The sequence below is a fragment of the Dasypus novemcinctus genome, chromosome 3 (assembly GCF_030445035.2).
Source record: "Dasypus novemcinctus isolate mDasNov1 chromosome 3, mDasNov1.1.hap2, whole genome shotgun sequence".
NCBI classification, from domain to species: domain Eukaryota; kingdom Metazoa; phylum Chordata; class Mammalia; order Cingulata; family Dasypodidae; genus Dasypus; species Dasypus novemcinctus.
This window is the reverse complement of record NC_080675.1, coordinates 88643587-88715675: the sequence shown is the minus strand read 5'-3', so window position 1 is coordinate 88715675 and position 72089 is coordinate 88643587.

Below are 72089 nucleotides of genomic sequence, written 5' to 3'. Positions count from 1 at the left end.
CTATTTACCTAGACCTATTTTTAAAGAAGCTTTTAAATATATGAACTAGAAATGTAATCAAATATGTCACCTTTTTCCTTTATGACCTCTCCTTTATAGGTTGCATGGAGGAGCAGGGAGAGGGTCTGGTTAAAAAGTCCCTTCTTTACTCCTCAACCTTAATGATTACTCCTAAATGTTTTTAAGCTTAGTGGGAAAGAGATTGACTGCAGAGAGTAATAAAGGCAGTTTTGGGAGTGAATGAAATGTTCTATGCCCTCCTCCTGACAGTATTTCAATTTGTCTGTTAGGCTTATAGGCTGTTCTCAAAAAAGGATGAATTTTAGTTTTGTAGATAATACCTCAGTAAACCTGAAATCAGATAATTAACTTGGATATTGAAAACATATGTGTAGGATATTGACCGAAAAGTTGCCCTACCATATATTTCCAAGTATTTGTAGAGGTACGGGCTGAAATGTGAACTATGTCCTCCATGCTGTCAGATCTGAGAGAGCTCTAATGCTTTCATAATATATACAGATTATATACTGACTTTCAAGTTTTGTGGTTTTCATACCATTGGACATTTTTGGAACATCTTGTTTTATGGTTCCTCTATCATCCATTAGGTCTCTTCCTTCTGAAATATGTTTACCTTTCCAATGCCCTCCTCTGGTCATGAAGTGCTAACTATAATGTGCTATTTACCACTTTCCTTAGAAAAAGATAAATTCACAGATGACAACCACTTAGAATTAGGGGCTATTTTGTTATTGCTATAAATCTTTCACCCAGGAAAGCATTCTTTGCCTAGAAGGCTCTTAATGAATTTGATTCTCTGCCTCATAAGCCTATATTCACATGTCTGGTAAACAACAGTTACCCACTCATGCCTATCAATATTCCCTAACATTGAAACTGACAAAGTAAGATTTTAGTTCTTTAAGCTTGAATTTTATACCTTGTGAAAACAGGCTGTTACTGTGAGAATGTTCTGAGTCATGCCTAATCCATGGATTATGAGAATATATTTTTCTTGCCCTTTTAGCATTTTTTTCCTGAAAAATTATGCTTTCTTACTTCAGCCTTCCTCTGCTGTGTTCATACAAAATTTTCCAACCTGTGAATTATATCTTGAGAATATCATAAATATGTAAATGGGTTTATAGACTATCTCAGCATCCTAGGTTATCAGAAGTAAAATATTACTGACAGATTTAGCATTCCACACAGAAAATACATCATTAGAACTGAGGAAGGATTTTACCATATGGCACCCTGGTAGGCTGTGGTCCATGAAAAGTGTTCCAAAGTACTTACTATAATTCACATACATTGAGACTCTGACTGATGTTTTATTCCTTCTTTAATGAGTGCTCTACTCACTGGTGCATCTTTCTCCAGGCCTGAATGTCCCAACTTAGGATATAAACTTCTATTTAAGAAGCATATAAACTTTTATTAAGAAATTCTATCACATACCTTTTCTAGTACCAAAAAGAGCCAGTTAACATGATACCATGAATAGAACTGAAATAAATGTATAAGATAGATGGAGATTGCACCAGGATGTTAACAGTCACAAGAAGACAAGCGACAAAGAGCAAGGTCACTGAACAAATATTTTAATAATGCTTTATTTGAAATTCCATCAGCTACACATTATTACCTTTACCATGCTGTAGAAAATCAGGAGGGATAACGTCAACAGTATTATTTGTAATACAACAAACCTCACAACCTCTAGGACAAATATCAGCCACCAAGTATTTTTCTGTGGCTTTACTTTTGAACTGACATTGCTTTCCAACAACAGAAGGTAACTATACTCAAAATCTAAAATTGATATTAGTATAATAAACAGCATGTCTTATTGTTAGTTCTGTAGAATGAACCTCCTAATAACAGTACTAACATATATGTAGTATCTTCTATGTGCTAGGCACCAGCTTAGGAGATTTACATATATTTACACATTTTATCCTAGCAACCAAATTCTGAGATAAGTACCATTAATATCTCTGTTTTATAAAAGAACATAAATGAAAATTATAAAGCTGAAATAACTGGAATGGTATCAACCATGTGGTCAGTATGCTTCTGAGGCTGAGATATACAGTCATTCTGTTAACCACTTAGCTATACTGCCTTCTAAATTTACCAGATTAAATTTAATTTTAATCTTTTTTGTAAAAGAATGCTAAAATTGCACAGCTAAGAGCTTTCAAAAAGTGTTGTTGACCCTATATTATGTACTTGAGTAGATATATTACTGAAATAAGTGATCTGGTTAAGGCTGAGCATTATCTCGTGGTGAAAATCGTGCTCAGTTGTCAGGTAGAAGGTCAGAGTATGAAGATTCTTTTTGTCACTAATGACTCTGATCCTGGGTAAAAGTACTTACTTTCAACCTCTCTTCATCTGAAATATTATATGCATATAACATGCATATATAATTGTTTTGAAACCTAAAGCAATTTATCTTTATCCTTATCCAACAAATTTCCAGAACACTGTTGTCTCATGATAGTTGCTTGCTGCACATATTGGGGTGGGAAGCCATGGAAGTGTGTGTCTTATTTGTATTATGTAACTCAGTAAACCTGATTTTGGACTCTTTGAACAAAAATGCTTTTATTACTTACCCCCAGTAGATTCAATTGCTTATTACAATGGGGAGTGTGGGGGTGATAGATATTGGGAAATAGTTCTTCCCATTTTTAAAGTGAAAGTTCTATATCTTTTTGAGACCCAATTCAAGACTTTAAGTTTTAGCCATAATTCATATTATACTTTCAAAGTCTTTGCCACTAGAAAATGCAAATAATTGTGTATAAAGTTAGAAAACATGATGTTCCTAATGAGAAACATGTTCGTATCAATTTGCAATCCTCTGAAGATCCCCGTCAGATCTTTTCTGTGTTATTAGGCTTCCAAGGCTATTGGGGTGCGTTAATGTCTTCACAGTTCTATGTTGGCCAATAGTTGTTGGTTTATTTATGTAATTATTTATTTCATTTCAGCACATATGTTTGCCGGGGGCACTGAGAAAGGGAACCACGAGCAACAAAGATATAAGACAGGAGCAACTAAAAGATAAAAAGTATGAAAAAAATATCTGAAACTCCAAATTCTCGCTTTGAAAAGTTTTGAAACATGTAATCTGATACTTTTTAAACCTGGTGAACTGTTTGGTAAAGTGGATGCAAGAGGAAGATAAAAGGGACACACCTTGAATCCACAGCAAATCTTCAAACTCTCCCTTTCATTTATATTTCCAGAATGTGACTTTTTACTTTTCTACCTTTAAACCTTGCTTGAAGCTTTCATTACTTCTGGTTTGGAATATTGAAGCCAACACAGTAACCAGAGCGAGCCTGGTAAAGTGTAAATATGACCCTATCACTCCCCTCCTCAAAACTCTCTGATGGCGATTCAAGTCAATCAAAAGAAAAGCCAAACATTCTTTCCATCTGATGAGAGAAGCTATCACTTCTCTGGCTTCACTGCCTGCTACTCTTCCCCTCATTCTCCGTTCCAGCCACCTGGCCTCCTAGCTGTTGCTGCAACATGCCAGCATCTTCCAAGCTCAGGGCATATATCCTTGCTGTCCATTTTGCCAGAAATACTTTTCTCTTGGATACCTGAAATGGAAGGTGCACCTTTTTAAAATTTATTTTCTGAAAGCTGTTTTTATTCGCATCACATTTTTTTTGTTTTTTAGAGAAGTAGTGAGTTTATAGAACAATCACACATAAAATACAGGATTCCCATACACCAGCATCTACCTCTCACTTTCCATGCCCTTCTATTTCCATTTTCAAAAATGTCTCCTATTATTGCATATGTATATATACCTATGTACATTATCCCAAAAAATTTTAAGCAACTTCAATTCATAGTATTAAAATTGGGGTAGAAATATTATTGATATTAAATATCATAGGACTTATTATTACCATCTTTATAATCTGTAAATCAGGTGGGAGATAATTAATGTTTGTATTTATACATTTTTTTCATAATCAATATGCTACCAAATATGTTTAAACATATATGAAAATATTTCCTGGGAAGCAATAGTCATCTCAAGTTAGTGAGCTTAAGAATGACTTTTGGGGAAACGGACTTTGGCCCAGTGGTTAGGGCGTCCGTCTACCACATGGGAGGTCTGCGGTTCAAGCCCCGGGCCTCCTTGACCCGTGTGGAGCTGGCCATGCGCAGTGCTGATGCGCGCAAGGAGTGCCGTGCTACACAGGGGTGCCCCCCGTAGGGGAGCCCCACGCGCAAGGAGTGCACCCATAAGGAGAGCCGCCCAGCGCGAAGGAGGGAGCAGCCTGCCCGGGAATGGCGCCGCCCACACTTCCCGTGCCGCTGACGACAACAGACAACAGAAGCGGACAAAGAAACAAGACGCAGCAAAAAGACACAGAAAACAGACAACTGGGGGAGGGGAGGGGAGGGGAGGGGAGGGGAGGGGAGGGGAGGGGAGGGGAGGGGAGGGGAGGGGAGGGGAGGGGAATTAAATAAATAAAAATAAATCTTAAAAAGAAAAAAAAAAAAGAATGACTTTTGTTTTTCCTCTTTACCATCTTTCTGGATTTTTTTGTTTATGTTAAAATAGACAGAATATATCTATTTTTGTTACATTAATAATTGTTTTTAATCAATAAACATTGTCATGTTTTAAAAAGTTAAATTGTGCTAAAGGTTTATTTAAAAATAGATAGCAGTAACCTGCTCTTATCTTTCTACCCTTAAGTTTCTCCCCAGAAATAATGATTCCTCTTTTAGTCTAGTACATGATTATTTATCTCCATTGTATACAATAATAAGGATTTTCCTCTGTTTGTTGATTCATCTATTTTAAACCCTTTTTACTGATTTCCTTTCACGGAAGATGAGCATTTCACTTTCTTTTTTCATAGCCTCCTCCCAAATTCTCATCCACATCCTTTAAAAAGTTTAATAAATATTTTCATTAAATAGGTTGTCAGCTTTTAGATTACGCGATGATATAAATGTTGTCTACCATTAAGCAGTTATTTAAAATGTATGTTGTTTTCTTTATCACTCATTTTTCCTGAAATTAATATTTGTCTCATTTTTCATTTGCTTAGATTTCTATGTATCTATTTTTATGTATTATCAAGAACATTATTTTCCAAAAGTTCCCTTCGATCAGAGAGTCTAGCATTTCCATTTTTCCCTGAAGACCTTCCTTGTGAAGTCCTCTATCCTGTCATGCCAGCTGGGCCCTGTGCCTCCCAGCCGGGCACTGTCTACAGCTGCCCCTTGGGGACTTCTGTCCTTTAGAAAACTCCCTTTCTTCCTTCTGTTACATCTTGTTCCCCCTTTCTTTTTTATTCTCTTGTTTTCCTGTAGCACATTTTCAGTAACTTTATAAAAGGGGAAAAGAGGCAATTTTTTTTTTGTTTTTACATGCTTAAATTTGAATTCATTTTACCCTCATGATTATTTCATAAACAAGTTGAACCCAGAATTCTACCAGAAATAGAATTCATATTCCTTAAGAATGGTGAGGGCTCTGGTTTATTGGACTTACCCCACTCAGCTAACATGGAGTTGAAGAATGTCAACCACCACACCATGGAGCCTAGAGTGCCTACAACTGGAAGCAGGAGGATTGCATCCAGTATCCATGTGGAATCTAAGCCCCCTCTTGACATAAAAGTGCAATGGACACAACCAATCCAATATCCACAGAGAAAATGTGGCATTGGTGTGGGAAAAGTGGCCATGGTGGCTGCTGGGTGCGGGGAATGGGAGGAAGAGATGAGATGTGGAGGCGTTTTCGGGACTTGGAGTTGTCCTGGGTGGTGCTTCACGGACAATTACGGGACATTTTAGATCCCCCCAGGGACCACTGGATGGAACATGGGAGAGTATGGGCTATGATGTGGACCATTGACCATGAGGTGAAGCGATGCCCAGAGATGCAATGGATGTGTCATGATGATGGGAGAGAGTGTTGCTGTGGAGGGAGTGGGGGTTGGGGGCGGTGGGGTTGAATGGGACTTCATATATTTTGAATGTAATATTTTTTTAAAAATGAATTAAAAAAAAAAAAAAGAATGGTGAGGGTATGACTCCCTGATTTTCTTTTGTTGCTATTAAGAAGTTCTGTCATATTATGCTACCCATTCTTTTGATGGGACCTTTTTTAAGCTCTGATGATTTTAGAAATTTTTCTTTATCCTTATCATGATAAATGTTCAAAATAGCATGCTTTGATGTAGGGCTATTTTATTCATTTGTGTGTGACCACGTGTGAACTCTTGAAATTTGGAAACACGTTTCTATCATTTCTAGGAAATATTCTTGCGCTATTTCTATTTTATTACACTCACTTTCTTTAATCCCTATTACTGGTGTATTACAGACTTTGAATTACTTTTTGAATTTTTTCAAAGACCTTTTGCTTCTAATATCTAATAATTTTCCTTGACTTCACTTTCTATTCCTTCTGTTTTCTTGGTATTTTTAATATCCAACATGCATTTCATGTTCTCTAACTGTTCTTTATTCTTAGTGTCCTATTATTTTGTTAATGCACTATTTTACTTCTCTTGCTGCATGGCCTGACAAGGCTCTACATGAGTTGGCACCAGCTTTTTGTATATCTCGTTCCTTGTCATACTTTAGGTCTTAACCTAAAAGACAGTACAATAGTTTCTTTCATAGCAATTTAAATTTGAATTTTAGCTACTAATTCATTTTTATACTTTCTTATCATCTCTTTACCCTGTTAGAATGTTTCTTAATGGCAGCAACTCTCTTTTGCTTTTTTACTATAGACTCATAGCCTCAAGTATCATCCCTGGCTCATAATATATATGGGATAGTGTTGATGAGAACAGATATAAAATTATTCAGAGCAGGAAATAATATATTAGGTGAAGTAATAACTAGGTAAAATGAATGTTATATTGGTAGGAATTGAATGTACTAAATGAGTGGATGCGGGAGAACCTGTGGGGATCAGTAACAAAAAGAATCAGGAAACATAAAACAGAGAAAGCTAGAGTGCTTATATTCTTAACGACACAAGAATGTGACAAAGCAAGAACAAAACTAGGGATTGATCAAGAGTGAAATGGAAGAAATTACGCAGGTCTGATTCAGACTTGGCCTGGCTACCAGGTCTTATCCTCATGATAATAATACCAGGGTGAAAAATGCTTCATTTAAATGAAGTAAATGGTAATTAAGTGTGTAGTACACAGAGATCACACTAGCTTCACCTTGGAATAACATTTTGAGGAGAATTTATGAAGGGTTTGTGTGGAGCACAAGGAAACGGCCTTAGGTTGTAAATAAAAAACATTGCACTGAGCTGCAATCCAGGGAGTTTCCTGGTTCCACTAGGTTCACGGAAACACTTGCAGATAATCCTGTAGACAGTGTAAAGACACCACATTCCTTCATCTCTTTTATTTGGTTCCTTTTTTTTCAGGGAAGGTAACCCCTGGGCTGAAGGATATTATGGCTCCTGCTTCTGTTGGCTTTTGTCAAATAGTCTGGGATGAAAGCAACTGCAGCAGCTAGTTGTTTTTTTAACGATTTGATGCCACCATGGGAAATAAACACCACATACGGAGTTAAGGCAGGTGGAGGAGGTAGTCGATCGCAGCTACCAAAAAGTTCTTTTGATTGAATTCAGAAAGTTGTTACATTCTGGATTTGTCCAGCAAGATGCTACCTGATCTTGTGAAGGACATTTCATCTTCGAGTGCACTAGCTTCCTGAGAGTTGTAACATTTGTGATCTGATACATATCATTTGTGGAGAAAAAGTATCATAAAGGAGAATAGCGTAGAATGAATCATTACTTAGATAGAATATAAAAAGCAGTCCTGGAATTGAACTGAATGGATGGCAGAAGGAGGTGGTGGCATTATTACATTTCAGGTATCACCAGGACCTGAAACACAGTAAGAGATTCAATAAACATTTTGAAGCAATAAAATTTTAATGTTAAATCCGTAGGAATGCTGATGCCATTTTGACACAGGGAGAGCCTAGGTTTAGGTTCCTTCCATTCTGGGAAATTTTTTTACAAGAAGAGTTCAGAGTGGTTTATAGGATTGAGAAATTATATGAATGAGAGTGATAAAATTCCAAAGACAAACTTCTGACAGGCATGAAAAACTGTAAGGAAGTATAAGGAAGTTATAAGAAGAAAATCAATCATGCAGTAGGTCTGGATCATTAATTAGAATTAAAGCAGCAAATAAATGATTACTTAGACACTTTGAAAAAGAAGAATTATTGCCACTAGGGACCTTTTTAGGTGAAAGTTGTTTCAAAAGGAACTATTTATTTAGGAAGTAATATAAATTTCATCCTTTCAGAGGGAGGGCACTGGCACACACATCCAGTAAAAGTATTTATTCTACTAAGCATTACTTTATTCTGACTCATTCATTTTATTAACCATTTATCTCTTGGGGGGATTGTTTAAATATTTAATGTTTCTTCAGATTTATTATGCAGCCAACCAAACCCTGCTGGATTTCTAAAGGAACTATAGTATCTCATCACTCTGATGGTCTGTAAGGTCATACTCTTATCCAGGAATTCTGCCTGTAACTCTGTGAACTCATGTTTTGTTTTAAGATTCTTTACGGAAATAAGGAAACAACTGTGCAGCATAAGTCATGAGTTCCTTCTTTTCTAATAACTGACAACTATTACCCACTTATTCTTACAGTAAAATGACTTCATAAATTATTTTCTTCTAACCTCTCTCTAAAGACCCATCTATCTAGTCTTCCAAACTCTTGATAACCATCCTAGCTTTTTCAAAGTCTCCTTCACTTTGGGAGCCAATATCAAATGCAATACTTTTTAGAAAACCTGGATAACATTGACTGCTTAGACATGACAGTTTTCTCATTTTTAAATAGTTGAGAGTATTTTGTTTGTTTCTTGTTTGTTTTAATATGACATCATTGTCAACCCTGTGCCCAAGTAACAACAACAAAAAATCTAAGAAAATAATTATGGGTGTAAGAGTTTAATTGATTTTGAAATTACATTTATTCATCCATTTCACACCTAAAATATGGAAAAGTGAAAACTCAAAGAGCAGTATATCCTAAAAATCCTTCTGTTTGAAACATCTAGCATTCTATTTGATAGACTCCATGTTTCCAATTTCAAGCAAAACCTATTCCCCATTAAATTACAATATAAAATATAAGGGATACTCTCTCTGGGAAAAACATGCCAAAATGAAGGATTTAAATATATTTGGCAGGAAAAGATTTTGATATATTCTACAAAAAGTTCAGCATTTTTGAGCTAGCATTCTTCTACAGCTGGTCTTTCAGTTCTTGATGCTGGTTTCTTGTTTCCTTGTTTGCTTTTTCCAGCCTGTATCTTTTAGCAAAAGCTTCTACATTTTCCTAAACCTAAGATCTTATTTCAGTCATTTTCCATTACACCAAGTTTTAGAAATTTTTCTTCATGCTATTGAAACTTTGAGTTTCTTAGTTAAAATTCTGTATAGTTGGGATTTGGCTTATTTATATAATGCCATTTCAATGACAGATTAGGATTTGAACACTGATTTTACTAGTAGTTTGAACTTTGGACAAGTTCCTTAATCTTGCTGAACTTCAGTTTCTTCATCTGTAAAATGGATAAATCAATACCTATTTCATAGTATTGTTGTGATGATCTAATAAAATAATAGGTATAAAAGAACTAAAGGTGGCGGCGGACTTGGCCCAGTGGTTAGGGCCAAGTCTACCACATGGGAGGTCCACGGTTCAAACCCCGGGCCTCGACCCATGTGGAGCTGGCCCATGTGCAGTGCTGATGTGCTCAAGGAGTGGTAATGCGCTCAAGGAGTGCACCCCATAAGGACAGCCACGCAGCACGAAAGAAAGTGCAGCCTGCCCAGGAATGGTGCCACACACACGGAGAGCTGACACAACAAGATGATGCAACAAAAAGAAACACAGATTCCCATGCCGCTGACAACAACAGAAGCGGACAAAGAAGATGCAGCAAATAGACACAGTGAACAGACAACTGGGGTTGGGGGGAAGGAAGAGAAATAAATAAATAAATAAATCCTTAAAAAAAAATAACTAAAGGTAATACTGGGAATGTTAAGACTACAAAATGCTATTCCCCTTCTCTTTTCTTAACTGATTTACTTCCCTCAACTGAAACTGGGTTTCACTTTCTCATTAGCTACAACAACCTAACAGGCAATAGAATATGGTTGATACATCCTGAAGGCTATGGTTGTTGTTTTAAACAATCTAAAATTGCTTTAAATCTTGCAAAATTATTCTTTAAAAATAATTGGTTTTCTAAACTTCCTTCCAAGGTTAACATGATTTCCCCATTATTTTCTAGAAACAGCTAGTAAAAATAGAAGTTACAAGTAGAAAGAGTGCTGAGATTATCACTATGTAAACTATAAATAAATGAACACACATACATGTGTGTACCCTAAAATGAAAGAATATGGCAATAAATATTTTGCACATATTGGCATAATTAAAAGGCACAGTTTTTATGCCTCCTAACTTTGACAAAATATTAAGTTCATTTCACACTGGATTTTCAAGAGGTTGCTAATATAAAGGGCAGACTCTATGGGATAGGGACATGTAGATGTGCATAACAGATTGAAGGAAATAATGATGACAGAGACAATTCTTACATCCTATCTCCTGCAGCAGACACATCTTAATAGAGGTGAAAGAAATACTTTTCTTTTTTTAAAGCCATTTTAGGAAATGGTTATGGACCTCCAGGGTAGAGCAGGGAGGCAGATCAGGAAATATTTATGCAGAAAAGGGATGCCTATAAAAACTGTAGAACATTGATCACAAGGGATTGCAGAATTAACCTGACATCAACTCAGACTGGAGCAGGACAGTGGCTACCAAGGGTGTGTATTTTCAAGACAGCACAGGCCAGTGGCTTATAGGCAACTGCTGGGACATAAAATAAAGTCAATGTCTTAAGGATTCAGTCATGTATTCATGCAAACTTCACTTTTAAATAATAATGAGAGTTGTAAGGAGCCTGAAGACCCATAACCCAATTCTCTCACTTGCCTAAGTCACTCTCTTGTAGTAAGCTGGTACTAGAAGTTCATTCAGTCATGAAGTCTATCAGGACACTGAAGCAGTAATGTTTCAAATGTGCCCCCAGTGGGATGAAAATCCGAATGTGTTTCCCTGAGTGTAAAATGTTCAGCAAAGATGTTAGCAGTAGGAAGAAAAGCATCCCGTTGAACTCATGTACTTGTTTTCTTCAACTCATATCACCAGCAACAAGGTCAGACAGACAAAATTGTGAAATTTCAATTCCTCTGTACTGTCCTCAGGTGGCTGTTGCTCGAGTCCCCCAAGTAACTCCCAATTTCCTGAGCGCTGTAGCTCCATTTTGCGTCTTCTCTTGATGCCCAAACTTACTTTGAGCTGGTTGTCACCTATAATGGAAGGTGGTAAAAGAAACCAATCTACATGAAGGATCTAATGACATAATTCTTTGATTTGTGCTTTTTTTCCAGAAGGGAAATACAGACAGCAGAGATAGACTTCTGGGAAAATATAGCTGATGGTAGTCCTAAATCACTCTATACAAGTACCCATCTAGAACTTGGCATAGTGGTTGCAAACTTGAGTGACTTGTCACAGCAACATTCTATTGAAGCTGATAGGGAGGTGCTTCATAGGAGGGGAATTCAAATTTGCTTTGACTGCATGCTTTGGAGAAAAGGAAGGTCTGGCATGGAATTGAAAATAATCATGAAAACTCTCTCTCTCAAAGTGTGCCAGTAATACATTTGCTACATAATCAAACAGAAATTGGTTAAATATTGTATATCACAGTTTCTTATTTTATCATTATATGGAAAGGGAGGAAAAAAGAATAATTCTCAATAAAGTTAATGTTGTTTGATTAAGCAAGAGAGGTGCTTTCCCCACAAGTAAATATTATAGCAACTCAAGAGAATTTCTTGAACTCGTTCTTCCTTGGCATTTGTATCTTTTATAGCAGAACCCGCTTCCATTGCTTCATACAGTTCAGAATCATTACTAGAGCATCACAATGATACGTCTCAGATTGCTTAAGTATGAACCAACTCTTTGGAGGTATATGTCACTCCAAAGTAACACAATGTGAACTTATGTAAATATATTTAAGACACACACACACAAACACATGGGGAGGGTAACCACGTGAAAGTAATCTGTTCTGGTTCATGATTATTACATGACCAAAAAACCTCTAAAACTCATGACTTACAACAACAATCATTTGTTTAGCTCATGAGTCTGCAATTCGGCAATGTTCTTCTCTGCTCCATGTTGGTTTGACAGTTCACTTTTGAGCTGGTTCACATGCATGGCTGACCAGTTGGTGCTGTCTGTTGGCTGGGAACTCACCGGGACTAAAGGCCAAGAGTTACCTCAGTTCATCTCCACTATTGACTGCTTGGCTTACCTTTGTCTTAGTGGTTAGTTTCCAAAAGTGAGCATTCCATGAGACACAGGAAGTAGATGCACTCAGTTTACCAAGCCTAATTCCAGAATTTGTCATAGTGTTTTTCCATATTTTATTGGTGTAGCAGTCACAGGGCACAGATTCACAGAATTTTGGGACCATATTTCAAGAAGGTACCTTTAAAAATTTCCCTGGTATAATTTACTATTTGATTTAAAAGAGAATTCAATGTATGTAATTTGGTTTTCAGCATTTCAGGAACTGTGGAAAACCAAGTATGTGTCCTGAATAAAATATTCATATTTTGTTTATTTCTCATTACTGATACTATGTTATGATTAATATCAGCAGAGCCACTGTTGTGGTTTACTACCTTATTTACCAAACCAGAGTTTAATTCATTTTGTTGTGATAAATCACCCATTCTAGAAAATGACTTCACCCTGACAAACCATTTTAGCAATGTTTGATATTTTGTTGTGATAACCTGAAAGAGTTAAGGCACCTCTTGAAAGGCCAATAAACAAGAACCATTAGGAATAGACTTACGTGCCGCACGAATCTGATACATTATGTAAAATGGTGCATGAACTCTCTCTCTCCCTAATTCCAGGAGGGCTTTTTGAAGCAAATGGAAATTTTGTGCTTGCATTAAATCTAGCGTATAGATTACTGCAGTTGAATCTAAAATCTTGGATAAATGATGAGAAAGAAAGAAAAAAAGAAAGAAAGAAAATACGTAGATGCCCCAAATTTGAAAATACAACATAAGAATATCTATTTCTTTAGTCCCATTTATAGGTTTTCCAAGAATTTGAAAATAAACAAAACCTTCTGGCTTTGCATGTCTGTGGGGAGTTTGAGACTTTAGGTACACATATTTGAGAATCTTTTGCATAAATCTGCATATGTTTACATGCAATGACAGACATACTGCCGTTTTGCAAATGTGGCTAGGGTAATTTAATCTTCTGCAACATTTTGCATAGCATATGTAGGTGTAATATGCTCAGAAACATTACCTGAATATATGCAAAGTACACTTAGCTCATGCTTACATAGTTCTCATATCAAAAGCTGTAGTTAGATCTGAGATAACATTTTGCAGCCTTGCTTCTGTGCATTTAAAGAGCTTAAATTAAACCAAATTATGCATAGCAAGAAATGATGTTTTTTTGTAAAATTTAAAGTAAAATACTTCTAGATTTTATTGTACATTCTTTGAACTAATTTGTACTTCTTTAGCTATCTTTTTGGTTTTGCTTTGCAGTTATTACAGTTTTTCCGTGTTGTTCCACTATTTTGAGTTAGAGGTCATTAAGAACTGCTATAACAGGGATTTTAATAGCATTTATTACTAAAGAGTAAAAATAATAAATGCAACATTAGTCTAAGTATAAAGTATCTGAAAATATAAGGCACCTATGACATTTTATAAAAAAACAAATTTTTTAAAATTATAAAATGTATTATATCATATGAAACTACACATTGTCATTTGTGTTATTAAAAATATGCATCTCTTTTTTTTAACACTTTGGTTTCATAGGCTAACTTTTTCTTACAAATTCCAAAATTTGAAAAACTAACATTTTGTTTACCCAGGAAATTAATGTCTATTGTAGAATATTATAAAAATAAAAGTAAGCAAAATAATAAATATGTACCTATAATCCTGGCATCTAAATATAAGCACTGTTAATAGTGAAACAGTAAACCTGATTAGGTCATGACTTTGCTGAAAGTACCCCAGCTAATTCTGTTTCTTCTGGAACAAAAGCTAAGGTCCTAAATATGCAACAATGGTTCATCCATTATCTACTCCTGTCTCACTTACCAGCTTCTCATTCCAACATTTGCTGATTCACTTTTCCAGTCAGTTTGACTCAGCTGACATAGACAAGCTTTCCTTCTGTTTTTCACTCAGGTATTTTCTCTTCCTTCATGATTTAGATCAGGTTTGTTCTCTTTTAAGAACCCATCCTTCACTTCCTGTTCAGAATCAGGTTACCTCTCTGTGTGCTCATAAACTGCACTTATCCCAAGTTGTAATCTTGTGTTTTAGCACTCTATTTGTTCTTTCAACCTGTAAGCTTCTTGAAGACAGAGATGAAGAAAGGAAATTAGTTTGCTTGTACCTTTGAAAATATCTTCAAATGTACATTTATATAAGTAGCTCAAACCCCATTTACGAAATTACCTTTCTAAAAAATAATTTTAAAGCTTTACAAGACATTTACCAGGGCCCTGGTGAGCATGTGAAGGGTTTTTGTGTGAATTACCAGTTGTACCTCGAGTGCACCAATTGCAAAATGCTTCTCTCAGTGATGAATTTTTCAATAATGGTACCCTTCTTGCTGGCAAGCATTGGCTTCCTAGCCTCCTAGAGGAGGCCTCCAGATCTCCCTTAGGATGTTCTCTTTTATTCCTTCCAAGGAAAAATTGTGTGTGTGCAAATTACTCCTGCCCTTACATATCAGCGAGTGTACAATTGGCGGTGCTACTGCTATCCCTAGTCTAGCCCTAGGTAATGGCTAATGAGTATCCTCTGGGTTACATATGGGGTCCTCCATTTTTTGTCTCTGCCTCAAGTCTGTGACTGAGAACCCATTTGTGACCCTTGATTGAGTCCATTTGTTCATTTCCACATTCATTCATGTAGTTAATCTCCACCTATACCATGACTTCTAGGTATCAGACACAATGGTATCAAAATGCAAATGAACTGCCAATGCCTATGCAGAGCTAGCAATTTGCCTATAGTCTATCTTTAGAGCTCTGAGATATGTCATTGCCCTATCACATTCTTTCTTGTGTTGGCTGTTTTCACTGCTATATTATTTAACATTGGGATTCTGGGGGTTATGAAATAGAATGAAAAAAACATGATTCCTATCCTTGAGGTGCTTCAAAATAACAGGTGTGGGAGTGTAAAGGAATGATGTATATATGGGACACAAGGGACACTTAAACATTTGAAAAATTCTAGTAATGCTTACAGTAATAGCAAATCACAATTAATACCTACCTAATAGAGTTGTGAAGATTAAATGAGCTAATATGAATATATGCAGAACACTTGGACAGTGCCTGGTAGTATCAAGTGCTTTATAAGTGTTTGCTATTATTATTTTTATTATTGACTTAAGACATGCTAGCTGCTGTTGTAAGCATTGTACGTATATGAAGAACTGTAAGTTATTCTAATTTAAATCCTTACAGTAATCATATAAGTTCTATAATCCTCATTTTATGAATGAAGAAATTGAGGTTTAGGGACTTTAAATAATTTGGCATAGGCCATCTGGAATCCAGGTACCCTCTTTCTAAATTTACTAATCTTTCCACTAAGGACATTACTATTAGATGATCTCAGTGCTCCTCCATTTGAGGTGGTAGGGGAGGGATGAGGAGGGAGTTGGAGGTTGGGCAGTAGAACAGAAGGGCAGAAGCTGTCTCCCAGTGTTTCTTAGGAATTCCTATTTTATGTCTGAGGTAAAACATGAATGAAGGATAGCACAATCCCCCGTATAAATTTATATATTATTAGGTTCTGAAAAGCAAAACATCTATTTGGAAAAATAGACATTTAAGAACCCATAAGAGTGGAAAACATTAAATGCAATAAATAACATAAAACAAAGAAGCACAGGATCTGATGAGAAACAGTGAAAGAGCACCTCACTCAGCTTATGGGGAATGGAAGCCTGGGAAAATATTCCCAGAAGTACCATAATACCTGGATCATGATGGTCAAAGAAGATCACCAGGTAATGAAATGTTGCACTGGTGGTGATGGAAAAGAGGAATTTGGGGCCCAGGGACAATTTGGTAGACAAAGACATCTAAACACACAACAGGTTCAGAGAGGAGCACAGTGCATGTGTCTCAATACTGGAGAATGATGAAGATGAAGTTGGAGACACAGGTAGACTCCAGATCATGGAGGCATTATATGGTAGGCTAAATAGTTCATATTTTATTGGAAGGTAGGGAGGAGTCATTGCTAGACTTAATGAAAGGAATACCATGCTCAGACTTGAGATCCAGATGGCTTTGGTATCACTGAAGAGGCAGATTTTAGCAACAAGAGGCAACAATCAGAAAAAAATAAAAGATTTAAAGAAATGTATATGGCAATTAATGAAGGTGTAGGAGGGGGTATTTTTAAGAACTAATGAGAAGATACATAAGGTAAGTCAAAATGTATTAGACAGATAAGGTAAATTACTGAGTGTGGGAGTAAGGACAGGAAAGATTAACAGGATGGTCACCCACATTATTCACCAAGATAGGTGATAGTTTGAACTGAGCTCTAACAGCACTTAGCATACTGGTTTGCAATATTTTTCTTATATGTTTACTCTTTGTTCTCTCATAGGTATAATACTACCAATATGTTTTCTGGGGTACGAAGAATTAAGAGATTTTAATGATAAAAACATAATGAAACTTGCTAATTGAACAGTCTCTCTGGATCTGTTTATGCAAATGAAGAGGAGAGGAGAATATAAGATAATCTTCATATTTTGTTTTGGTCTCAAAAATCCTAAAACTGCATTGTGACAGGCAAGAAGCTTTTAGCAGCTGGTAAGATGGTTTTGCTTCAGCAGAAGGACTTATATTTAAAACATTCACATGCAGCCCAATGAGATCACTGTTTCCTCTATATTTCTATTCTAAGGTGAACTTCTGAATTTAAACTTTGGGATCTGTGTGTTTGTGTGTGTGTGTGTAGGTAGATAAAATTTTTAATTCAGCCAATGTTTTATATTATTAAAAAAACTTTCTACTTATAATGATGGAGATATTTTGAGTCATTTTTATTCTTGTGCACAGTCACCTTTGAAGTGATAGTCCAACTATCTCATTGTGCAGTATGGTGCTCCCCAGTGATTTGTTTTCTTGACTGGCCACTCTTTCTCTATCCCTTCCACCTCATTTCTCTGGGAACTTCCTCTGATCCTCTTCATCTGTCTATATACAAAAGGACCGAAATGCGCAGGGTCTATAGGGAACAGTGGAGGAACACCCTCCTCAGTCTGGGAGGTGGCAAGCTTAGGAGAGGCTCTCAGAAGAGGGATTCTAATTCCTGAACAGTGATGGTCATCAAAGGAAACCCCCAGAAAATGAGGAGTTGGAGAATTGGTGGTGATGGTTACATAGCGTGAAATGTATGAAGACAGAGTGAAATGGCTTTACAAGCACCGTCAGTATACTCAAATTGGATTTACTCCTATTCTTCCTTGAGCACATACAATACAGGATAACAGGTCCTCTATCTGTCAGAATACTCTTTTGAAAAAAGGACTAGAGGCTTGGGAGCTGCTGTCATTGAACATTTCCTTTCATATAGGCTGAGAAATAGAAAGTACCTGCCCAAAGCCAGTGGAAGAATACATCAGATACATGGAGAGGATCAGGGATTAGTAATGGAGAGAAGCTCCTTCCTGGGATGTCTACAGGACTCCCAACCCTAGTTTCAGTCCATTTTTTTTTAAAATATATTTTTCCTTTTAACTATCTTCAGGAGACAGAGGATGGTCTCCACTTCAGCATTTTTTTTTTTTTTGAGGTACCAGGGATTGAACCCAGGACCTTGTACATGAAAAGCAGGCACTCAGGCCACTGAGCTATACCTGCTGGGCTGGGTTTCTAATGCTCCGAAACTGGGGCATGTACTTCAAGTGGGCCCCTGTGTTTGCATGCCACAGTGAACACAGAAGTCCACAAAGTCCAAGGCCTTCCTTGGCTGCAAAGTTATCCTGCCTGCTCAGTCACCCAGGCGATGACTGTCCACGCAGTGCTGTCACCTCCTCTGCTTGCCGTTGACTCACCCACACAGGTTTGGCAGGTGGGATGAAACTTTCCACATCTGACCAGCTCAGAGTGAAGTAGGGGCCTGGCTCACAGTCTGGGATGCAGCTCCCTCTCACAAGGCTAATCTCTCCTGTTAAAATATGCCCAGTTTTCATCAATTCTAGGTGACAAGGATGGATCCATCAAACTACCGTCAAAGGGAATTGAATGCAATGGCAAAATAGGATAACCCTCCAGTGCAACGTAGTGACTACAATTTCTTGGATATATATTACCTTAATTCAAAATCATTACTAAGGTGGTGATAATTTCAAATATCTCAGAAAACTGATGGATGAGTTTTATGGGATCTCATGCAGCATGCCAGCTGAATGTGAATTTCTTAATCATAGGACAGGGTCTATGATTTGATATCTAGGTAGTCCTAGAAACTAGTTTTGCGCCTGGTTCAATGTAGGCACTTAGTACATTTTTAGTAAATGCATGTTCACTTTTTCCTCCTATGTTGAGAGGACTGCATCAATCAGATGCAGTTAATGGCTAAGCTGGATTTGAAAACTGGTCTCCTTGACTCCAAAGCTCAAATCCTTATTAATATTCCTGCTAGCTTCAAACTGGAGTGAGCATTAAAGCATTTTAGAAATGCCGATTCCTGGACCTTGCCCAGAGAGTCTGATTTTCTCTGCTTGATTTGTCTGCATTGCACTGTCTTTTTCAGGTGGCTCTGAAGCTGTTGGTTAGTGATTACTGTAAGTCATACTAAGCTATTTCCAATTGCTTCTTGGTCTTCTTCTCTGGCAAAGATGCTGTTGACAATCCTCTGTGTTCATGGGAAGATAGTGACCAAAGGAGACATTAATTCTTGATGTTTTGCTCTCAGGAGGCAAAGACGTTCAAAGCAATCTGGGTATTATGGGTTCCAAATCTATCCTTGAGGATTAAAATCCAAGTCTGAAATAGGACCTTAGAATCTACGATTTTTAAAGGCCCCAGGGGAATTCTAATAATTAGCCGTGTTTGAGAAAAACTGGGCTAAAACCTTCAAACCTTCTTCCCTCTGTACTTGATGAGTAAGTACATAGTTTCAGAAGGTTTGTTCAATAAATCTTGTATAATTGAATGCTGTCTTTTAGGATAATCTTTTCTTCATATTGTGAATGAATACTTTTTGAAATCTTGTTCATAACACAGAGCAAAGTACGTTGACGAAACACAAGCCCACAAGGCATAGTTGCCTGCTGAAAACTAAGATGCGTAGAGAGTGCTATGAGAAATCCGAAGTGGGAAGGAACACAGAACTTTAGTCAGCAGTATCAGAGAAAATTTCAGAGGAAATGATATTTGATCCCAGTCTTGAAGAATGGAGACAATTTCAACAAGTTGATATAGCATGGAAAGTCACAATGGGGGAAAGGGTGGCATGAGCTCATATGGGGACTATGGTTCAGATTTGGCCAAAACGTGCTTTTGAAAAGATGTAATAAACTAAGGAGATTTTCTATATAAAGGTCACATATGAAAATAAAATTGAATAAAATAATTCTTACCATATTCATCTTGATAATAACTTAGTACACCCTTATAATAGATCAGACTCTATTAAAAAATCTAGAGATGTAAGACTGAAATAAGTTACATACATGGGTCATTGCCTAGCAACTGCCATATAACTTAGGAAGTGCTAAGTGGAGGCATTTGTCAACTACTAGGGGAGTGTTTTCAGAACCATATTCTATACAACATGTAAGTTCTAGGAATTGTTCATATGCACAGAGGAAAAAAGTTTTCTCTGGTCAATAAGTATGGGAATTGCTGATTTAAACAAATTAAATTAATTTTTCCCATGGGACTTTTCAGAGTCATTGATATTTTAAATGTTATGCAGAATGTCTCCAAATTCTGATACCATTTGTTTGTTTGTTTGTATGTTTCACTCTACCTTTTAATGTTTTTCTGAACACAAATGTTCAGCTGACCCCAGTTTTGGAAATATGTGCTAGACAACAAAGTACAGGAGCTAGTCAATTTTTCCTGGAGGAAGGAAAGACTTACTTCATGGAAGGCTAAAGAAGGAAAATTAAATAAAGATACATTACCTATTGATATAGATAAATTGTCATAAATATCAATTTTATGACAGCATATGGTTTTAATTTATGCAGAAGTTCTATGTTATTGAATAAAGTTATATATTTTATCAATTACATAGAAATTGGACTTACCTCTGTAAAATATCCTTTCTTAAGATTAGGGCTCCTTTTGAGAAGGAGAAACAGTCTCTTCACTAATAGTGCTTCTGTTTGTTGCTGTCCAAATGTTAGCATTCATTTTCCCAAAAAGCAGAAGGTCAAGAATTCCTGTAGCCTTCATATTTATTTTGAGCTTTTTCTATTTGGATGCACATCCACAAATATTTCTAGTTTACTGAGTCTAAAAAGCCTATCTTTTGTATTTTTAAAATTTAAATTAGATTACCCTTTTATAATTAAGGAAATTTTACTATGCATACTATATTTTTCAAGTTTTTGTTTGCTTTTATGAGTCTTTATGGAGAAGCATAGTCTTGAAATTGTTCTTTATACATTAACAGTGCCAACTGTCTGTCTGGAATTCTTCATTATTTATACAGTTTCCTTGATGGTTGGAGTTAATATTTGTCCCCATGAAATGGCTAACTAAAATGTAAAAACTTATGTAAGCTGACAGTTCTCTACTGACTATGCTGCTAAGGAGATTGATATTTTAATTTTGGTTGGTGGGGAACAATATTGCACTAATGGCATATAGCCCAGATACAGGAGTTTCTGAATTGGATATTGATATTGCAGTCTAAAATAAAAGTATATCTGCAACAAAAACAAAGTTACATTGTTAAGTTGCAAGTTAAATAAACAAGTATAAGAGTCTAATTCTCTTTGGAATTCAGAAGAATTCTAAAATTGAGTACTATTTTATTGAGCAGATTTCATTGAAGGCCAGAGAGATAAGGGTTATAACCCAATGTGACCCAATATGTTTTGGAAAGGGTGAGAACTCAAACAGTAATTCCTTGTCCAGTACTCTTGATTGTACATGTATTCTGCCTTATTTCCTAATTCTTTGCTTTAAAAAAGTTCCTTACCTTGTGTTCTGTAAAATATCTTCAAGGCTACATTATGCCAAAAGCTGAGGTGCTGTCATTTTCTTTGTACATTTGCCTTGGTTACCAAAAGAAAATTTAAAAAAGAGGAAATAGTCGATGTTTATTTAATACTTTGGGCCTATTACTATTTAAAGTTAGCTGGATATATATTCATGCCCACATGTTTCTCTAGTGGTAGAACATGTACAAGTCAAATAGATTGGCCCTGCTTTGAATATCATAAGGCAAGTGATTGTTTTCAGATTATTATGAAGGAATGCTAGTCTTACTTTCAGTTCTACTCCTTTTATGCTTTTTAAATTATGAACAAACATAATATCCCAAAATTTGTATTTTGGTTCACTTATTCATATATCCAATTGTGTACCTGACATTTCCACTTGGACCCAAATAGGCATCTCAAAATGAACATGTCCAAATTCCAAATCTCCATTGCAAAGCCATCAATCCTTTCCTCTCTCTGGGTCTTTTACTTCAGTTAATGATCCAACCCTTCACCCACATCACTTGGCCTCCTGCTTGTCTCTTCTCTCCTCTGATATCCCACATCCAAACCATAAGGAAGTACTCTTGGTTCTATTGCCAAAATATATTCAAATTCTGATGCCTTTACATCTTCTTTATCATTATCCTCCTCGTCCAAGTAGCAGCCCTATTGCCTATCCCCCAGCACCCTAACCTTTTAAAATGTAAACCTTCTAACCTTTTAAAATGTAAATGGGAATATGGCACTTCCTTCTCAAATACCTTCCCCCCCACACACAAAATAAAACTCAAACTTTTTTCTTGGCCTATAACATCTCATATGATTTCAGCCCTTTGTGTCTGATCTCTTTGTATTTCCTACGTTCCCTTTCTTCTAACCATACTCGTGCTCTTGCTCGGTTTTGAATCTGTCCAGCACACTACTAACTCAAGACCTTCACTCTTGTTTTCTTTCTGCTTGGGTTGATCCTTGTCCCTATATTTGTAATACTTTCTCCCTTACTACACTCATTTATTTGCTCAAATGTCCCATTTTCAGAAATAATTTCCCGGACCATCTTACCTAAAATACCACTTTTACTTCTCAAACACTAAACTTTTGCTTTATTTTTTTTTCTCTTGTTATTGCATTAAATTATAATATATATTAGTTTAGTAGTTATATGGCTCCCCCATTTGAATGTTAGTTCCATACTGCTTTACTTTTAATCACTTACTGCTGTATTTCAAATGCGTTGTACAATGTATTGCACATAGGTGGCTGCTAATAAGTATTAGTTAATTAAGTATTTGCAAATGTAGAAAAATTACACATACACTAATACCAAATTGTAGTACTATGTTCTGTAAAGGAGATAAGGAAAGATGTACTTGAGGAAGAGCATCTCTGAACCTGGATCTAAAAGGGACAATATAAGTAACCAGGGAAAGAAAGAGGGAGGTAACTTTTGATTAGTGCAGGAGCATGTCAAGTATGAGAGTCTAAAGCAAGAAGGCCAGTGAGAACTAGAGCTGAGTGAAGAGGAATAGGAATGGACAGTGGGATATTGTTCAAGCAGAGATAGAGACAAGAACAATGGGATGTTTTTTAGGTGTTTTAAGAAGATGGGTATCATGGTCAGATTTATGTTTTCAAAGGATGTATATGACTACAGTGTGATACTTGAAGTAGGGTAAAAATGAATGTAAATAAGTTAATAAATCAATAATTACCAAGAAAGGCAGTGGGAGCTAATCTCCCTAGGCCTGGGTAAGAAAGGAGTACATTGTCTAAATTGTCTATATAAAGTTTGAAAGAAAACTATACTCAAATTGGTCCATTTTTTTATTACTGTCAACATGTGCCAACAATCCTAAACAATGCCAGTGATTAAAATGATCCACTTCTTGGTATTCCACTTGAGTAGATTGATGAAAATAGCTTGGACCAGAAATTTAATCCTTAAATCATTTTAGCAAATATTTCTGAGTGCCTTACATATGTCAGGCACATAGACATATAGATATGAGGATACATCATTGAACAAAGAGATCAAACTCCTTCAAACAAGAAGTCTTCATTTTTGCAATGGGAGATTGTTGCAGTTTGGTGCAATTTATGAATTCCAAAAAGAGAGATTATGTTTGTAAACTGTTCTGTTCCTCTGGGCATGATACCCTTTGATTGTATTAGATTCAGTTGGGATGCTTTGATGAAATTATGCTAAGATTAGGGTTTTGATTAGACTGTATCATTAGGGTGACTTGATTTGAGTCCCTGCTCCCTGCCTTTGTGGGCTATATCAAGAGATGCTCAATCAAGAACAGGGAGTAGAAGATAGATAGAGAATCCTATGGTCTCAGGAAGAGAGATGAGCCTGGTAGTCTACAGCTGACCTTGTGAAGAGATCAGAGCAGCTGAGCCCAGAAAGAAAACCCTGTGGAGAGAGACAAGACTTATGCCAGCCTACAGCTGAGATCAGAATAAGCTGGGACCATGGAGCCTTTAGAGGAAGAGGAAGGCTGAACCCTTGCAGATATCACCCACCATCTTGCTTCAACACATGGCAACAGAGTTTGGTAAGGAAGTTACCTTGAGATGGACTCTTTAGGACGTTGTGACTATAAGCTCCTACCCCAAATGAATACCTTTTATAAAATCCAACAAACTTCTGGTACTTTGTATTAGGACCCCTTTGACTGACTAATACAGAGACAGATAAGATTAAATACATACTAAGCATTTCAGGTGGTGATAAGTTTTCTTGAGATATCCAAGAAGAAATGTCAAATATGCAGTTGGCTATAAAGGCTGAAATGTCAAAGGAAATAGTTGGGATGAAGATTTAATTTCATGTGTCATCTGTTGGTAGGTATTTATGTTAATCAGGAACATAAAAAAGGTGACTTAGAAAGGGAATTCAGGGAGAGAAGAACCAGTCAAAACCCTAGTGCCAGCATTCCCAACATTTAATACCTGGGCTGAAAAAAATGAATCTGCAAAGAAGACAGAGAAGAACTAGTTAGTTAGACATAGCAGCATAACAAGAACTGAGGTAAGCATTACAAATGTGTTTAAAACACACACACACAAACACACTGGGAAGGTAACTGTATGAAAGTATCGTGTTCTGGTTAATGATTATTGCATGACAGAAAACCTCCAAAACCCATTACTTAAACAACAATCATTTGTTCAGTTCATTAGTCTGCCATTTGGGCAGGGTGTGGTGGGGAACACTCCTCTCTGCTCCATGTTGTCCTGACAACCCACTTCCAAGCTGCTTCTCTCACTTGGCTGATCAGTTGGTGCTGTCTGTTGGGTGGGAGCTCAGCCGGGGGTAAGGGCATGCACTTGTTACTTAGAATATTTTGAAATTGTTTGGATTGAATATTTATATATTTTTTTCCATTAGAAAGATGGACAGAATTCTGGGATAGTTAGGTTAATTTTCCCAACATATTAATTCCCATGTCACTCTCCTGTTAAGGCATCCTTCAGTGACCTTCCCATGGAGGAGAGAAGATTCAAAGTTTTGAATTCCAGATTCCCTATGATTCAGTCTTAGTTCCACTGTTCCCCTACATGAACCTTCTGTTCCAGGCCAGCTGGTCATTTAAATGTCCCTTTAATAGCCTGCAATGATGGCAACATTTTGCCTTTGATTGTGCCATTTCATTTTTCTAGAATCCCTTCCTCATCCTTCCCAATGATAGACCAAGTCTTCTCATTCTTCTTTTAGTATTCTCATTTTTACTCTGGGAATCATAAGAATATTTTGTCAATAGACTAATACAATCAGATAGAGACTATTTATTATATATTTGTGTCTCCCCACAATATCTAGCTCACAGCCCTATTTGTTCAATATTAAATGTTATTTACAAAATGATTAGTATATGCCAAACACTGGAAAGAACACAGCAAATAGTTGCTTGTTGAATAAGTATAGTTGCTTCCCATTTAAGGGATGAAATGATCCTCTCTGACAGAGCACAGTATTCTGGTACTCAAGGTGATGTGCAATGATGGATATTAACTGAGCTTATGTGACTACTGTAAAGCTTTTGCTGTTTCTTACATGTTTCAGTTTAATTTCCACAGTATTCTGTTTGAAAGGAAAGAACAATTCCTCACTCCTTTGAAAATGCTAAAACCTTAATATTTAAAAGCCTCTCTGTGCAAGCTGTTGGTATGAAATATCACAACATCACGTCTGATAGTCCAATTTAAATATTAATGAAAACCTTATGCTTTATCTAGAATAGTTAATTTGGAATTTCAATTCATATTCAGATCCTCGTGCAAAAGGGGGAGAGAAAAAAAGGGAGAGCCCTTGTGTTTTAAAGGATTTGTGAATAAGATTCCCCAGCAGACACACTGTTTGCAGACAAAGCAGCACAGATGTTACTTGTCTGTCACAAGGAATGCCAGCCTATAATGAGGCTCACTTGATGTGCGTGCATGTGTGTGAACGTGTATATGACAAAGCTAACTCACTGCAAAATCAAATAGCGGGTGTTAGCCAATCTGCCATAGACATGCAGTGTTCTGCAGGAAAACACAAGAACAGAGAGCTCAAGCAAAAGAGGCTGGAGTCTGTGAAATTCAATGTAAAACGGGGCAAATTAGTGTAGATTCAAGAAAATCTAGAATTTGTGAATTTATTTTCTGATTCATAAATGGCATTAAAATTAATTGAAACATAGTAGTAAACATTCACAAACTATGAATTTTTTTTTATCGTATATAAAATTCTTGGGTAAATGGTCATTTGGCAAATATATTTCTATGCTTTTGTTGAACAGCATTCCTCTATGGAATCAGGCATAGAAACAGCCTGCTGCTTTTCAATCTATTTATGAATGCCCCCAAGAAAATAGTCTTGAATTTGACTCATTGTGTTGTATGAACGGTGATTGATCTTGTCAAGAGAAAGTCAGCCACACTTAGCCCCTTGCAAAGCAAACAGCATGGCCAATATCTTAGTCAAGTTCTCTTTGCTGCTGCTTCAGCTGTCAAAGTCACTGGTGCAATGCAGCATTCAAGGTAATTTCCATTTAGTGGCGAAAGCTGTTTTCTTCAATTTCTTGGCTTCTTTGTCTTTTCACTTGCCCCCTATCCATCTAATACCATTGCCGTGTCATTGGCATGCTCACATTTACCGCACCTCACTGATTTCTCCCCACCTGCGTGACATGCCTAGAGCACCAGTGCTGATGATGCATTATCCGTCCAGGGCTTTGTGGCGTGGTGACATTCCAGAGCAGAAGTCAGCCCACAGGCATCTGCCAATGTAGAGGAACTCTCCTCTCCCACAACTATTCAGTTTGATTACACACGATGATAAGCTATTAAGAGGCACTCATGCACGGGGAGTTGAAATCTCCCCGTTTGCCTCCACGGTGTAAGAAACTAATTGTGGCGAAGTAAACAAAAGGGAAGGGCAGTCACCTGTGATGAAAGCAGCGCTGCAGGGTAGCGAGTTTAAGGCTTCCAAATAAAAGTGGTGTCAACAGACCTGTCAGATCCATTTCCCGTATAACATGTAGGAAGAGCAGCTGGGATAGAAGTCTTTAGTGGGTCTGACCACATAATCTAGTTTTTAGAAAATTTACTTCTATTTCTAATCCTTTGGATGAACATTCTCTAAGCCTGGGAGAAGATGATCTTATGTACACACATATCAAAAACAAAATGCAGATTATGACTTCCAAGAATGCCTGCAAACTTTCTCTATAATAAACACTATAATAACAGCTATCCAAAATTCCATGTTTCCATTTATAATCCATAGACGGTTGCTTTATTAATTTGGTTACCCATGCATTTTCTGTATAAATTTTCACAGCAAATAATGTTTTGCCTAGAAGTTCCTATTATTATCATTCTATAGCTCCGCAATGGCAGATTGAGTACATAGTAAGTAACAGTTGTTTGCAGTTCTTTTCACTGTTAAATTTAAACTTGTACTTTTAAAGCAGAGCGGAATTTTTTATTCTGACAAGAAAGCTATCTGTAGCAAGCAAACTTTAATTCCCTCAAAAGCAGTCACCTTAAATAATTGCAAACACGCAGTCCAGAGAACTCCATCTCATCCCAATATCTTTTCCTTTCCCTGCCACAATCCAATCACTCCTACCCCCAATACAGGTATTTTGGAGCCTGGAGGAAGAAAGAAGAAATTAAATTGTTTATGATGACCTGCTGGAAAGTAAATGGTTCTCCTGTGAGGGTTTCCTTCCTTCCTTTCACTGCATTGAGTTTAGAGCCTTTCCTTCCCTACTTTTTGCCCACTTCTTAATGCACTGTCTCCTCCCAGGACAGCATCAATAAATCTAGAGATCTAGAGATCCTGTTTTGAGTTTGTTTACTCTCAACCACAACTGGGAATATGATTTTTAGCAGTATACAATGAAATCCTGTTCTAGCGGGTGGGGGGCGGGGGGTGGAGAAGGAGATGAAAAGAGTAGTGCCCTGAGGAGCTCACTTGCAACAAAATTGGATTGGGCCCATGTACATATATACTACAGCTGTTTATATATTTATAAACTATTATTTGTATGTCCATATGGGAAGTTGGTTTCACAATGCTGCACAGTCCATTCTCTCTATTTAGTGATAAGTGTAGGGATATCAATGCTAACATATTTTTACACACACCCACAACAACACATAAGTACTAAGTTCTCATGTCTATTTTCTTTCATGCATATGTTTTTTTTTCTGTGATTCATCTCTCAAAGTCAACAAATGAGATAAATGTTTTAGATATAAATATAACTAAGTACAGTTAGTTCTCTTGCAAAAGTCCTCTAAAAAACATTGCATATCTTCTCTGAGTAAGGCAGTCAAAGCGCAACTATTATTGGGTGTATACAAAAAAATAAGATTTAATTAATATGTACAGAATGTTTGAGATGTCTGCATGAAGCTTTTATTCTGAACTGTCCAAATCTAGAAACAAATACATTGAATATCTATTTCACAGAGGATTATGCTTAAATTGCTATTATTTTGGAAATGCAAACATTCTGAAATTAGCAAATCATTTTTTGAAACCTGTAAAACATTAAAATATGAGCACTGAACAACTGAAAACTTGTAAATCTTCTTGGAAACTTGAGAAACTTCTCAAGTTACTCTTATACTTCCAATTTTTATGTTGATGTAACAGTATTGCCACTTATTTTTTATTCTCTCTAAAGCAAGGTAAGATAGTATTCCATTGTCCAAATTTTGCCTTTTCCCAATCTCCCTGTGTTATCACATGGTCATAGTCATTATTAGAGTTTAGAATTCTTTATCTCTGAATAGCTTTTTAAGTCCCTAACTCCTGTAGTAAATAAAATTCACAGAAACAACTCATCCAAATGTCTTTCAGTGTTTTAAGATGCCAATATTAACAGATAAAAATCTATGCATATAGATAAAACATCATTTTTGTATGGGATTTCTTATGAGAATTTCAATTTCTTTAGTTTCAAAGAAAATATTCTTCAGTTTCATGTCAGATAGAAATTTCCTTTGATGGTGGCATTTAATAAAGACCACTGTCATTGCTCAATCTAAGAGGACTAAGTCCAAATCGTTAATGATCTTCCTATATTCCAAAGACCTCATAGCACACTGGAAATTTTAAAATGTTTGGATTTCTAGATGATTACATTGTTTTATTTATTTATTTATTGGATATGTAAGCAGAGGGAATAATCTCCTATGGTTTTGCATAGAGTGCATTCCAATAGTACTTTTCTTAGGCAATTAAAACCAGGAGAAAATAGTAAATTTGTTCAATGTAAAAAAGAAAGCTTTACTGGCATTGGTATCAACCTGTTAATGCAATAATCACTCTGTTAATACCCTTCTATGGCAAAAAATTTAGCATTGTGATATAAAAGATTATTCCCACTTATAAAAATGCAGAGCAAAATTCTGAAATGATATTCTTCAATTAATTTTTTGGTATTTTCTTTCTTACAATCTTGTTTATTTAAATAAAATTCAATTAAGACCTCCACACCACATTGATTATAGTTTACATGGTAGTTTACACACTCCCTCAGTCCATTCAATGGGTTGTGGCAGGATATATAATGTCCTGCATCTGTCCCTGCAATATCATTCAGGACAACTTCAAGTCCTGAAAATGCCCCTACATCACATCTCTTCTTCCCTCTCCCTCCCCTCAGCTCCATGGCCACTGTTTCCACATCAATGATACAATTTCTACCATTGCTAGAGTTACAATAGTTCTATAGCAGAATACTACCAGTAAACTACAATGTAAACTATGATCCATGTGGTCTATCAGTGCTCCAAAATGTATTCACCAAAGGCAATGAATGTGCCACTATGATGAAAGAGGTTGTTGATGTGGGAGGAGTGGCACGGGCTGGGGGGTGGGATATAGGGGAACCTCTTAGAGCTTTTAATGTAACATTTTTTGTGATATATGTATCTTTTTAAAAAAAAAGACAAAAATTTAAAAAATAAATGCTCTGTTTTATTTTATTTATTTATTTAAGCTTTGTTTTGGGGGAGGTTTTGGATACAGAAGAGTCATGATTGTGGCAGGGGAGGATTACTGGTGAGGGATGTTGGTGGTGAGAGGATGTGTGGGGAGGGGTGCACCTGGGGCATGTTCTATGGAATATGAATGTGTTCAAATGGTCATGGAAGTATTGTCTTAGTGGGTGGAGACCCATACAATATCTGAAAGAATATTGAATTCCCATCCTGGGCAGTCCTGCTTTATTTTCTAATAGAGTGGGAAGAATCTTTGGATTACATGGGCAGTTCCTAGTAAGGAACGATAGACCAATATACCAGGCCATTGATGTGGATGCTTATACTTATGAACCTTTTCCTATGAAATTGAAACAGAGCATAGTATTATATATTGCCTAAGAGTTACCCCTGAAAGCCTCCTTGTTGTTCAAATGTGGCCTCTTTTTAAGCCAAACTCACCACATAAACTCACTACCTTCCTGCTGGCATGGGACATGACTCCTGGGGATGAGCCTCCCTGGCACTGAGGGATTATTACCAACTGCCAACTAGCAATGCACTTGGAAAAAGACCTAGACCAAAATATTAAAATATTAAATACAAATATTAATATATTAAATACAAATGAGTTTTATGGCTAAGAGATTTCAAAGTGAGTTGGGAGGTCATTCCAAAGATTCTGTTTATGCATGTCTTGGGATGATTTCACTGACTGCTGCAGTAAAGTTGCCCCAAGCAGGAGGTGGGATTCCTGAGGGTTTTAGAGAAACCTACGCAGACAGCCCCAGGAATTCAGTAACCCATCATTTGGCCTTACCTTGGACTACATGATAACCCCCCCCAATATATCAGGGTTGTACTCATTAATAACAATACATGATTCTTATGCTCCTTTTATTTGAACTTAAAATTAGCACTATACCCATTAAATATGTGTCTGGAGACTTAAATTCTGTTTGTCCATATGCCATCTGAGCCCTGAATCTCAGCAGTGTTGCAGTCAACACCTCCCCTCAAATTAATCAGACTCACCCAGGACAACTAACAAAAGGATAATGATGGACAATGCCCATCCCCCAAAACAGTTCTAGTCATCTTTCCCATGGGATCTAAGCCCCTCACAATGAGGAAAAGAGTGGGATGCACCATCCCCAAATCCTCAAGACTGAGGAATGAACAAATATAAAGGGGGAATGCAACTGTGGACTAAAGTAGACTTATTATTATTCTAGCAATGGAAGAACTTGTGTCATTGATATAAAGGCAGTGGCCACCAGAGGTTCTGAGGGGAAAGAGAGGGAAGAACAGGTGTAACATGGGGCATTTTTGGGACAATGGAACAGTATGATGTTGCAATGATGGATACAGTCCATTAAATATTTTGTCAAAATCTATAAAATTGTGCTGTGCAAAGTGTAAACCATAATTTAAACCATGGTTAGTAACAATACTTCAATAGTATGTGTTTTTCAATTGTAGCAAATGTACCTCACTAATGAAAGATGTTGTTAATAGGGAAAAGGATGGGAGTGGGAGGAGGTAGGCATATAGGAATCCCCTATATTTTCAATGTAATGTTTATGTAATGTAAAGCTTCTTTAAAAATAATAATTTAAAAATTTATCAAATACAAAGGAAACATTAATGAGTTTCATAAAGTAGAAATATTACAAATGACTCTCTTTGATCACAGTGTAATAAAACTAGGTCTTTAAAAAAATACTATAAAGAGTTCCTGTTTTCCCCTATGGAATTCCTTTTCAAATATTGTTCTTCCTCTTTTGGTCCATTACAAAGCCTATCCATTCTTCAAGAAGACCCAGCTTTTTTTGTTCTCTTGTCTCCCCAAGTAAATTAGCCCTTCATTCCCAGGTCTGGAAGAGCCCTGATGATATCATATAGGAATTACTTCTCTTATAGTCTGTGATCCTGTCTGGAATATAAGCTTTGTGAGGGCAGAGATCTTGTCTTCTTAGATCCTCAAACCATATTTGGCACATAGATATGTGTTGACAGCAGGGGATGGATATGTTTAATTTGCGGTTTAGAATTTCCATATTACCAACTTTTTTTTATGTAAGGGAATTTGTTACAAACTGCAAAAGATATAAAAATCCACCAGGTATTGATCTGACCAAAAGGATATTGCCTTTCATTTATAAGGCAAAATAATTCATGAATACAACTGATTATCAGATAATATTATAAAATGCTCCAGAGAGATATAGGTAAAGTATTCTGGAAGTTTCTATTTAAATGTGCACAATAAAAAGAATTTACTACTGTATTTTCATTTCATTGTTTTTAAACAATGGATCAGGTGTTTCCCAGGGGGTTTGGAATAAATTGCAATCTCTTGCAGGGCAAAGTGCTTGCCTCATTTGTATCCACCAATACAAGTGTTCTCTGCAGTGAGCAGTCAATGAGCATTGAATGATGTTTTATGAAGAGAGATGGTTTAAAGAACATTTTTAAAATAGGTCTTGGTCTCCACTGAAAATAACTTAGGCTTCTCAATTAGATGTTCAAAATCTAAGTAAGTGTTAAAATGCTTAAGGAGCTGAGCAGATGTAGCTCATGTTTGAGCACCTGCTTTGCATGCATGAGGTCCTGGATTTAATCCCCAGAACCTCCTAAAAAAATGCAGAAGGATACTCTTTATATGTAAAGTCACTGTCTGGTATTTGAAAAATAATTGAAGAAGATTGATAATGCTTTTTCTATAAACAAACCAAACATATAAGCTAACGAAAGCAAAGTAAAACCTTGTCTTTTTAATGTCCTCAAGGCCTCACATATTCATTTATTTGTTCATGTATTTTCTCATTCATGCTATGATTATTTATTGCTTATAGGATGCATATTGAGGGTATGCATGTTGGTTTTCATGTATTTTACAGTGTAGTGATGAAGATAGACATTAAAGAAATAATAATGAAAAGACAACTGTAAAAATTGCTGGTTGTTAGTAAAGAAGCCAGAAAGGAACCTTAACCATGTCAGAGATGGAGGGGGAGGGGTTGGAAGAGTGGAAAGATTAAGGAAGAACTCCATGAGGAAATATCATTTAAGCTGGAGGAGAGGCTGGCAGTCACATAGCTGAAGGGAGGGGAGAAAAAAGAGGTAAACCTTGGAGGGAGAGGAAAGTATGTGGTAGTGTTCTAATACGTGAAGGTGCATTTTGCCCATCAGGGATGGGGTATATAAGAGAGAGAAGGCAGGAGATGTAATCTGAGAATTAGGTAGGAGGCACAGAAAAATAAATGCCATTCATGAAGTTAAATTTTTTTAATCAACATTTGTATTTTCAGTATTCTGAAAACATTTTAAGCAAACACAGCGATTTCTAATATTGTGTACTAAAATACAAAAAAACTTTTAATTCATTGAAATTATTCGACCTTAAATTCGGATGGATTGCCAATAACTCATTTTTAAGGAATTTTGGAATTTGAAGTGTTAGGAGCTGGGTATGGAAGTTTGTGACTCATAGAGGAAGGCCTGGCTATGAATGGGAAGAGGAGAATGTGTGCGGGGAGAATTTAAGGAGATGGAGCCACGGGTAAATAGTGGCTACCCCAGTATACTCAATTTTGCAGACAAAAGCCAACTGTGCCTTCGATATGCTACTACAAAAAATGGGCAGCTGAACAAGCTCTGAGCAGGTGGTAGTGATGAAGTGAATCTACTGAAGGACTGTACAGTAGGGTTCATATAATACAGGCCCTCAGGGTAAACTCCTGTCCCTAGCTTCTCCACTTAGATCGTATAGGTGACACACTGCTCTCTTTTGCTACAGTGCAAATGCATAGCATTTGCTTAAACCTTTTTTTATTGAAGTTTTTCATTCATACATGAATATCCATAAACAATAAGAGTATAATATAAGTTGTGAACTTACAATATAAACATGCATTTCATCATACGGGGGGGTCCTTTACATCACCCCACCAACACCACCTTGTATTGTTGTGATACAATTGTTTCAAACTATGAAAAAGCATTGTAAAAAAATTACTACTGGGAAGCGACTGTGGCTTAAGCAAATGCATTGCCGTTTACCATATGGAGGACCTGGGTTTGGTCCCTGGACCTCCTGGTTAAAGAAAAAAGGTTTCTCAGACCTGCGCAGTGAGGAGCAGTCACCTGCGCAGTGTAGAGAGGAGGCACCAAAAAGACGATGATGCAACCAGATAGGAAAAACAAGCAAACAAAAAACCTCCACATTGCTATTAACTATTGCCAGTATCTTCCATTTGGTGTATTTTCCCCTATCCTACCCAGTTAATGCTACCCTCCCTGTATTAGCATTATATTCTTGTTATATTTCAGGAGAGAATGTTCTCATATTTGTTCTGTTAACCACATGAATACGAGAGCCACTGAGTGTACAATTGGAATACATAGCATTTTTATATTAACAGAGTAAAAAAACAAGACATATCACTGTTACAGATTCAATGCCAGTCTTAAGCCAGAAACTGGACATTCTGTGATGTATAGAATTTTATTAAAGTGGTCCGATAGCAGAAATGGGGTAGGAGTAAATAAGAAGGCACTATAAACTGTTTATCGTGTCAAAATAAATGCATTTAAGTTCATAGGCACATCTACATACACCTCATTTCCTTTGCTTCTTCCTGCTTTTACTCAGAGATGGCTTTCTGTCTCAAAAGAATGGCTTTGACATTTTTGGAGAAGAGGTTGACTGCTGACAAGAGTTCATTCAGAGTTTTGACATTCAGTATTATGGTCAATTGACTGTAGGTGGTTCTGTACATTCTTAGGTATTATCATGTATTTTCTTTTCAAGTTTATTTTTGGAATTATATATATATATACACACACACACACATATATATATAATGAGCTATGGAAGACTTTAAAGGTCTTGAACCTAGCTTTACCATACCCCATGCCTTGCTAACACATTTGTTCCATTTGATGGATTAGTATAGAGATGATCAGATTTGACAGTTGTAAGTGATGTTATTGGGGGATCTTATGGAAAAGGGATTAAATAATTAGAGAGCTATGCTGTTAATTATACAGTCCTCTGAAGAAGTAATTATTTCTACATGTTTTTTCCAAAGAAAATAAGAATTGTGAAAAAGGAATCCTTCATTTTGAATTATCAGTGAGCATGTATCAAGAGTCTACAATTAGAAATTACAATTAAAATAACGTTGCTTTTCATGTTCTTTTAAAGCTTCCATGCATTAATAGCAAATGTCAAAACTTTTTATTGGAGAGTTTTTATTTGAAAATTTGACTTTTTCTTATATTTATGATAACCAGTCTTCCATTATTTAAAGTCTAGAAGGACTGATCAAGCATATGAGCCAGTGAGTAAGGATATTAACTTTTATATTCACAATAAATTAAATATAGACCATTTGTTTTTTGTTTCTTGTACTTTCCACATACGCATATACATAAAATATTTTCAGTATCAGTTATTTATTCTCTTAACAACCCTGTTGACGGGATAAAGGAAGGATAACAGCTAATAAAGTCTGAAAGAAAGAGGAAGAGAAAGCACTTTAAAATTTTTTTTCATGATTAGGAAGTCCTCCTATTATCTACATTGAGTTTGCAGTTGACTCCTCATTAATATGTGGCCTTATTCATCTTTCCGTTTGCAGGGATTCATAGCAACCTAGAAAGAGACAGACCAACATTGTAAGCTTTCTTACACAATAGGTTAGAGGACAAAGTTGTCTTGTTTGCATAACTCTAGTCTTTTTGATATAACTGAGGGGTAATAGAGCACCCACACAGAGAGCAACCCTGAATAAATGACTCTGGAATGATGAATGAGCAATTTAACCAAAGCTTCCTTTGGATAGGCAAACAGTCTTAGACCTGTGTGTGAACTACTCCCCAGGCAGCTGGGGAATAGGTCAAGTCAATGTCATTCTTTCCCTGAAAGTACTTTCTGTTCTAGGCATGGGGTCCTTTCAAGGCTGCAAGAAGTATCATACAGATGACTCAGCGTCACGCACAGGTGCTGATTGTATTTGGTCCTTGGACCTGGGAATATAGCCTATTCAGATCACCAGTGAGATGTTAAAGAATTATTCAGTCCAGGATTAAAACAAAGCAAGCATTCTTTTTGTTTTCAGTAGTTTTTCCGTGATGCTTTTCAAATATAAGTTTCCTATTTTTTCTGCCTAAAAATTCATAGTCAAATCACTGCTTTAGAACCTGACTTATTAACTCTTTCACTTCTCTTCCTGACATTTCTAAATTACACTTTCTAGGCTATAGAAGTCTCATCTATAAAAATGGGGATCACATAATCTCACTCACAGTGATATTGCTAAGAAATACCACACGGAAAATTACTGCAAAATCTTTAAGACATGGAAAATCAGTCCTCTAACTAAGTCACAACTTTAGCTCTCCTGAACGTTTTGTTCTCACTTTCCAACTGTCTGGAATTAAAAACAAAAAAAGTAAAACCTTAACTAAAATGTCTATGCAAAAAAAAAAAAAAAAGGAACTTCATTAAAGAATTTTAGACCAAAGATTTTATGATCTGCTCAAGCAATTTCCTAGTTCTAATTCAGGGCTGTGTCTTAAATCAGCTAGAGGTGTATATGTTCATAAAAGCACAACAGAAATTGGAGAAATCAGTGGAAGAGTAAGATATTTTATTCTTTAACATCAGGTAACAGCTGTTGGAACCTCTTTCTGAACCTGTGGGGTGGGATCACACTGTCTTGATTCACGTTGAGTCATTAAGCAGAAACAATAATTGGAAGTTGAAGCAGTACTTTCAGATTCCTCTATAGTGATGGATAACCATTTAGAGTATGGAACCAATTGTTTTTGTCATGTATAAATTCATAACCTGCTTTAGAAATCAGTAGTAAGAAATGAAAACACACTCATTCTCTTAAAGGATGCTTTTTCTTTTTGTTGTTGTTGCTGAAAATTTTGGCCTTTTATGACAGTTAAACTTGAACCATCAGGTATAGTGTGATCTGACTTATATATTCAACAATTATCCTGAAAAAATAACCAGAAATGTCATTTTGACTACAAGTAATCATTTAACTTTTATTATTGTGGAAGTTGAGTGCTTTCTAAAATTCCAGTATGCCAAAAAATATAGAAGAAATTTTCACTTGTCCTTAATCATTATTGGGGGTCTTGTACAACCAAATGAAAATTGTAGACCATCTGTAAATAACATTGTAACAAAGGAGGTTAAAAGAATAATTCTAGTCAGCATCATTCTAATATCTGGCTTAACATCACCCAGATTGAGGGACCTAATAATCTGTGTTATAATCAAAGTATCACAAACTTTCTCTGATATGTAATATGGAATGATATACAAATTTTAATGACTACAATTCTGAACGTATTCTTTACTAAAATTCTATTTCTTTTTCTAATTTTGTGATAAGTCTGAAAACTTTTGTTACCATTAGTTGTTAAATTACTGCCAAAGTTGACTGTTGTCAGGAAACTATAAATCTTGGGGAAAATATTTGGGTACTTTGTAAATACTGAAAGAAAGAAACAAATCTTCCTAATAATTTCCAAGAATGTATAATTATTTTTGTTGCTCCTCATAAAATTGTCAGTTCCTGAGTACAATGTAATTTGGGGGGATGACTTTAGGTTTTTCATTCCAAGACTTCTTTTTGAGTTGGTTTAGGGTAGAATCTGAGTGTAATTTACCTTCTTTAGCTGCTAATAGCATACAAAAGCATAGAAAGGAATAATTGAGAAAATGAAATATTCTGGAAATGAAGTATTTCTTTGTGACATCTTATAAGATCTCCCAAAAATTTCAGTCCTCACAGAACTATACAATGAAATTAATATAATATTGTCTAGATGTCTCAAAGTATAAATTATTAACTTATTAACTTTTATTTTTTTGTCCATTCAAGAAATATTCACTAAGCATTATTAGGTGAGTAGTATATTGTTAAATATTACAACAAATGAAGTAGCTTAATAGTTTCAGAAAGGGGTATAAACTAAAATTAAAACTCAGGTCAAAATTTATACTAATCAATGAATAATTCAAATCAAAATGTAAATAATTGGTAGAACAAAGGACTTCAGAAAACGAATAGTTGAAAGTGTGCCATATAAGCAAGAATTTGGGATAATGGGCATGTTGTGCATAGACAAAAAAAAAATAGGAGTATTTTGAAGGAAAAAAAAGGAATAACAAACAGAAATCTGAGGTCAAGAAAGGACGTGTTATATTCAAATGATACTTGTGAAACTATAATGGCCTCAATGGAATATTTATAGTAGTGTGAAATGAGGTTACAAAGAGTTTTGAAAGCTGAGCTGAGGTTTTAGAATTTATACATTGAGTACTCAGAAGTTATGAGAAGTTTTAAAAGGAACCCTAACCTGCTGATCCTAGTGAAAATTGGCTCAATATTTCTGAAAATTTTCATAGCCTTTGACCCAATATTGCTACTTCTAGGAATTTAACATGAGGGAAAAAACACTCATGATTTAAGAATGAGTGCTCTACAGTACTATTAATGATATTAAGAAATGAAAAATCACCTAGATGTCCATAATAGGGATAAAATGAAATGAATTAGGAGACCTCTTGGAATATGAAGTTGTCATTAAATACCATGCTTTAGAAGAATATTTATGCCTTAAGATGTAATACTATCTAGTAAATTAGGCCCAAAGCACATGCTAGTGGTACTGAAATACACAAAAATATAAACTCTGGTTATCAATGAATGGAAATGATTATGGATGATTTTTGATTTTTATTCTTTTGTCTTTTCTTGTTTTTTGCATATCAAATATATATTACTTTTTAGGACATGACTCTAAAAATAAAAATACTTTGTGACACAGTATTGACATAAAAAATTCTGTGGTTTAGGAAGACCAATGTGTGAGATAGTAGAGAGGATATGTAAAGAGACAGTGGCCATATTACTTGTATTAATGTGAGTGGGTGATTGAAATGGAGAGAATTAGGTGGGTGGAAAAAGTTACTAAGGTTTAATAGTTGATTGCAAAGAAACATTGAAGGAGATGTATAGGAAAGATTTCGAGCCCAGAAAATGGATTGAGAATAAAAAATCAATAGCTTCAACTATGAAATCAATGATGATTTTAGTATTATATTATTCAGTTTTAGGATGGTGAGAAGTACCCAAAGAGAAATAATTTGTAGTTAACTGTGAATGTGGGCTGGGGCTTATGTTAAAAGGAGGAAACTAAAATTGTGCATCAAATATTATTTTAAGCTGTTAGAGATGATCATTTAAGATAATGAAAAGCATGGAGAGCAGAAATAACAGATGTTCAAACCTGTGCCATGGAGAATAATCAAAATTCAGAAATGGAGATAGAATAAAATAGCAAATAACTCAGAGGAAAGTGGTTAATTAACAGGTAGGTGAAGTAAAAATAAGGGAGTGTTTCAAGGTGACAGTTGTTAGTGTTGGCAAATATTGTAACGTTCTGGGGGAAAAAAGGTTTCAAAGAAAGTTGTTTAAAAAGAGTATTAGTGAGATTATGTACATTGGAGGGGTTCTTGTACTTACATGGCTACTGCAGACTTCAAGCTGGATTAAAGACTGCTATTTAAAAATTTGGTGCTGGTTCTAGCACAGAAAAGCTATGCTTGTTTGGAATGTGTTTTTCACTAACTCCTGTAGTCCTCATGTAAAAGGGAGTCAGTGGATGAACTGAACAATGCTTTCTCTATTATTACTCTTTGAAACAATAGTCTTAGATATACACAAGAATTTCACAGAGTGTCTTCCAAAAGTCACCATTTCCATGGGTCACTGCATAGGAGTTAACAAAAAACAGTACGTCCTAGAGTAAAATAAGTTTGGGAAATATTTAGTTGTACAAAATTAAGAAAGTTTCTTTAAAGAAAGACTTCATGTAACTTTTATTATTTTTATGTACTATGAACTTCCAAAAGGGGCTTTGGAAAAAGGTGATTCCTAAATTAATTGAGCGTAGAACTCCTTTTGGCCCATTCTTCTTCCAGATGAGTTTTCTGTGGATTGGACATTGGGAAATGATGATATACTACATTTTGAGAAGTTGTCCTTCTCCTTCCTGTCATAAACACCCTATTCTACAGTTTCAGTTTTGATTTCTTTAAACTCAGATCAATAGAGTTGCTGATTTAACATGTGTTTATAGGATGTCCTCATCTCTCTTCATGGTTTTCTATTTTGAATTACTTAGCACATGGTACCTGCAACTGACATAAGACCAAAGAGATGCTGCCCTTTTCCTAAAGATAAAACATGATCTTTGATCTTTGATTATATTTAGCATTTCAATGCTTTCCATTTTTGAAGAGCTATAGTTATGCTTTGATAAATTCATTTAATAATAGTTTGAGAAAAATTTATTTCAAGACAAAATAATCACCTCATATTCAGCAGTCCCTTTCCCCTTATCCCACAAACACAGGCTGTTTTCCATCTACAAGGAAAACTTTCTATTCTCTGGACACCTCATTATTTTGCTTTTCCCTTGCTTTGGTACCTTAGCACCTGGATTGGATTACCCTTGTCCTCTTTTTCCACTTACTGGGTTCTGTTCACTAGACATCATCTCATCCCAGAGACTTCTATGACACCTAGGTTGAAAATTCCCATATTATATTCTGTGCCTGCAATCAAATAATTGATTGCTTTACATTGTAGTTGTATACACTCTACATGAATCTTCCTTTGCACTACATGTGTTTTGAATCACTACTTATATAGTGTTTCCTTTCTAGTTATTGTTTAATAATTGTTTGAATAAATAAGTGAATAAGTCAATGGGTCTTTAATATATTTACCAATTCTACAAGCTCTACATAAAAGGTTTGGGTATTAGAAGCTATATAAAGCTGAAATGATGAGAAATACAATATACTTTTTTTTTTTTTTACATTTTGACCAACTTCTCTGGAATTTTCTCTATACTAAGAACTGTTCCAGAATTCAAGAATTTTTATTTAAAGCCCTAATTTACAAATATAAAACAAGCAATTTGTCCCATTACCTCATCTCCCTTCTTCCTTATTTTCTAACGACTTTCTTTTTATCATCCTTTAAAATGAACAGATGGGCTGTTCCAAAGTTTTTGCAAATCCACTTGCTGAACATTCTTACAGACTAAGCAACAATTGAAAATGAAACCCCACAGTTGTTTTACTGCTCTTCCATCAAGTGGAGTAATAAAATGATTCCATGGGAGCATTGCCACCACTAAAAAATGGGATAGTACAGTTTTCCATTTCCTTTTCCTTTCATAAGTGATAATAGATGATTTCTCCTTATTTGTCCTTTTCCTCTTTCTTGTCTTCTTCTGCACATAACAATGGTTTCAGATTCTTTTAGCTGCAGAAACTTTCTTCCAAAAAACATCTCATTTATATTCCTAGTTAGAGAAAAGCAGAACTCCTCTTCGTGGTGATTGGGGCAAGGTAGTTGGGGGGTGGGTGTCTCCCAACTTCTTATCTTAAGCCCCTACAGTATATCCTGAGATGTATCCAAGGAAACACAGATATGAAACCATTGGACTGAAAGTTTAGCTTTCCTTAACTAGTGCATGATTCTACAGTTATCATTTTAATCCAAAATCTTACTTTCTATTCCAGGATGTTCCTGGGCATCATAGTTATGGCCAATTCCTGGATACTAATAATCAAATGGTATAATTTTTAAAGTCATTACCATAAGTCAGCTTCTTTGCTTGTTTTATGGAAGAACTATAAACTGTGTTTTGTCTGACTATACATACACAGTTTTTAGAAACAGAAATATTGGGGGGTCTGGATAATTTGAAAGGATTAATAAAAATGAGACATAAAGAAATAAATCTCAAGGCTGGTAATTTGAATTTTTCCCAGAACAAAAACCAAAAACTGTCAGCCTCTGGCAGATGTTTGATGGATGATAGAAAATGTGGCAGGGCTCTCCATCTAGTTCACATTACGCAGGTGTCCACATTAAAAAAAAAACTATAATTGGCACTAATTAATACCATTGTTGGCAGCTTCAGCAAAAAAGCCAGACACTGAGTGGGCATGAAGATCTGCCTGGCCTCTCAACCCCAGAGTTCCCAGTAGGTCACTGCTGAATTGCATTAACAAAGCTAAATTATTCTTGTTTTTCTAATTCTGTAATCCGGAGAAACTCGATCTCCCAGTGCCAGCAAAATAAACAGCTCCAATGTATTCATTACTATGTATTTATTACATATATGGAAAGATTTGGGCTCAGGATCATCTGTGATAATAAGAGTGCAAATAGTATTCATCCTCTGTGTCTCCTAGGAGAAGGCAACGTAGCAGGATCACCAGCGTAAGAACTGCACAGTTAACACACCCAGGATTGACAGAAGAGGTTATTATTATTTGATTCGTGATGAACCAGAATGAACACATCACAGTGAATTTTGCTTTTAGGATTTGCTACAAATACCTTTGTTTGGTTTTTGTGTTTTCAAGCCATATATGTATAATATTTGCCATAAGACCCATCTGTAATTTTCATCATTATTTTCACACGAAATTAAAGTTAATTAAACATGTCATCTTGGAACTCCCATCCTGAAGAGCATTTTTATATTTTTCAATGATGATATGATTACAAGCATAGAAGACTCTCCTTGTATGGGATAGTAATAGTGTGCTTATACAGGCCAATCAATATGAAAAAGGGGCTCGAAGTTGGTTTTCAGTAAGTGTATTTACCAATTATTTAGTCTTACAGGCCCACATTCAGTTTTCCATTCATATGCAGGCCAGGGCAGGGAGGCAGGGATAAAGCTCTGAAGTGGGGTACGTAATCATATGAAGGTTTGCAATTTTGTTTGGAATAATAGAGAAGCAATATTGAGAGAGCTCTGGGGTTAATGAACACGGATGTGGCTTTCATGTGCAAATTTCTTTTGATTAGATGAAACAACAATTCCCAGAGTTGGGACTGGTGTCCACACACCCAAGCCAGCATCTGCATGTAAATGGCTTCATTAGAGGCCAGATCTGTGTGCACTGACGAACTGTACAAGGCATTCACAGAGACACCCGCTTCATGGGCTGCTTTCGTGATATGCCTGTTTCCTGTTCAGAAAATAAGTGGCACATTTCTTCTTCTCACCAAGCTGTTGGAAGAAGGGATGGTTTGAGAACATGTTTAACTTATTTGCTCTCTTTTTGGTATTCTCAGTGTCTGCAGATCAGAAACATACCCTTTTCTATTTCCAAGTAAAATGAAACTTCCTCAACTTTACCCTGTGATTATCAAGGTTAGTGTTTTGGTGGTTTGCCATTTATTAAATGCTGACAGGAGAATAGCCCTGGTGTCGAACAAGGGCATCACTGAATAGACAAAGAACTTGGCTGTCTACTCATTCTACCTAGGTTGAAACCGTCCTCTAAATCTTCCTGGGCTTTTACCTCATGACTCAGGACTTATTACTAAGGAGAAGTGTCTCCTTGGTGAGATCATAGAAAGCAAGCTGTTTTCAATATTTGTTTAATGAAATCCTGAAGCATTAATTAGGAATATCATAGGGAATTTTCAACCATAATCATTTAATTTATTGGTCAAACTGGTTTTCCAATAGCGATAGTCCTTTTTAATTTTTAGGTGGAATGCATAGGTGTCTAGTTTTGCATGGTGTTCACTTTGTGGGTTCTGAAGTAATAAGGATGAAATAAATTAAATAATTGCCATGCTATTTTCTGTTCTTGTTTCTTTTTAGGGGTCAGTTTTAATGATCTTTCTTGAATTGTAATTGACAAACTGTAAAATGCATATATTTTAAGTGTACGGTTTGAAGAGTCTTGCCAAATATATATGCACCAATTGAGATATAAAACATTCCTACCACCTTCCCAAATGCTCCTTTCCAGTCAACCACCCCTTCCCACCCACAGCCTTTGGTAACCATTGATCTGCTTTCAATCAATATGTTAGACTGGTCTTTCCTAGACTTTTAAATAAATGGATCTCATGTATTCTTTGTACCTGTTTGTTTTGTTTTTGTTTTTGTTTTTGCTCTGCATAAAGCATGGTATTGTATATATCACTAGCTTGCTCCTTTTTATTGTGGAATAATATTCCTATGGATATACCATGGTTTATTTAGCCATTCGCCTCTTAATGGTCTTTCAGGTAGTTTCCAATATATGGATATTTTGTCTTACCTTATTGAACTTGCTAGGACGCCAATGTTGAACAGGAATCATGAGTACAGGTGCCCTTTTCTTGTTTCCAGTTTTATGGGTAAGAGTTCAATCTTTCACCATTATGTATGTTAGCCATATTAAATTGATTATATGCCTTTTCTTCTTAATTTGTTAATATGGTAAACACCTGGTATTTTAGTTTCTTGGCTGTAACACAAATACTGGACAGTGGATAGGCTTAACAACAGGAATTTATTAGTTCTCGGTTTCAGAGGCTAAAAGGCTTGCTTCCTCCCAGCATCAATATCTTTTGACTGGCCAGCAAACTTTGATGCTCTTGGCTTTTCCATCATATCACAATGAACATGGTGCTATTTTCTCCTTTTTCTTCCACATTCCATTGATTTCTAGCATCTGGATGCTCACTGTGTCTTCTTCTATGCCCTATTTCCTTTGCTTATAAGGAATTCAGCCATATTAGATTAAGATCCACCTTTATTCAATGTGATCACACCCTAACTATTTAAAGATGGCATCACACCTACAGGACCAGAGATTGAGACCTGACCATGCCTTTTGTAAAGACATGACTCAATCCTGTTTTAGTTTCTAAAGGTTGCAATGCAATATGCCAGAAATGGGTTTGGCTTTTATCATGGGAATTTATTAGTTTAAAACAGTTCTGAGGCTATGAAAATGTCCAAATCAAGGCATCATCAGAGATGCTGTGTCACTGAAGGTCAGCTGCAGGCAATCCTGGACTCCTTCCACATGTCAAGATTGAATAGCAGCTCTCTGGTCTGGGTCTGTACTCCAGGCAACTTCTCCAGGCTTACAATCTCCCTGAGCTCAGCTGTGGGCAATCAAGCATAAGGCTCATCTCTTCCCTCTCTTCTGGGCCTCTTTTCTCCAGCTTCTCAGGATTCTCTGTCTCTACCATTTTTTCTCTGTTTCTCTGCTTTAAGTCCACAGTTTATAAAGGACTTCAGCAAGAGGACCAAGATCCACCCTGGGCCATGCCTTACTGCAGCAATCCAATCTAAGTCATGCCTTACTGTGGCAGTCCTTGTGGATCTTACACCCACATGAATGGATTAGCTTCAAGAATATGATGTTTTCTGGAACCCACAAAAAGCTTCAAACTGTCACAAATCCACAATACATGTAATGATTATTTACATCTTAAACTAACCTTGTCTTTTGTAGATAAACTCCACAATATAATGCCCTTTGTATACATTGCTGGTATACATTTATACATTGCTGGTTTCCATTTGCTAAAATTCTGTGAAGGCTTTTTTGTATCTATATTAATGAGATATTGGTGGTCACCTTTATTTCTTATAATGTCTGTTTGATTCTGGTATCAGGTTAAATCTTTCCTATAAAATTCACTGGGAAGTGTTCCCTTCTCTTCAAATTTCAGATAGAATTTCTGGAAGACTGGTATTAATTCTGTTTTAAATGTTTGATGAAATTCATTAATGAAGACATCTGGGCCTTGTGTTTTCTTTGTGGGTAAGTTTTTAATTAAAAATTCAAATTTTAAATAGATATAGCAAGAGTCAGATGTTTGCTTTTTGCCTGAATTAGTTTTGGTAATATGTTTTTCAAAGAATTAGCCCATTTCATCTAAGTTCTGAAATTTATTGACATATCATTTTTTTCTTTATTTTTAAAGACTCTTTAGATTACATTAATGTTACATTGAAAATATAGGGGATTCTCATATCCCTCAAGCCCTCCCCTTCCCATACTTCCCCCATTAACACCTTTCATTAATGCAGTATAAATGTACAATTGATGAACACATATTGAAGCATTGCTACTAACCATGGTCTATAGTTTATACCATTGTTTACACTTTTCACAGTAAAATTGTAAAATGTTTTGACAAAAGGTATAATGGATTGTATCCATCATTGCAATATCATGCAGAACAATTCCAATATCCCCCAAATGCTTCATGTTACAATTATTCTTCTCTCCCACTTCCCTCAGAATCTCTGTGGCCACTGTTTTTATATCAATGTTACAAGTTCTTCCATTTCTATAATAATAATTCTACTTTAGTTCATTGTTGCATCTTTCCCTTATATTTGTTCATTCCTCAGTCTTGAGGATTTGGAGTTGGTGATGTCTACTCTGCTTCCAACTGAAAGGGGTTTAAGATCCCATGGGACAGATGGATGGAACTGTTTTGCTTACAGTTGTGGGTACTCTCTGTTTTTGGGGAATGGGTGTTGTCCATCATTATCCTTTTATTAGTTGTCCTGTGTGAGTCCAATGAATTTGAGGGTAGGTGTTGGCTGCAACACTGTTGAAATTCAGGGCTCAACCAGCTTATGAACCGATGAGATTTAAGTCTCTGGGACATATATTTAATGGATATAGTGCTAATTATAGGTTCAAATAAATGGGACAAAAGAACCAAGTGTAGGAAAGTTATAAATGAGTCCAACTCCAGTACATTGGGGGGGATAGGTGATCAAATATTCCAAGATAAGGCCCTCTGATGTGGTGCCCAATTCCTGGGGTTGCCTGTTCTGCCTATAGTGTCCAGGTGTCTCTAGAACTCTCAGGAACCCCCTACTTGAGGCACTGTTTACTGTGGCTATCAGTGAAATCCTCCTAAGGCGTTCTTAGTGTAACCTCTAGAATGACCTTCCGACTCACTTTGAAATCTCTTAGCCATAAAAACTCATTTGTATTTAATATTTCCCCCTTTGGTCTAGGTCTTTTTCCAAATGCTTTGCTATTTGGCACTTTGTAATAATCGCTCAGTGCCAGGGAGTCTTATCTCTGGGAGTCATGTTCCACACTAGGGGGAAGATAGTGAGTTTATGTGCTGAGTTTGGCTCAAAGAGAGGCCACATTTAAGCAACAAGGAGGCTTTCAGGAGGTAACTCTTAGGCACTATATAATACTAAGCTAAGTTTCAATTTCACAGGAAGAAGGTTCATAAGTACAACCATTAATATCAAGGGCCTAATGTATTGATCTGTCCGTTTCTAGGCACTGCCTATGTACTCTAGGGATTCTTGCCGTTTTATTAGAGAATGTAGCAGGATTCCTCAGGATGGGAATTAAATATTCAGCCAGTTATTGTGTGGGTCTTCATCACTGAGACAAAACCCTGTGACCACATGAGTACCTCCATATTCCATATCCCAGGTGCACCCCTCCCCATATATCCCCACCCGTCAACAACCTGGACCAGTGATCCTCCCGTCACTCTTGCAACCCGTCTGCTATCCAAAATCTCCCTGAAAACAAAGCTAAAAATAAAATAAAGTAAAATAAAATAAAGATAAAAAGTATTTTGCATTGTGCCTTTCATCATGTAAGATACACCCAACCCCTCCACCTTGCTCACCCTCACATTCCAGCACCATCGACCCCACTCACATGACACCACCACCATCAACCTGATCTACTGCCAAACATCCCATTCCACCATACTATGGGTTTTGCTTATATTGAGCATGGGCTTGCCACATTCTACTTCCTTTCTGTCTTCGGATAACCTATCTTCCAGACTCTAGCTCTGTGAGTCTGCTGAATATGCTTAAGTCCTATCAGTGAGGTGATTTAGTGACTGGCTTATCTCACTCAACATAAGGTCTCCAAGATTCATCCATATTGTCACATGTGTCAATACTTTATTCCATCTTACAGTTGATTCATATTCTATTGTACATATATACCACACTTTGTTATCCATTCATCTGTTGATGGACACTTGGGTTGCTTCCAACTTTTGGCAATAGGGAATAATGCCACTATGAACATTGGTGTGCGTACACCTGTTCTTGTCCTTGCTTTCAATTCTTCTGGGTATTTACCCAACAGTGGGATTGCTGGATCATATGACAATTCCAGAGGTAGCTTCCTAAGGATCCACCAAACCATCCTCCACAATGGCTACACCATTCTACATTTCCACCAGCAGTGGATGAGGGTTCCCTTTACTTGACATCCCCTCCAACACTTGTAGTTCTCTGGAATTTTTTACAGAAGGCAAGTGCAAATTAAAATGTTGCCAAGAATTGTTTTATTTAACTTTCTCAACTCATGACTTAAATATTCTTTTCAAGATATGTATCATCAATTATGTCTACTATTAGAAGAGGAATAGTCATATATTTATTATATGACATCTTCAAACTGTTTTATTCAGTTCCCCTTCTTTTATAGAAGGCAAACTATCTAGCTGCCCCAAATTCTTTAAGATGATGTACCCTTACAGATTTCTCATTTTTAATTAAATAAGTGTGCTTAAATAAATGCCATTTAATTTTTTCCTGTTTAAAAATAGAATTATCCTAAGGAAATGTTTAAGCATTCCAAGACATTTGTTCCTAATAAATTTATCTCAGAAACATTGTCCTAATGTCCCTTTCTTGTAGCTTTTTATTTACTCCTAAAGAGATCTTTGGATTCATGGATCAAGTCACTTACCAATTGCCTTCCCTCTCCATGGTTGCAAACTACCATTTTCCTTTCAGAACTCTGTGTCTCAGTGAATCATCACATATAATGTTAGACGAGCTTTCTTCTGGAACTTCGTTAAGGCATATTAATATCATTTGAAGTCTTTATCAGAAATTTAAATCTCAGTATTCCTTGGCTGTCATATTGTATAAGTCAGTAAATCATTCTATATATTGAAAATCTATAATGGTCAATGTTCTATGGAGATAAAAGGATGAAAGAAAAATGGTCTCTGCCCATTTAAATAAGGTAAGACATAAACATGGAGAAGCGATTATTTTTGTAAAGGCTTTGAGGTCAAGGGAGAGAAACTTTGCATGGTATTTTGAGCAGAATATCAATGATGCTCAGAATTGATCTATACCTTAGCAGGAAGGACAGTTTAGACAAAAAGAATATCATGAATACAAGTATGCTAGCAGAAATTTGGGTTATATTCTAGGAATGACAGGACTTATTTTTACATGTTTGGCACACTGGGTGCCTGAAGTAGCAATGTGGGGCCTAAGACTAAAACAGGACATACAGAACAATAGCTTCAGAAAGTGAGCTTGATATATATTATCTGATCTAATCGTGTCTTTTTACAAATGAGGAAAATGAAGCATATGTTCAGATGCAGTTCAAAGCTCAGATTTTCTTGAATTTCATTTTGCTACTTTAGAGAGTATTGTCTATGTGTCATACTCTAGAGAGCCTTAATCACATTGTGATATGTTCATATTTGATTTTGGTAAAAAATGATCATCACTGAAGGTTTTTGAAGAGGGAAGTATCATGATCAGCAGCACACTTAGGAAGATTCCTCTGACAGCTCTCTGGAAGATGGATTAGAGTGGAGAGAGCCTGAAGGATAGAAAATAAGTTATGAGTTGATTTAACAGCCCAGAAGAGTAATAAGAGTCTGTACTATAATGATGGCTATGGTATAAAAAAGAGGGGATGGGTAAAGCATCTATATTTTTTGCTTAGGGTTGAAGTGGCTGGACTTATTGTCTAACTTAGTGTGGGATGCCAGAGTAAAGGGCAAGTGGTCAATAAATGAAAAGTTTGGAGTCATGGCATTTGGAATAAGGTGAAATTGTTAACAGAAATAAGTCACTCCACTTACCTAATAAAAATCAAGCATGTGAACACACACACATACACACAGTCACTCTGAAAAGTTTTATTTCTACCATGGCAAAAGATCCATCAAAGAGCTGAACCAGCTAGATAGCCTAAAATTGAAAGCTAGAGATGATTCCTCTGGAGTCCTTTCCTCAGAAGGCTGGCTGTTTGGTGCAGACTTGTCAGATGACAGGCCACAAACTCAGAAGACTCTCTCTTTCTCCCAAGGCAGAGCACATGTGAAAAGGAATGAATAAAAAAGAATCTGGATGTTTTCATATATTCTGGATTATAATTATTTTAAAAATTGGAGTTCTAGAAGACTTCCAGGTCCAATCTCTTGTTTTATATAATGGGAAAGCAGGTAAATTTACATATATATTATGTGTGAAATAAATGGATACTGCTAGTTGGTCTACAGGGTAAAATAGCTTGTTGTAGCACTCACATATTCTGACTCTCAATATATTTTTCTTCCATTTTTTTAGGATTTGGTTTAGAAACCACAAAGCAAAATTTAAAAAGAAAAATCAGAGGAAAGTTGTAAAAGGCATGAAAGGTCTAAGAAAATATTTAGACAGTGTTAGTTAGAGATTTGTGAGCTAATTTCTCAAGTTATATTACCAGGCTTATAATTTCCCTTTACTATGGCTCAAGCTGCTAGAAGTCTCTAGTTATTTTTGCTAAACTTCCCATTCTCTCCTAATTAAACAAGGTGAAAATAAGGTATAACTGGCGTATATATTCATTATGTTTTTCAAAGTTACCAAGTTTCCTATTTTGAAAAAAGCACGGCTTTCCCTCACAGTGAACAATGTGCTATTTATAGCTCTTTGTATTATGCAATTTCTTCATAAAACCTTTGTACCACTTGATGCCCAATCTTTGACCATTTTCCTGCTCATAGGCAACACTACCTGATGGAAAACTTGTGAAAACAAGAGCAGGTAAAACAATATTACATCATGATTATTTGCAATCCTTTTTTAAAGCTTTGTAAATGACTGAGTGAAGTAGCAGAGTAAATTGGACATATCCTAAATGTTGCATATCAGCGTGATTTCTGGTATATATTGGTCAATATAATTAGGACACATTTCTTACTTTAATATTTCTTTTCTTGACCTTTTGAGTCAAATTATAATGAAAGTTGCATCTCTAACATATTTGTAAAAAGAATTGTAGGTCTAGATATGTTCTCTGATTCATAATTGAAACTTTGCAATGGAAAAAGCCTGATGCATCTTTTGTGACTTCCCAAGGATTCATTCATTTAACACCTATTTATTGAGAATGTGACAAGGTGTAAGGATGAATGAATGGTTCCTTCATGTAAGAATGCTGCAATAGTCTCCATTTGCTGAATGTTCTGTTATAGATCAATCTAAACCTGGTTTTGTTTAAAGTCTAATTCAGTATTACTAAGGCAAAAGCTCAAAAGCAAGATGTGGTAGTCTAATGGACGATAAATTATACAGAGAAAGCAAACTAGTAAATTATATCTTGTGTTTTTTTGTGTGTTTGTTGTTGTTGTTTTTTTGCGTATGTGTTCCTGTTCCTTGTGTTTTCTAGTGGTATCTTTTTTTTTTCTTTTCTTTTCTTTTCTTTTTTTTTTTGTTTTTGTTTTTGAATTTTATGTATATATTTTTCTTTTATTGAAGCATATAATTCACACATGGATATACATAAACATTAAGTATATAGTAAAAGTTGTGAACTTACAAAAATAAACATACATAGCATCATACAGGGGTACCATACATCATCGCACCACCAACACCTTGCATTGTTGTGAAACATTTGATACAAACTAGGCAAAAGCATCATCAAAATATTACTAACTGTAGTCCATATCTTACATTTGGTGTATTTTTCCCAAAATGCACCCTATTATTTTTACAGTATATTTTTATTACAGAGATTGTGAACTTATAAAACAATCATGCACATTTGTATAATTCCTGTACTAACACACCTTCACCAATATACCACACTGTAGTGTAATATTTGTTACAGCTTATGAGGTAATACCATCAGACTATTACCATGAACCATGGTCCATAGCATGCCTTTGGCACACTCTTCCCATGTCCACATCCAACCCTCCCATTATCAACACAGTACACCTTTGGTATTGATGCAAGAATATTATAGTATTGCTGTTAACCACCTTCCATAGGTCACACCAGTTGTATTTTTCCCATGCTTCTCTACATTCCTGCTGCCCTGCAATATTGATATTCATCTGCTCTAGTTCACAGAAGCACACTCTTCCATCTGAACCACCAACTACAATGTTCATCCACCTCTGAGTTCACTGTGTTAGTTCCTAGATCATTCTCTTGCTTTCTTTCAATTGACATTTACATCCTAGACTACCCTTTTCAGCCACAAGCCCATTTATTTTTTTTAATTGATTTTGTAAAAATATTACATTAAAAAAACAATATGAGGTCCCATTCAACCCCACCACCCCCACCCCACCACTCCCCCCCCAGCAACACTCATCTTGACTATAACCTATAAGGTATAACTTGTAGCAAGAAATTATTGAAAAGAATTCTTTAAAAATGAAAAGAAAATTTAGAAGAGGGAACTTTCTGACTCCTGGATTAGGACTGTGGAGGTCCAGGGGCAGAGGCAGGCAGCTTAACCTCTTTGATGAATCATTGTTTTGATGAAAGGTCAGTCATCTAGTGGAGAAGAAATGGCAGTACGTGGCCAGAGCATGCTGTACAGATAAAAGCTTTTTTGTTGTTTTTGGGGAAAGGGACATACCTACAATTGCCCATTTTGGAGGTGGATTTGGGCAGAACTAGGACTTTCTATATATTTTGGCCTTGAGCAATAGATAAATTAAACTATTAGTAAAACATACACAGCCACACATGCACACACATACACACACATACATACACATAAACAATGTACACATATTCTAATCTAAAACAACATTGAAACAAAGCAAAACAAAAAAATCTCTTTGCTTATCTATATATTTTCCTTTGTGCCAATATGGCACCCCTTCCTTCCTTCCTTCCTTCCTTCCTCCCTTCCTCCCTCCCTTGTGTCTTCCTTCCTTTCTTTCATCCTTTCTCTTCCTCCTCCTCCTCCTCATTTTTCTTTTTCTTCTCTCTCTCTCTCAACCTTTCTCTCTTTCTCACATTTAGGCTGAAAACTAATCTTGTAGATTGAAAACCCTGAAAAACCTTCACCACATCAGTCATTCCACATGCAGCAGCAGCTGCAGCTCAGATCAGTAGTTTCTCACCATCTGCTGCCCTCTGGTGGCCGCATAGTCCACATACCTCTGACCCAACTCCCAAGCCCTTCCTTTCCAAGTTCCTTTAATGGCATTTTTTGTTGAAGAGAGGTCTCAATATTTAACTTCCTTTTCACTGCTTCATATTGCATTATTATATAATACAGTGTGGTTATAAAATATGCAAAATTGTATCATTTTAGTGAGAATTTTAAAAATAACCTACCCCTTATATATCATACAGTCATTATTGTGTCTCCTGGGGAAATTTGAATTAGTACCATTCACTCTTTGCTGTAGAGTCTTGGAGAAGCCATTTTATGTTAGAAACTAGTGTCCTAACACAGAATGAAACATCACTTACCATGTAGTAAAAGATATGAAGTTGCAAAAAATACTCTGAGAAAGCCATCAGGCACTAATGAATTCTTGATCAAAGTGCTTCAATTAAAGCATATTTTCATCTATTTATAATAATTGCAAAAGAAATTGTTCAGGTAGAACTATTTCTTATGCCTTTTTATAGTTTTTGGAAATTTGTTTTTCTAAGGCATTGTAAACTTCAATTCTAAGTATACATGAACCAATGCAATGCATTCATCTCTGAAGTTATTATACTTTCACTTTACAACCTTCCCTTTTATATCAAGATTCCTTTTTTTTTTTTTTTTTTGGTCAGAGAATAAAGCCAAAGCTAAAGCAAGGATAAAGAATCCTTTTATTAAAGTTGATATGCATGTCCCTGACAGTCTTCATTGCACTGCTTTTTATTTTCAGCTTCTCATTACCATTTTAAATTAGGAACAGAGATATTTAACTTTTTCAATATAATGCTTAAATGAAAACTGAAGAACTAATTCAGTGTAGTGCCATATACTCAGATACTCTGAATGCTTGGCAAAGCTGATAATTCCATTTAAGGGGAATATTTTTTTTTCTTTATTTGGCTGTTGTTTAAGGACTATATTAGGCAACTCAAATGTTTCTATTCAAATGATTCCTAATTAAAATAATCAAGAAAAAGGGGAGAAAGGAACCAGATAAAACATCGAAGTCTAGGGCTATTGCAGCATTAATATTAGACATCATCACTTTGGAACACTCAAGAGGCAGGATAAGGTTGTGCTTAGTATCCAGCAACACAATAACAGCTAAATTTATTTGAAAACAAATTTATATTTGCTACTAATAAATCACAGTAACTATAGGAAAAACCAGAAATGTTGCAATTCTTAATATTTATCATTTGGTTTAGTACAGCTCAAAGTCTGAATTAAAAGTGTGTATGAGGTGCAGATTCTTAACAGTATTTGGGGTCTTTAAAGGTCTTAAACTAGCCCTTAGTATTAGCAAACCCATAGGATTAATCTGATTCTTTGGAAATAGAGAGTACAGAATAATGACCGAATGAGCAGAAAATGGGATGTTGCAAATATTTCTAAGCTGATAGTAATGATATTTACTTTATCATGTGTATTAGCCAAGGGGGTGCTGATGCAAAATACCAGAAATCAATTGGTTTTTATAAGAGGTATTTATTTGGGGTAGAAGCTTACAGTTACTAGGTCATAAAGTATAAATTATTTCCCTCACCCAAGTCTATTGTCACGTGTTGGAGCAAGATGGCTGCCACATCTGCCAAGATACAGGCTTCCTGGATTCCTCTCTTCCCAGGGCTCATTTCTCTCTGGGTGCAGCTTTTTTTTTTTTTCTCCACAAGGTCAGTTGTAGACTATGAGGCTCTCTAGGCTTTTTCTCTTTCCATAAGGCCACCTGTAGACTATCAGGTGACTGGCTCTGTCTCTCTTCCTGAGGTCAATTCTCTCCAGGTTCAGCTGCTCTGATCCTCTGTGTGCCTACTTCCCAGGCTCCAGCTCAAAACTCCCAACTCTGTCCTTTGCCATGTCTTTTATGTGTGAGTCCCCACCCATCGGGGGTGGGGTCTCAACACCCTACTGTTGTAGCTCAATCAAAGCCCTAATCATAATTTAATCAAGTAAATGTGGACCCTCAGACAGACCAGTTTACAAACATAATCTATTATCTACTTTTGGAATTCATAAACCATATCAAACTGCAACACTCCACCGTCTGAATTCCAAAAAGACATTACAATAGTAAAAAAACCTTAAATCAGTAATAATGCTGAGTACAAAATCATATCACAGTCAGTTTAAAGAAATAGTTTTTCTTGGGGCAAAGTCCCATCTGGTTATAGACCTCCGAGACTTAACAAAACAATTTATCTGCATCCAATACACAAATGGACAAAAGATAAACATTTTCATTACCATAAGGAGAATTTGGGAGGGAAACATGAGTCGTGGGTCCTCTACAGTTCAATAAACCTGGAGGGCATTTTCCATTCGATTTCAAAGCCTGAGAGTCATTCTTAAGAGGGTGGTTTTTTCTTCCTGATTCCACATGGGGACCCATCCTTTCCATACGATTGTCCAATAGCCATTCTCTTGGCTCCACACTCATCAAGCATCTGGGTGTCAACCAAAATCCAGACCTCACCCTCCAAGAGCTTTGCCACACTTTAGCTAATTTTTGGGTTAGAGTCTTAATCTCCCTAATACAGTGAAGTAAAGAAAACATCCTCTCTAACCTTTGCCATACAGGCTCAACCCCTCAGAGGTTGACCACCTGGACTTTCCTAATCCTTGGGGGTAGAACTACCTCTCTCAGACCTATGGGGTGTCAACCTACCTCCCTAATCCTTGAGGGATGTGCTCCACCTTCTCTGTGACCTGGGGTGGCAACACTCTCCCTGAACATTGGGTGGGAACATTCACTCTCTTCAACTGCTGGAGCAAACTCACCCTCTCTGTACACATGGGTGGGATTTCTCTCTTGGCCTAAGGCCATGTCTTAATTTCAGATCTCACCTTCCATAGTCTTACTCTTAAAGCTGTTTCTCCTTCAATCTCTCCTTTCCAGGTTCCTTTTAGTCCATCCTGACAGTGGATTTGTTATTACAGCTTTCTGAAAAAGGTTGCTGGTTTAGCATGCAAGAAGTAAGGGTTCAAGCCATCAGGCAGTAACACTTTTCACAAGTCTTTCTGAGATAACTGCATCTTCAATCCTGATTTACAAGTTCCAAGTTCAGTTAAGTCCTCAAATGTGGCACTATCATCTGGGAGCTTGATTTCCAGAGGTTTGGAATTTCAAGAATCAGTGTCTGTTTTCTTTGTGCACAACAGTCAGTCTGCAGCTTATCTCTCTCATCTAGTGTTTTGCTATAAGCTGAAAGGAGTCAAGCTGCATTCTCTGAGTTTACTTTGGAAATTTCTTCAGCTAAATGCCCAGGCTCACTGTTTTCAAATTCTATGTTCCATAAAACATCAGGAGTTAATCTTGCTAAGTTCTCTGCAACTTTAAAACATGGATCGCCTTTCCTCCAGTTTCCAATAACAGTTTCATCCTTTACTTATAAGGCCTAATAAAAAGTCTCTTTTGAGTCCACATTACTACCAACAGTCTCTTCAAAGCACTGTAAGTCTTTTCTACCAAGCATCTCACAATTCCTCCCAAAATACCCCTTACCCATTTATAAAACTGTTCCAGCATTTTTGTAATTATTGGTTTTTAAAAAGGTATTTATTTGGGATAGAAGCTTACAGTTACCAGGTCATAAAATGTAAGTTACTTCCCTTACCAAAGTCTATTGCCATGTTTGAAAGCGAGATGGCTATCATGTCTGCTAAAGTTCAGGTTTCCTGGATTCCTCTCTTACCAGGGCTCATTTCTCTCAGGCTCAGCTCCTCTGTTTTCTTCACAAGGCCAGATGTAGACTATCAGGGGACTGGCTCTGTCTCTCTCCAGGGGCTTGATTCTCTCTGGGCTCATGTGCTCTGCTCCTTTGTGTCCTTACTTCTGGGGCTCCAGCTCAAAACTCCCAACTCTGTCCTTTACAGTCTTTTATCTGTGAGTCCCCACCCATTGTGGGACGGGGACTCAACGCCCTACAGACATGGCTCAACCACAGCCCTCATCATAATTTAATCAAGGAAAAGCAAAACCTCAGACAGACCAGTTTACAAACATAATCCAATATCTATTTTTGGAATTTGTAAACCATATCAAACTGTACAGTGTGGATCACTGATTATTGAGCACAGAATACAGTTTTTTACCAAAGGTAAACACACTTTCCTATACATACACACACACACACACCTGAACATACATCATATTTATATAGATATATATTTTGTATGTATATACTTAAATATTTCTTTCCTTTAGAACTGAATGAAGAGGTAAAGAGGGAAGACATTTCGCATCTGGATTAAAGTTATTTGACCATTCAATTACCATTTTAAAACTCCCATATGACCTCTAGTCTTTACACCAGAGATGGTAACCTAGAGGTAACCTGGAAGATAGAGCCAAAGGGGTTTGTCTTAAGTTGATTTAGAGAAAAGAATCTTTACTCATTGCATAATTTAAGCATGGTTATTAAATAAGTGTATTAAGTAATGACCTTATAAATGCAAAGCCCTAAAATTTTCCTATCTTAAAAGCAAATAAATATGAGGTATCTATTTGCTAGAAATCAAATAAACAAGAGATATCTACCTCTCTGTAAGACCATATTCATTTATTATGCTAACTAAAACCTAAATCCATCCCCAATCTAAAAGAAGAAAGAGAACATGTATTTTACAAAGTATTTGTTTTGAAGAAACAAAAGAAAAAGCAAAAAAGACAGATATGTTTAACTAGAAGGCAATTCAGACCTGCACATTGTATTCTCTTCTTAACAGTCACCACCAGTTCAAATATCCACATAATAACATGGGGTCAGAGTTTGTATTTAAAAATGAGAAGCTACAAAGAAAAGATATTCTTTCTTACCGCCTTCCCTCAGGGTTTCATGGGATAAGAAAACAAGCAATTAAAAACAATCACATGTGTAAAGCAGCATGTTATGCGAATTGTCTCAAAGGCTAAGCAAGAAACTAATTGAAGTTGGAATGTGGTTGCATTATAAAGACAGAACTTAAGCCTTTTGTTGCCCTGTTTTTTAACTTTTAAAATAAGAAAGGTGCCCTGACATTGCTTACACATTTAGTGAGATTATTTGGAAATAAAAACATTAAATTATGAATCATAGGAACTCCCTCAAATACAAATATTTAAGAATTCCAATATTGGGACATATTTTATGCTGCACACCAGAAAGACAGTGTCTCGAAGGCAAGATAAATAAAACTTTAAAATTTTGATTCATTACATATATTTTCCAGTAATATTGGGGTCATTTTTAATATTCATTGTGCATTGAAGCTTAGCTATCCTTGCATTTAAAAAGCATTGTTTATTAAATCATATTGTTATTTTTTATGTTCAACTAAATGATTTTTTTTGTTTGAATGAGCATGTTTTCTGAAAGGTTTACTGTAAGTTGGATGTTTGAAGAAAAGGGAAAGAATCTTCTGCTTCCTTCATACATCCCTCCTTTCCTTTTCTTTCTTCTTTCCTTCTCTCATCCCATCCCTCTCCTTTTCTTCTCCTCTCTTTTCTCTAACTCATGAACTGCCCACGTGCACAAGCATGATGGATGCCTCATCTGGTGAATCAACTAGCAGCGTTGATCTACAGCTGTATGCAGACTGCATCTTTCTTCTAAAGCTGCAAGTCACACATTTAAACTCAAATCTCAGAGACTGCAGCACCTAGATTGCAGTACAAATTGGTATGACCAACCAGTCCCAGCAACCATCTATCTTCATTTTTCCTGCCACCCTATAAACTGAAACCTTTTGTAGCAAGAGGTAACTAAAATTCTGAAGTCGGCTTGCAATAAAGGGAAGAAACAACTTTAAAATCTGACAGCTCTCTGAACAAAACAAAAGCAAAGTGTTTTTGTTTCAGCTCTGCTCTATTTGGTTTCTTTTCTTGCTAAACAGACACGGGCATATAACTCATTAGACACCTTGTGGGCAACCCCACAAAGATGTAGGCAGTTCAATTTAGAGTAAGTGGAAGGTGTGTAATTTAGGATTTACGCTTCTGGATAAATCAGTCTTCAGAATATGAGATTTTTGCCACACACTTCAAATACTCTTATTTCCCTAGCTGCTGGTTCAAATTTGAATTTAAAGAGGAATATAATAATATATTGGACAAAAACAAGGTTTTCGATAACAATTTCCATTAATAATGAAATCTTGTTTGAGGTACTAAAGTAAACAGAGAGAGATTGTTTCCCCTGATCCATTTGCAGTTTGGATCTGGAAAGGAAAACCAATTCTTATCAATGAGACCAATGCCAGAAAATCATCTGTTTAGTCTATTCCCAGATGATTCTACAATATTTTTACTTATCCTCAGAGACATATTTAAGTGATGGTCATAGAAGGGTTTTTGAATGGCGACGGCTCAACTAGATTATGTTTGCTTGGCTTTCCCACATCTTTGTCCTGCTGATACCTTTTCTAACATAAAGGTGTGCCCAAACTGCATGATCAGACATTTTCAAATGTATCTTGACCTAGTCCATTAAATGTACAGAGAGGGCTGGGGAGGGGGGGGTATCTTGTGGATTTTCCTTTTATTCAGAAAATCTGCTAGTTTCTTATTTGAAAATCATCTTTCTTCTCCCAAAGATGATTGGAATATTGAAGTATATGCTTTCCACAATTACAGAATTAAGTTTCACTATTAAGCATCAACACGTAAATTAGAACAACTGCAACATACTATTTGCCAATCAGTTTGCCAAAGATTTGTAAATGAATAATTTACTCAGTTCTAGTGATGGTATATTCTCATCCACAGTTGTTGCCCGATGTGGTAGACTGTTTGCAAAAAGGGTAGGAGTTAATGCCCTATCTGTAAACATCCCCCATTCCATGTGACTTTGCAATTCCCATCAAGACTTGGGGTATATTGCCCTTGTTTCTTGCCTTGATAAACAGAATGTAGTGGAAGTGATTCTTATGCCAGATATAAAGATATTTTTATGTCTGCATAGAAAATCCTAGAAGGCTTTCACTCTCTTCTGCTTTTGGCTGTGATAATCACCTGGCATAACACCTTCAGATCACCAGTCTTCACCATTCCAAGGAAGGAAGTATGTTATTAAATCCATTCACATCTTTTCATATCTAGGTTAAGAATATTGATTTTTCCCTAATCTTCCCTCAGAGAGGCTACTTTTTACAACTTAATTACATGTATAGCTTACTTCTAATACACGTATGGTCAAAGTTCTTATAAAGTATGCATGGCCAGGTCTACAGTGAGTCAAGTAAGGCGAAGAAGATACTTCTTTTTGGTGCCCATTTAAGAAGGTACCAAAAACCCATTCGTCAAGTTAAGTAATTATTTAAAGCAATATCTTTAACAGTAAAAATCAATATAAAAAATCCGTGATGAGAAAAGTATGAGCCTTTTAAATAAAAGATAAATTCATTGTGGAATCATATAGTATGGACTTTTTTTTTTTTTTAAAGATTTATTTATTTATTTAATTCCCCCCATCCCCCAGTTGTCTGTTCTCCATGTCTATTTGCTGCATCTTGTTTCTTTGTCCGCTTCTGTTGTCTTCAGTGGCACGGGAAGTGTGGGCGGCGCCATTCCTGGGCAGGCTGCTCTTTCTTTCGCGCTGGGCGGCTCTCCTTAAGGGCGCACTCCTTGCGCGTGGGACTCCCCTACGCGGGGGACACCCCTGCGTCGCACAGCACTCCTTGCGCGCATCAGCACTGCGCATGGGCCAGCTCCACACGGAGCAAGGAGGCCCGGGGTTTGAACCGCGGACCTCCCATGTGGTAGACGGATGCCCTAACCACTGGGCCAAGTCCATTTCCTAATATATATATATAGTATGGACTTTGGACTAACTATATCTCTGAGTTCAGGATTTTGAATCTGCCACTTCTCATTTGTAAAAATGTGGAAAATCTATTCTCTCCAAATCTCAGCTGTCTTATTTATATAATGGAACTACTACTTTCATTGGATCACTTATAATAGTAAATAAGATAGGGCATCAAAGTATTTATCATGTTCCTACTACATTTCATTACTCAGTAAATATTAAAGCTATTCATTTTTCACTTTTCTCTACATAGATATTTTTTTCTTTTGAAATTTATCATGCAATCAACAAATACTTTTTGAGTGCCTTCCAATGTTCTTGGTATTGCTCTTAGCAATGCATTTGGAATTACAGATATAATGGTGAGCCAAAACAAGCATGGGCCTGAGCATTAGGGAATTTTTATTCCCACAGATTAGGTAGAAATTGATTGAGTAATTACAAATACATTTAAAAACACAATTGTGGTAAGTATATAATAGAGAGATTATACTTAATCAGCCTATGGAAGTGTCAACTGAGATCTGTACACTAATAGGTGAAATGGAGAGAAACATAGCATTCCTTGATTAGATAAAGATTCTTCTTTAAATAGCTAGGATAAAGAATAAAGGTAAGATTTGAATAACTAGGAAGAGGTCAGCAATACCAGTTACTCTAAGAATGTTCATTGGGTTTGTTGACATATAGGTCATTGGTCACCTATAGAAGTGAAGGAAAAGTGGGAAATTACAAATTATTTTATGTAAATAAAAAAAATAGGATATAATGAATGGGCCCATGGTATAGAAATACTTCTTTTAGTAGCAATTTTTCCAATATACTAGGTAGATTTAGGATAGGGAATAGAAGAGAGGGATCTGTGTTGACCGTTTTCTGATGGAAGAAATTTATCGTGTTTAAAGATAAGCAAAAGAAGTTTCCACTCCAGAATAAGGGATTAAATACACAGAAAGAGTAATCAACTCAGTCAAGTACCTGTGAAGGTAGAAGGGAATGGGGACCAAATCATCAGCTGTAGGTGCACGGAGAGGCAGTAGACCACAATTATGATGGAAAAAAGGATAGGCTGGGAGAAAATAGAAGGGGATTGTACGTTTCATAGTTCAAGGATGAGATCATATTTTATCATAAAATTAGAGGTGTCTACTCCTCACTGTTTCTTCTCATAATAATGCAGTGAGTGCAGTTTCTTTCCCCAATACAAGTATGGGATCTTCTGTGTACCCTTCTCCTAAGTGACTAGGGGTTTCTCTTGTTCTTATAAGTTGTCCTGTGCTTGATTGAGGACAAGGATTCCCTATGAGTTAGCTAAGGTGCCAAATGAAGTATTCCTGGCATTGGTATTTATATTCATTATCTATGACTGTTGTAACAAAGTGCCACAAACATAGTGGCTTGAACAATACAAATTTGATATTTAAAATTCTATAGATTAGATATCTGACAGGTATTTCACTGGGCTAAGATCAAGGTTATTAACAGGTTGCAGTCCTTCCTGGAGGCTGGAAAGAAGAATCCATTTCTCTGCTTTTTATAGTTTCTAGAAGCCACCTACATTTCTTAGCTCACAGTCCTCTTCCTCCATCTTCAAAACAGTGTTGGACACATCATTCTAATGCTACCATCTCTCTGAGTCTCACTTTTAAACCCTCTTCTACTATTAAGGAACTTTGAGATTACTTTGTACACACTTGAAAAATGCAAGATAATCTCCCTATCTGAGTCAGTAGATTACTAACCTTAATTCTACCTGCAAGTGTAATCTCCCTTTCCCATATAACATAACATATTCACAGGTTCCTTGGATTAAGAACATTCTCCGGCCTTCAAAGATTCACATCTACCCCACATACAAAACAGATTCACCCCACCCTAATATTTCCCAAATTCTCAACTCATTATAGCATGAAATCAAAGTATACAACCTTATTTAAATATAACCAGCTCAAAAATTCCAAATCTCATTGTCTAAATGTTCTAAATCACCTATGGGTAAAACTCTTATGACTACTTTGGGCTCACCTAGGTAACTCAGGATACTCTCCCTTTTTTTAAAGTCAGATCATAAGCAAGCATAATTCTATCTGCAAACCTAATTCCCCTTTTTCAAAGCAATACAATATATTTATAAATTCTGGGGGCTAGAACTTAAACATATTCAGGGGGCCAGTATTCTTCCTTGCATAGTAATATAACATTAGACTGACTGGGTTTTGGGGTTCCTCTATTTTACTCCACAAAAACTATCTTTTTTTTTCTGGCAATCTCCAAAGATTAAAAATTAGATTAAATGGATGCCTGTCATTATGAAAACTATTCTTTCTTGAAATCAGGAATAATTTGAAATGCTATCATCCAGGTGTCTACATTACAGAAAGAAATTAATGGAGTAGTACATTAGCATTCTGATTCTGTCCTGCAGAAGGTCACCATCCCGCACCTCCATCCCCAGAATGCGTTGAATAGATTGTACCAAATGAATGAATTCTAAAGCAGAAAAAGTAAGCAAAGAAATCCCAAATATTGTGATTACCTATCTATCTATCTATCTATCTATCTATCTATCTATCTATCTATCTATCTATCTATCTATCTATCTACCTACCATCTATCTATCTAATTTGCCTCATCCTCTGTTAAGGATATTTCTTCTGCTTTTGACATATATATAAATATATATATATATATATATGATAAAGATTATATATAAAATAAAGGAATTTTTAGGTAAAACTACAGATATCAGGAGACTATTCAAAATCAGATTCAGGCTGTAATGGAATGCTTTTGAATGCCAAAAACTAATTACAAGTAATTGGTGCAACATTATATTAAAACTTACAGTTCTCTTCTGGAAACAGAACCATTGGCAAATACTCTAACCTCTTGTGGAACGTTTGACAAAATTATACTTAGAAGTCTTTGATATAACAAGTTGAGGCAGGAGAGGCATTTGCTTATCTACTGATTAAGCCCCAGGCCTTGGAATAATTCCTCTGTGTCCTGTGACGCAGGCTAGAAGGTTTGAGATGCTCACGTTTTAAAGAGATTCTTTAAAAAAAAGAGAGACTATGTAATGGAAAGCAGTTACAGTTGAGAATAGGCTATAAAGATTAGCTGTTTGCTTCTGGGACCAACATCTGGACCCTGTTAGTACTCAGAAGCTGAATATACTTCTGTTAAGAGTTTGAGAAGCAAACATAGTCAACACAAATCTTTGATGGAGTTGCAGACCAGGGAAGAAAAGCAAGGTCTACTTATAGTTCTAATAAATCAAACGTTAATTTCTAATATCCAAAAAATGAACACTCATTCAAAAATCATTTGTTAGGATGCTTGTCTGATTCAAGCTTCATTTCAATTAGTACTCAGAAATTAAAAAAAAAAATTTAAACACACCTTTGAACTTTTAGAACTTGGGAAGGTAAATTTGGTAGTAAGTAGGTACAAAAACATATAGTTGACATAATGAAATCTGGTTCAAGGATATGGATCTAAAACATCAGTGGAGTAAGACATATTTTTATTAATTATCAAATGTGCAAATATTTGTCAGAGAGATACGTAGTGATGGTGATGGTGATGGTAGAGGACTGAATTCCAAGCAGAGTAACTGTCAGTGAGAATAAAAGGCAGTGTGATACAGCATGCATGCAAAGAATTATAGCAAAAACTGGAGCATAAGATTCTATCAGGGGTAGAGACAATAAGCATTGAAAACGAAGAAATAGTAGGGACCAGCAGAGAGAAGGTATTCTAGGTATTGGTCAGGGTTTGCAAAATTTTAGTCATCTGTGTATTAATTTGACAAATTTGGTTTAAATGCATAGTCCATAGACTGTTTGCTGTGATATTTTATTTTTGTCAACCCAATTTTTTAGTTGTGTGAACTAATTTTTTTAAATCTTATATTAGTCCCATAAATAAAAAATAGTACCATTCACTATAAATGGAAAGCAATTTCTCAAAATAAAAAAGACATTGTTATTAAAGCCTAATCAGACACAACTATCTGAGTCATAGGTTCTAAATGCCATTCACTGAATTAGCTTAGGACAAGAGAAGTATTCTGGAGAAAATAATGAGGTCAACTTTTGGTATGACACCTTTGAAGGAACAGTGTTTAGGCACACAGAAAGAAGTTAAGGATCAAAACAAGGCTGAAAGGTTAGCTCAGGACCACATCAGCTTCCAGGTGAGAGGTGGTGGCCAAAAAGTGAATGACCACTAAGATTTGTGAGGCTCTAATTAGTCAATGAGCAAACTAATAGTAGTTTGGCATAGGAATCATCATTACTTAGACTAGGAAAGATTAGTTATATTGGTTTTTATTTTTTGTATTCTTTTTATTTCCTGTGTTTCAATTCAGTTGTTAAAAAAATGTCTTTCATCATGCAAGGACAGAATTGATAAGAAAGCTAATTATTCCTCTGGGACTTTTCCACCTAATGGCAAACTTCTACTCTATGGTTATAACTTTCTCTTTTTCTTTTTTTCCTTGATGTTCCAAAGGGTCCATGCTCTGTCATGCTCTTACTCAGTTACCCTGACTTACATTCTGAAGTTGCCCTGAACATGCAGGGAACCATGAACTTGAAATATTTTTTAGCCTTGTAAGTTCCTTTCCATCTCTAAATTTGGATACCTATAACTGCAGTTCACAATATTTTAACTGGCTGAAGTCAGGTTTCCAGCAAAATATGATGCAGAGAATCACATTATATAGACCCTATCAAAACAGCACTGTGCTGGGTGAAGCAGGCAGGGGTGGAAGGTTTACTCCCTATCTGCAAGACCTTGCCCTCCAGCTCCCTCCTTCGCTACCCACAAAGATATCGCCATAGAACTCTGTGATTTAGTCATTCCAATTCAATTTGAACTTGACTTACCTAGACCATACTCATCAATATTAGTTTAACAGAGAGAAAAAAAAAGAGTAAATAAAATAGATGTAATATGTGAAGACATACATAATTCCCTTTCTCCAAATTTTTCATTATTTTCATACTTTGACTCTATCTATTCTAATATTCTTCTCCTGACCTTCAGTATAGTCCTTAATCTGGGTCTGCTTTCTCTGGGTTAATCAAACAAATGTCCTACCACTCATTAGCACAATGCTGAAATATTTAGACTGATCGCTCTGTCCTTTGAACCTGGAACTAATTCCTGCCTCTAATTCCGATCTATTGCTTGTTGAATATCTTCTCCATTTTCTTCTAAATTATTTTTCAGGATCAAACACTAGTCCCTTCTTAACCAAATTCTCCCAACTCCATTGAGTTTAAAGGTTTAGAGATTCTAAGCACTAAATTGTATATTGCTTTGTCTTACTTGCTATTTTTGTAAGTATAGCCTTCTTGATTCATGAACTAGATTGTAATTCTCTTGAAAGCCATATATAACCAATAAGAGGGAAAAAAAAGCTTAATTTTCCAAACCTTCTTTAACAAATTTATTTACTCAACCAAGACTCTTCAGATTTGCCAGATTTAACATAGTCCTCAAAACTGGGCAGTACCTCCATTGTTAATAATGTTGCTCTCCAAAGTTTATATAACTGGACCCAAATAATCTAGACCATGACATGATAGAAACACCTGTGCTTCAGCTCTGCTCTCATTACCTTTTGCCTACCATATTTGCTTCCTTAAGGTCTTTGGGCTCAGCCATTGCTGAATTTCAACTTAAACACTGAGAATAGTATCGTTATTTTATTTCTTTTATCCACAAAGCAGAGCTTTTTAATTCTCTATGGTTAGCGAAGGGTATGGATAATAATTCCAGCACATTTTCCATCTGTTAAAGCCCATACACTGAATGCAATAAAATAAAATCTTATAGGCGATACACTGAATTAATTTTTTTTACAACCAAGTATCATTAATGCTAAAATAAGTATAGAATAAGGGAGTTTTAAATTCAATTATTGATAATGAAATCTTTAGGTATTGAGAGAGCAATGACTCAGCAGCAAATATAAGTAATAATATTTAAATTTTTCAAAGTCTTGCTTACTTTGAAAAAGGTACTATTTATTACATGAAATATACTTACATTGGTACCAATTAAGTAACAGTGAGGTGATTTTTTAAATAGAAACCTTTTTCTTCTGAAATGATTATAGAATATAATGGTAGATGCATAGATTGAATTTACTGATTTCGTTACTTTATTTACTGATATGTAAATAAAGTATTTACTGATTTGTAAAATATTACTGATATGCTGATATCAATATCATGGCAATTTCATTTCAGACAACCATTATGCTAGTATGGAATTAATGTGTTCTATATCAGAAAGAGGGACTCTGGAGCTACCATAAATCTTCTACATTTATAGCATGAAAGATCTCGGGGAAATCTCATGTTTTATAAACAAATGTATAAAGTACTTTAATTGTGATTTTACATTTCAACCTTTTATAAAAACCAAAGTAGTATATATGTTATCATGCGCATGACAGTAATACAGAAACTGAGGCTTGACAACTTATTAATTGATTCATTTCCAGTCATAATGAATTATACATCCTAGACTCAAAGTTAGATTTCCAACTTGCAAGACTTGTCCTTCCCTTACAATACTCTGCCTCTGATGGTGCAGGAATTTGCAGATAAAATCAGCTGAGATCATCCACCATGCAAGAGCATGCTGACAACATTCTGGGTTTTTGTTCTTACTATTTATCCTTTGAGGATACAATTTGTCATAAGCATAAGGGTAAATAATTAACTGACTCCTATAACTACAATTTTATAAAAACAATTTTTTTTGAGCACTGGTCATATACCAAACATTCCTAGATCCTGATAGTCTATTCATGGATGCAAGTGAAACTTATGTACCGCGGAAAACTGAAATTTTAAATACAGAGAAAAATTTTCAGTGAAAAATTGATTTAAGAAGTCAGTTCATTGCAATGATTCTTGGGTGGTGTGTGGTTCAGAAGGCCTAGAAGGAAGCATGGGGAAGGCTTCCAGGCTGTTGGTTACAAGATGTGTTCAATTTGCAAAAATTCACTACATTCTACCCTTATAATATGTGCAATTTTCTGCATGCATATCATGCATTAATAAAAGAAAGTTTATTATTTTTATAAGTGAGTACTTTGTAAAAATTGTATTATATAGATTCAGGGTTTTGAAATTTTATAGTAGAATAAAAATAATATTCGTTATTTGGTTATTTAGTATTTGAATATATTTTAAATGCCTACATCTCTTACAAGTATAACACACACATATGTAACAGCTACATAAAATTGTAAATATAATAAAAGGTCTATATACAATATCAAAAAGATGTAGAGGTATTCATGGGAGAGCACATACATGTATTTCATGAAAAATCAAGAGCTAAATGCCAAGGAAAGTAATGCTAGCTAGAAAACTACCAAGTTGAGCTACAAATACAAATTCAAGAGACAATGCTCAGTTCCTAACCTGAAATATGATATAAAGCATTCTAAATAAATGCCTTGGACATCATAATGAACACAGTTGTTATATATCTCTGAGGCTGATTTAAAATGCATCCATACCTTGCTGAGATATTATCTATCATGTATAAGAAATTTAAACCAAAATACTTACCAAAAAACACCTTTTGTGACAAATGGGAAAGCAATGTGAAAATTCAATTCAAAGTCTCAAGGAGATTTTTCTCGGTAATTAAATAGTTTGAAGCGATCTATTGAGAAAAATAAAATCACTTCAGGGGTTGAAAGCTGATGTTATACAGAAAAAAACAGATAAATTGTGTAAAACTTTTGTTATTTGTAGTACTTATCCAAGATTTTGGCATGGCATTGTAATTTTAATATCTATGTCCCTGACAACAAAAATCACTTTGCCTATATATTGATTTTTTACATAATTGTGTTATTGTATCGAGATTTTAACATGTGATAAAGCATCCTATTTTATTTTGTATAGGAAGTAATGAAGTCACAGAAGGAATTTTAAGTATTAAGCAAAATTTCATGCACTTATGAAAACAGGTGATGGTCTTTGTCAGTAATCCTGAAGATTGTTTTAGGATTATAGGAGAAAAACCTATGGGCTAAAAACAAAAAATGAACAAAGAAAGAATATAAGCAATATGTGAAACTAAATCATCGCATGTTATTTTGACTGATGAATTTGAGAGTGGTGAGTCCTTTTGTGACCTGTATAGATGAGTAAGGACGGGAAAGACAATGTGAAGACCTGGATTATGGCTTTTGGGAACTTTCTTTGCTCCTCTGATAAGTAAAGACAGTATTCTATTCTACCTTGAACATGGAGGCTGAAAGAAAGGAATCACAAAATTAAGCAGGTCTTAGAGGCTTATTTTGATCACTATTTTAGCTGATTATTAATTCCTTCTAACATAAGTTAAAGTCACTTGAAAACTGTTAAGAACTAAAGTTAAAATGCCATGATTGTTATTGCTGTTAAGTGGGCAACAAGAGAAAAATACCTGCATATCTCAAACAACATCACACAAGTCAGTAAGAGGCCTACGCTCCTGGATCTCTGCTGTTCTCAGCAAAATGAGTGTGTCTGGATCTTGTTTCAACTTCCATGTCCTCTCCTGACTAATTATTAAAAATAATGTTTGTTACCAATATAAGATGGTAAAAATAGAGAAACTAGATACAGGGCATATGATAATTGTACTATTTTTAAATTTTTAAAAAACCTAAACTTGTTCTAGAAAATAGCTATTTAAATAAAAGAGATGTTTCTTATCAGTAAGTTTTTTCCCATTATCAGTTTCCTCTTTAAACATTTTTGACTCACAGCTAAACAATTAACCACTTCTCTGGGAGCTACAACCAAGTTTAACAAATGAGTTGCTAAAGAAAATATCCTAAATTCTGGAGAAATAATTTTTACACTGACAAAAGTTAAAGGGATTTCACTTCTCCCTTTTACCTAGCTCTTACAATCATCAATTCCAGGAAGATTAATATCATTTAAAGTATAGCATGTGGCTTTGGGTTCATGTTTATCTTACGTAAAGGTGAAAAGAACATTGTTTCTTATCTAGAAAATATAAATTACATATCAATAGCATTTTTATGTTTAACTATGTTGATTAAACCATTTGTACAATCCATTTAGTTATAACATGTGGCTTCAAATAAGTTTTCGTCCTTCCAAGACTTTCCTATCCCTAATACACCTAATTAGAAATTTCATACCTAAGTATAAACTGTACCCCCACTATTTTACATGCTATATAAAAGTTATTTCAACATCAGACATTTTATATGCATCAAAATATAGAAGAAGAATGAAAACACTCAGCTGATAAACTTAAGGAAATGTACAGATAGACTGATGAAATAATATCTTGCTGTTTTGAAATTTTTCAAGAGCTTGATTGTGTGGTATAAAAATAAGGATTTTAGGAATTTAGAATAATGAATACACATTGCAGCTTGAGATTTTTTAGTATAGGTTCCACAGAGAAAAGCAGCTGTTGAGCTAGAGCAGAACATGTGAAGGATAACAATACAAAATAAAGTTAAAAACAAACTAGGCCTAGCCATTACCATTCCCTAACCTCTTTTCATGTGCCATACACTTTATATACATCGTTTTTTTAATCCTCCCACAACCCCTTGAGGCAGATAATGGAAGCCTTGTTTTATGGGTGAAGTCAAAGGCAAGCAAGAGGTTAATTTATTTGTTCTAGGTCCTATAACTAGTAAGTGATGGCATCAAAGCAGGTCTCCAAATGAGGTATGTTGTCAGAGAGAAGAGGTTGGAATGTGCTAGCAACTGCATGAAAAGAGTACATAAGAGGGAGTTTAAAATCTCAGTTTAGGGAATACAAACTGAAAAACTGAGTACATTTCTGTTTGGAAGTAGAGATAAGAACTGTTTTGAAGGAGAGCCCTTCTAAATTAAATGAGCATTAAAAGAAAATTATAGTATCTGAAGGCTACAATTGCTTCAACATTTCACTTAGGATCTCTTCAGCCTGTTTAGCATGTGTATTACATCTCCTATCCATCAGATTTTAGGAGGTAAGAATTAAAAAGCAACATAGCTAGGAGTTGTTAAAAGCCTTTCCAAGCACTTTCCCTTCCCACGTAATTTCCTTCCACATCTCTGTCCCAAACTCTAGAAAAAACTACATTCAAATGCCATTTTTTTTTCATGGCAAATTAGAAGCACTCAATATTGATTCTTTGCATGACGTGATTTCTTCTACCATATTTGGAATAGATCTTAGACGTGCACCATGCACAAAGGGCAAGAGTATTAGAGTCACACCTGAGCAACAATGATAATAGCCAACATTTATAACTACTTAGTATATGCTAATTGCTATTCTGAGAGTATTTTCAGGGGTGATCACATTTAATTATTTTATTTCTTATGATTCTCATTTAATATTAAAGTAACTGAGGCACAGCATAGTTAAATTTCTTGCTGAAGTCACACAGCTAGTAAGTAAAACTGGGATTCAAACATAGGTAGCTTAACTCCAGTGTTCACAGGTTTAACTAGTGAACCAGACTGTCCCACTCAAGTACAATTGCTTTTTTTTTTTACTCTCTTATATTCTACTTCTCTGTACAAGCTTGCTCTATTATGCTTGCCAGTGCTGAATCAGTTAAAGTAGAGTTATCAAGTCTCCTAACTATAAATGTAGAAGAAAAATCTTAGGAGAGAACCTGCATTCCTTTTATCGATCTGCTTTTGCAGAATTGAAAACAAAAATCCATCTTGAAGCACATCAATAGAATTATGGTTTCCCCTGTGAGAATTTACTGCATTGGCATTCTGATTTGTTCTCTTCTAAAAAAGCAGTACGGCAAAAAATTATTAGGTGCTAAAATAGGCTGACCCTGATGAATTACTGACAGCTCCACATATCTTTCTAGTGTTTTATTTTCCTCAATTCATGCAAACATTACTCTTCCTGCAATTTAACAAATTATAAAAGGCTTATTAAAATTTTGTTTTTTAAAGATTGAGGCCCTCAGACTTCAAGCAGCACACAAATTATAAGTTATTAAGTAGAATTCTAGGAAGAATATATATTTTAGAGTATGGGTTTTATTTTTCTTTGTCTCCTCTACCCTAAACCCATCTATTTTCAGGAGAACATAGGCCATGATCTATTGCATATCCTAGTTATGCAGTGATGGCCTTGCCTACAAAATAGTGAAATGTTACTGCTTTCAGGCAGGGAAGTCTGGGATATAAAATTACGTGCCTCTGTGTGTGTGTGTAATTACACACATATACATATAATTGTGAGTGCTTATAAATGTATATATACATATACATGCAT